Below are 72,089 nucleotides of genomic sequence, written 5' to 3' on the forward strand. Positions count from 1 at the left end.
CTGGAGCAGATGTGGAGGACACACACTCACTGTGCTCTGGCTCTTCTAGCCTGTTCAGATCCCTCTGTTCTGTGGGGAAAAAAAAACACAGAAGCGCAAATAAACTCACATGATCCTTAAGAAGAATAAAGATTGACAGAGTGGAATATGTACCAAAGGAAGTAACCAATTTCTTTCTTACGTACCATTTGTGCTCAGTTCTTCATCTGAACTGTTGAAGTGATCATCATCTGGTATACCTTCCAGAGGTTGATGGTTCTGTATTATTCCAGACAACAAGTCACCAACTTCATCAGTTTTGTCTTTGTTTGGTGCTCCACCACCAGTAATAAAATGCTGTCTTCTTATCTCTGCATTCTGTCTTTTTAAAGCCAGTTTTAGGTTCTTCCACAGAGTCTATACAGGCAAATATCATTCATTATAAATTCTGACAAAAATATAAATATGAGAAATGTGCAATGATAATAACAAAGAAATCTCACCTCAAGAAGGACATTGCTGCCTTAGAAAAGGTGCAACGAAGAGCTACGAGAATGATTCCTGGTCTTAGAGGAATGTCTTATGAGGAGAGGTTAGCGGAACTGAATCTGTTTAGCCTTGAGCAAAGGAGACTAAGGGGGGATATGATTCAGGTCTATAAGATTCTAACGGGTCTGGATGCTGTTCAGCCAAAGGACTATTTCAATATTAGTCTAAATACTAGAACTCGTGGCCATAATGTCATGATCCGCTCCGTCCGCTCCTGATGTGTGCCACGCCCACCTCGTTACCTCGTGTTCAGCCCTGATTGTGATCACCTGTGTCCTGTTATGTCTAGCCCGTCTTTTGTATTTAGTCCTCGTCTGAGTCAGTCTTCCCCAGACTTGTCATTGTATTGTCATGTCTGCTGTTCTGTCTTGCCCGTATCCAGCAATAAACCCCATTTTGTGCGTACTCCCGGCTCCAATCGCCTGTTTCCCGGATCGCCCGTTCCTGATCGTGACAGAATGACAAGTCTCCCGAAAGATGCACCGCAGCAGGGCGAGGATCTCTGGCTCGTCCTGCTGCAAGAGGTAGTGTATTGGTGAGAGCTGCCGGAGATCCAAGAGGATCCCGGCTGCTACACCCTCATCGAGCATAGCGAGGAGCTCCTCCAGGGTGTAAACCCTCGGACAGAGGGGCACTACATGGAGGAAGTGCGCTCCCTCCTGAAACAGCTCGTCCGACGGGTAAGGGAGAAGCGGCTCCAGCCGCTCGCTAGCACGGAGGTAACTCAGCCCCCACCTACCGGTCCCGGAAGGCGGAAAAAGAGGAGACGAAGGGGCAAAGGGGAAGAAGCCGCCCCGATGCTCTTCTTGGGGGCCTGCTCATTGCTCCCCGCCTGGGATGACCCCGTCGCTATCCACCTGACCAGCGCCCACCCGGAGAAGCCGCCTCCATTGGAGGCGTACAAGTACCGGCCGGCGCACCTGGGGCAAGATGGGATACGCGCAATTAGGGACGCTACTCCCCGGGTGCCGAGAGCCCTTAAAGGAGCAGCGCCTACTCGCTCGGCGCCTCTCCTGCCGCTGGTGCCGGACCTGCATGCTCCGGACCTGCCCGTGGCACCGTCTGCTGCTGCCGCCGATCTGCCCGCGGCACCGCCTGCTGCTGCTGCTGTTGCCGCTCTGCCCGCGGCACCGTCCGCGGCTGTCGCCGCCCTGCCCGCGGCACTGCTGGTCCTGCCTGACCCGCCTGTCCTGCCTGTGGTCCCTGCAGCTACCACCGCTCTGCCTGCTGGCCGCGTGATGGTGGCGCCCGCCGCGGCGCCCCCTACTGGCCGCGTGATGGCGGCAGCCGCCGGGGCGCCCCCTGCTGGCCAGGAACTGAGGGTGCCCGCCGAAGCCCACCCTGCTGGCCTCACGCCGGAGGTGCCCGCCGAGGCGCCCCCTGCTGGCCGCACGCCTGAGGTGCCCGCCGAGGCGCCCCCTGCTGGCCGCACGACGGAGGTGCCCGCCGAGGCGCCCCCTGCTGGCCGCACGACGGAGGTGCATGCCGAGGCACCCCCTGCTGGCCACGTGACTAAGGCGCCCGAGGTGCCTGCTGAGGCACCCCCTGCTGGCCAAGTGATGGCGGCGCATGCCAAGGCGCCCCCTGCTGACCACACGCCCGCGGCCCTGCCTGAGGCCGCCTCTCCAGTCCAGCCCGACTCTCCCGTCCAGCCGGCGGCCCTGCCTGAGGCCGCCTCTCCCGTCCAGCCGGCGGCCCTGCCTGAGGCCGGCTCTCCCGTCCTGCCCGCGGCTCTGGCTGCCCCGCCTGTGGCCACGCCCGAGGCTCTGGCTGCCCCGCCGGTTGCCTCTTTAGAGGCCCTGACAATCGTCCGCCCGGCTCTGTCCTCCCTCCTGACTCCCTCGCCCTTACCCCGGCAAGGCCGACGCCCCCCAGGACCCCGCCTTTCAGTGTCCCGTAAGGGACGGGGACATAGGCGTCGGGCCCGGGTCCCGCCCGCCCTGCCCCCTGGCTCGCCCGTTCGGCCCCTGGCTGTGGCTTGGTGGCTGCCTGCGGGTCCTCGGGGTCGGTGGTCCCCTCCGGGTCCCCCCCTGGTTCCTCGGTGCTGGTCCTCGGTCCCGCCTCCGGCTCCGTGTCGGCCGCCTCCGTGCCCCTCTGCTCCGGCTTGGCGTCGGACGGCGCCTTCCCCGGCTCCGGCTGCGCCTCCGCCTGCCGCGGCTTCCCCCTCCTGCCTGCCTGCACCGGTGTTCCCTCCTGCTCCCTCCGTGTCCCCTCTGTCACTCCCTTGTCCCGTTCCCTTGGCCCCTGGGTGGTCCCCTCCTGCTCCCTCCTCCCTCTCGCCTGGGCCCCTCCGGCCGCTGCCCGTCGCCCGGTGTGCGCGCCTTTGGGGGGGGGTTCTGTCATGGTCCGCTCCTGATGTGTGCCACGCCCACCTCGTTACCTCGTGTTCAGCCCTGATTGTGATCATCTGTGTCCTGTTATGTCTAGCCCGTCTTTTGTATTTAGTCCTCGTCTGAGTCAGTCTTCCCCAGACTTGTCATCGGAGTGTCTGTGGATGTTCGTGCCTGTTCACCCTCCGTCTCGAATAAAACCCTGTTTGCCCGACTTCACGGCTTCGCTCACCTGCTTTCCGGCTCACCCGCCCCGCACCCTGACACATAAGTGGAAATTAGCGGGAGAACATTTTAAAACAAATTTGAGGAAGCACTTCTTTACACAGCGTGTAGTTAGAGTATGGAATAGTCTTCCTGCTAGTGTAGTGGAAGCTAAAACCATGGGTTCCTTTAAATCAGAGCTAGATAAGATTTTAACAACTCTGAGCTATTAGTTAAGTTCTCCCCAAACGAGCTTGATGGGCCGAATGGCCTCCTCTCGTTTGTAAATTTCTTATGTTCTTATTGTTCTTGTGGTTGCATTTTCATTTGCATTGAATTCATTGCAAATTGCATTCTAAGCACTCCTTTTCTTTTGTTCACTAGCAGTAGTGTGGGTTTTACTTTCAATAACTGGATAGTTTGTCAAAATTTGTTTTAGTAGTGTTTTTCCATACTCACTAAAGTTTTTTTAACTAATTCTTTTTGCCTCTGCCATTGCTTTGTGTCAAGATCTAAACCAACAATAGTGTTTTGTAGTCCATTTCAGGTTTTACTCAACACCATCAGACCAACAGCATGTGCTTATACTCAACCTAATCAGGTCTATCTCAGGTGTTCTCATTTAAGCTTACTTGAATTACTCCAGGACTCTGTAGTCTCTGACTAACTAAGCCTATTTTAAGCTACGTTCATGAAAGATACTTAAATGCCCTAGATTAACTAGTACTGATTAAGGCCTACTCCTGGCTTATATTAAGCCCTGTCTGTGAAACCAGGCCATAATAGAGTCTTTGTGACTAATATCAGTTCTCAATGGCAAGTTGACTTGGTGGACATGTCGGCTAGCGTGGGGCCCAAAGTCGGGTTTAGCAGCACCAAGTTACGGGTAGGTGTCTTCGAACCCCACCGGCCACCCTTTGTTCAAATTTTTTTCTCAAATTTTATGCATTTTATACAGCTGTATAAATACATTCATTTATACAACCATTTTGCCACCCAGTTTGACACCGTCATGGTTAAGGGGTTTACAAAATGTGTACAAATTATTGTTTCTTGGCTACACATAAAAATGAATGAACCTAACTGGTCAACAGTAGCAGCCAGAAGTCACTGTCTTGCTCCAAAGACCTGACTTGATGGAGAAACTTTTGAATGAGCCATCGCAGGCTACACAGGTCAAGTAAGGTGTTCAATTCAATCACTCAATCCAGAGTTTTAAAATGGCAAAACCTGCAGCTAAACTCTCCTGAAACTTGTGGCGTGCATTTACACAGCAGCTGGCGAAGATTTTTAGGTGCCTGACTGGACAGTTATAGATGTTCTAAATGTCCCACAACAATCCAATAGTTATGACTGTGGTGTTTTTGCCATTTTGTATGCCTGTCCAGTCATAAGCAACACACCATTAGGGTCAGTTGACAGCCATAAGGCCAGGTTATGGATTCACTCCCTAGCTGAAGTGTGCAAGCTACTAAGAACCTGACAATCAGAAATCTCACAAAAAAAGCTGCTATGCCACATAAGATAAATAGAGTCATATGATGCAGAGATGAATTCAAGGCCATACCTGTGAGAGAAACAGTACAACTCGACATGGCAAAGGCTACGGCTGAATCACATGAACACTAAGAACTGGATCCTATTGTGAGGGCAGCTCCAATCACTGACTGCAGCTATGTCCCCTTGCCTGATCTCAATCACCAGAATACTTAAAACTGAGCTGTGGTATTGCTGAAGTTATTTAAGCAGTCAAACTGGTTTAAGATTTTGTAAGGAACTGTGATTATGTCAGATTACTGAGTATACTTTTGCCATGCTTTCTCCTGCCTGCTTGAGTTCCCTCTTGTGTGCCTTGGTGTGAGTGTCCTCCCAAACCAAATTCCCTGTGAGTCTGTGTGTCCTGATCCCTGTCTCAGTGTGTGTAGTGTTACATTCCAGAATGTAGAGAAGGGGGAAGCGTGTTTGGTATAGTGTTGGCAAGTTTCCCCTCTAGTTGTATGTACCAGGTTGCAGGGAGGAAACCAGAAGTTCGACCAATCAATGAGGTTATTATTATCGATGTGGGTGAGGCTTCATGTGTATATATATATATCGCTCACTTAGCCATACACTGGGTTAGAAGACAAGTGCCAATCCATATACACTACAGTATATTGCCAAAAGTATTGGGACACCTGCCTTTACACCCACATGAACTTTAATGACATCCCATTCTTAATACATAGGCTTTAATATGGAGTTGGCCCACCCTTTGCAGCAATAACAGCTTCAACTCTTCTGGGAATGCTGTCCACAAGGTTTAGGAGTCTCCGCTCTAATTCATCCCAAAGGTCTTTTGTTGAGTTGAGGTCAGGTCTCTGTGCAGGCCAATCAAGTTTCTCCACACCAGACTCACTCATCCATGTCCTTATGGACCTTGCTTTGTGCACTGGTGTGCAGTCATGTTCGAACAGGAAGGGGCCATCCTGAAACTGTTCCCACAAAGTTGGGAGCATGAAATTGTCCAAAATGGCTTTGAATGCTGCAGCATTAAGAGTTCCTTTCACTGGAACTAAGGGGCCAAACCCAACCCCTGACAAGCAACCCTACACCATAATCTCCCCTTTACAGTTGGCAAAATGCAGTCAAGCAAGTATCGTTCTCCTGGAAATTGCCAAATTCAAACTCATCCAAAGGTTTGCCAGACAGAGAAGTGTGATTTGTCATTCCAAAGAACATGTCTCCACTTCTTTAGAGTCCAGTGGCAACGTGCATTACACCACTGCATCTGACGCTTTGGATTGCACTTGGATGCAGCTGCTTGGCCATGGAAACCCATTCCGTACTATTCTTGAGCTAATCTGAAGGCCACATGAAGTTTGGAGGTATGTAGCTATTGACTCTCCAGACAGTTGTTGACTTCTGCACACTGTGCACCTCAGCATGCGTTGTCCCTGGTCTGTGATTTTATGTGGCCTACCACTTTGTGGCTGAGTTGCTGTTGTTCCCAGTTGCTTCCGCTTTGTTATAATACCACTAACAGTTGACCGTGGAATATTTAGTAGCAAGGATGTTTCACAAATGGATTTATTGCACAGGTGGCATCCTACCACAGTACCACGTTTGAATTCACTGAGCTCCTGAGAGCGACCCATTCTTTTGCAAATGTTTGTAGAAGCAGTCTGCATGCCTAGGGGCTTGATTGTATATACCTGTGGCTATGGAAGTGATTGAAACACCTGAATTCAATGATTTGGAGGGATGTCTCAATATTTTGGCAATATAGAGTATGTCTTGGTGGGTTAGCTTAGCCTAGGGCTGTGTGTATAGAGAATTGAATATAGTTTTATTTTCTTCTTTCCTTTGGCACCATCCAGCCTCCCTTCCTTAGGGAAGCGGTATTGGGATCCTCACTAGGAAAACTGGTCTGTCTGGTACATGCAAATAAACTCTCTGTACGTGATTAATTTGAGACTCTGTATGCGTCGTTGGACTTCATGGCACATCCAATAGCAGACTGAGGAAATGGTCTTGCTCGCCTCACTCATAAAACCTGTTCGATCCTGACCTCGACCAGAGGGTTGTAACAATCTCCCCGTGTTTGCACAAGTGGTTGCGTTTTCCTTCACTCCTCAGAATGGACCTCCCTGCTTACTGCAGTGAGCTGATCATTTAGTCATTGCTTGCACAGACTACCAGAAATGTTATATGTGTTCAAGCTGAATCAGTGAATGTGGCATTTAGACTTGGAATGAACACTTTGAAACACATACTATGTGGGTTGAAGAGTCTTCAGGTCATGGGCAGTACTCTTCTTTAAAGCAAGTCATCCTCACAAAAGCAGGATGTCAACAAACAATTTAACAGATGTACCTAATAAAGTGGCCTATGAGTGTATATAAAGCTTGCCTGTCATTTCTGATATACAAACAGTAAAAAAATGGCATAAAACAGGGTATAAGAAAAATTGAAACTGTTTATTTTACAGGTTTCAGGAATGTTCCCTGGCCTTGATATTTCTTTATATGTATTATCTTTCCTGCAAGGTTGAGTTCTGGTACCATGATTCTACTGAATTATATTGCATTAACACATCAAACTGAAAGTTGCACCAATGATGAAGTTCGTTTATTTATATCACTATATTTATATTTATATCACTAAAGAGTGTGTACATTAGTTGTCTTGTTTTTTTAATTCTAGGCAATTTCTATTTTATGTATAATTACTGTAAAATGTACATTTGACTATTATATAACTTGCGCCTATGTGAAACATTCACTGTCAACTAGTCAAAAATTTGTCCACTCACTGGATTTTCAAGTAAATGTAGTGAGTAATGATACAGAGGCTAGCCACTTAAATCCAAACATATTTTCCATATTACAATGTACAGTCAAACCTCAGATTGCGAGTAACTTGGTTTGTGAGTGTTTTGCAGGATGAGCAATTTTTTTTTTATAAATTTTAACTTGATAAATGAGCGAGGTCTTGCAATATGAGTATTATGTATACGCTTTGTCTGCCTAGTGTCACGTAATCACAGTTGAGCAGATGATTCTTCTCTCTCTCTCTGCGGGATCGTGGGTAATCGTTTCCCATGCTCGGTCTCAGTCGGCGTGCCTCACTCGAATAGTCAAAATTTAGTAGAATAGTACCACCCAAATGAGAGTGTAGCAGTGTGAGCAATGAATCTGTTTAACGACAATGCAATGACCACATTTCCTTGAAATCGAAAAGGAAGCAAAATCGGCTGTCATTGGATAATTTCCTTGTTAAAGTCACACTAAAAGAAAATATTCCAGTGAGCCAACAGATAGCAGTGATTCCGTTAGTTATAGTGAGTCGTCCTACAAAATAACCCTCCTCATCTCCTGTCTCTCGTCTCCCCCACACCATCCATGAAGGTAAAGTGCAGGTTAATTTGTTTTATGTATTTTTACTTTATATTTTGTATTAATCATTTTTTGTATGAATATTTTTGGGTTGTGGAATGAATCATCTGAGTTTACATTATTTTGAATGGGAAAATTCACTTTGATATTCAGGCACTTTGGATTACGAGCACGTTTCCGGAACAAATTATGCTTGCAGTCCGAGGTTTTACTGTATTATTATTTATCTATGATGCCAGTTTGGGCCAGAATCAGTCATCTAGCAGAATGTTCATATCCTTGCAAATTATTTTATTCAGATATGCGTTAGAGACGTTGTTCATAACTGTAGATGTTCTCTTCTGTCTATGCCTGTTCTTCTGAGTCAACCATGCTAAAATCTGCATGAAAACATGGATGGAAAAAATAAGACAAAAACCTCAGAAGCACAGTTCACAAGGAAATATTCTGATTGGATGACAAATACGATCCAGTTGTGTTCTTTGTTGAATCTGTAAAATTGTGATTACAGCGAGAGGGACACATTTCATATAATAATTATAGGATCTTCTTAATGTCATAAAAAATGTCAAGTAGATCAAACTTACCTCAAGATAATTCATCAATCTGAGAAATTCAGAAATTAAACATAGATATTCAGCACATGATCGAAAGTAAATAGTGAACTTCTTACCAGTTGTTTGAGGTTCTTTATGTTCCACTTGCATTTTATGCAGAATGGAGTTTAAAATATATAATTATATCATTGTTTTTAGGGATGCAACAATATTATTGTTTTCCGACAAGTACTAATGCTCAATTTTTGAGAGGCCTACTCAGTGATACTGATACCAATTAGGGCAGGGCGATGACTAAAAAATAACATGGCATATTTTAATTATAAAATATTGGGCAAAACGATGATATTGAAATTACCAACCAACCGCCTGCCCCCCCCCCAACACAAGGAACCAAGTGGGTCACTTAATTTTTTTAGCCAAATAAAAACGTGAAAGTATGAAAATACAACATACAGATAATCCACTAAATAGCTGCCATTAAAAGTTGCTGGCCAGATGAATGCTTATTAGCGGTGCTGATTCTCATTTTTCAGTCTCTGTGGGAAACGATTGATCAGAGGTCTGGATTTAATTATGATTTGAAACATGTCATTGACAGTTAAATGGTTTGCAAACTTATTAAACCGTGTGTGAAAGTGTTACGCTCTCCATATACCCAGTCTTATAAGACCTTCTGTTATTGTCACTGCACTAGGGTTATCGTATGACATTTTCTCTCTGTTTTTGCAGAGTACTGCTGGTGACATCATACTCGTTCTTATGCTTTTTATTTTAGATGTTTAAGTAGACTACAGTATTACCATTGTATGATCCTGTTTTTGTAGCTATTCTTGATAGTTTAGTAGAGAAAAGATTGCAGGTACTTCCAAAGTGCAGACATTTTGTCTGTATCTTTTTCACGAAAATGATATTGCTGATATTTTATTATATGGTATGTTAGGCATTGGCGCATTGTCACAAGGATGAGTATGAGTACACGACCACTAATACTAGTAGGGCCTACTGGTATCGGTGCATCCCTATTTGATTTCAGTTAGTGATGTACTTCCCAAGTACCCCATGACAACCATGGAAGAGATTTGTTCATTTCATTACATAAATAAAAACTGCATTTGTCATTTGAACCTTGTTGTTCGTCACCAGCAGTCACCAGCAACCTTGTCATTCTCCAAATGTAGTGGATTTACTATTGAAATCTGTATGTCACTATGATCCACATCTTAGTAAATCCAGTCCATTGTAATAGAGATGGGTCATTATTCTGTCATTAATTTCTCACATGTAGGATAAACCACTTAAAATAAAAGCTTTAAAAATTAAATCATAAGATAAATTATTTTATGACATTGATAATTTTCTCTGTATATTCCGCTAAATGGTGTAAAAATTATATAATAATCATTCTGTGTAGTCTGTGAGCATTTTGATATGGTCAGTCCATTTCACTCTTAATCCATTAATACATGCCCACCCTGCATATATGCAGTCCATTTACCAGCTCAAAACAAATACAAGTATGTAGTATCCCAACAAAACATGCCTCACTGTCTGAGGTCATAAAGAAACAGATACCAGCTCACTTTCTGGGTTCATAAAGAAAACTGAGGCTGAATGATGTTAATCTGCAGGAATCCTCTTCATGTCCAAAGAGGATAAAATGTTGAAGGTTGGAACATTTTTTATTTATTTTTGCCTCCTGAAAAATTGGGTGCAGAAGCCTTGGACTAGCATTTGTACAACTGTAAGGTGAATCTGGTGCCAGTTGGAGAAGAGGTGTTGGCAGTATAATCGTGCAGCTGCCACAGATTTTAGGCGATAAAAAAGTCACAGCTCACTCTGCTGGCAGTTCTGTAGAGGGTCACAAGAAATCCACACACACATAAATGGACTGTGGATATATACTAAAAAATGGTGGTCTCGTACTTAGTGCTGGCTCCCCTCTTGGCCTCATGCCCTGGCTCCACTATCCAAGCCACATTGGCTTGGCTCTTCTGGTTGATCACAGGTAGTTCTACCTGAGATAAACAAAAGAGAGTTGGGTAGAGGATTCACTAAGAGGATGTGAGCACAGAAACACAAAATGATTCAAACACTCATTGTTCAGAAACGGTTTATACTATCAAGGTTTTTGGTAATCAGTCAATTATATTGCCAGTAATTAACTGACAGCCAACTGTCAGTTAAGATTTAGATAGTTGAAAAGTTTTTGAAAGATTTAGGTAGTGGAAAATTTTGAGAAGAAAATACAAATGACATGCACATGCTGATTTAAGTCAATTTGACTTCAGTATAAATGCTTCTATACAGCAATACCAAATATTTGTTTTAGCCCATAGGCTAAAACTCATTATGTGGTGGAGGGATGTGAAAGACTTCTAAAGATGAAACCAGCAAAAAGCGTTTACATTTCATTCAAAGCTTTGTATTTTCACACAGAAATGTATTGCCTGGGAATAAAAATCTAAAATGCTGTTTGCTTGAATTAGAAGTTTATTATTAAACTTGAAGGATTATTCTCCATTCAAGGCATTTTGTAACTTTTTAGTAAAATAAGCATAATATGATTACACAGAGACACACTTGCAAGGTTTACAGGCCTGGCTGATTCCCTGTCCAACAGGAGAATGCTGTCTTAAATGGGAGCTACCTATACATTCAGATTTATTTCCTTAACATATATATTTCCATATCTATTTTCCACCGCTTATCCAGGTTGCGGGGGCAGCAGTCTGAGCAGAGATGCCCAGATCTCCCTCTTTCCAGCCACCTCCTCCAGCTCTGGGAATATCACATTTTGATCTCCATGAAAGGCACAGATACATATATACAGTTAAGGAAGCGCACAGGCTCAGCCAGCATCCAACACCCCTTTGAACATCTGAAGACCCAGTGGTGATCATTCTTCTAGCCATAGGATTTCAAACCAAGACCTTCTAAGAAGACAGGCACAGATTCATAACCCACTGAGCTACATAAAGTCCCAAAAAACAGATCTCAAATTTATCAATGTCACCATTATGATAACCAGCAGAAATTCTATATCTGTGGAAAAATATCATTGGCACCTTTACCATATAGACTAGAGAATTACCTTATATTCTGTGTGAAAGAATTAGTTACTGGAGAGTACTGTGCATCTATTATAATACTGAGGGAGGGGCACTTATAATCACAAAAAGTTACTCTGCATTTCAATATCCCAGGGAGTCTTTTGCTGTTAAAATGCACACATTTCTGTCATCTGTGAGGTATGGTCACAACACAGAAGAGAGGTGAATGTTACAGGTAAAGGTTAGGTTTGGCTTGAGCAGTGAAATCACTCACAGACTTAACACTGAAGCGGGGCTTGGGGATGGGTTGGCCAGCCTTGCTATCAAAATTTTCGGGCAGTGTGGCCGAGGCTTGCCCACTAACTCGTGCCTGGAGAGCCAGCTGGTACGCCACCTCGAATGCCTGGCCCAGTGTCAGGATGATCTCATAAGCTTGGTTCTGCATCACACAAACAAATATATGAAAATATATAAAAAACAAAAAAAGTTATATGACACAATACTAGTTTATCTGCCTCATTTTTCAGGGGAAGACAAGGGTGATATAGGACACTCACCACATCAAAAGCTGTAAAGACATGGCAATGATTCTGACTGGATTTCAGGTCCCTGGTGATGTAGGCAAATGTGGAGAGCTCCTCTGGGTCTTGGGCAGCACATGAGATGTTGCGGACCTCATGCTCAGCAATTAGATTCTGCCATTCAGAAAAAGATCTGTGAATCTCAGCACTCTAATTTGTTCTCAACTTTCAACACTGTTTTGGCAACTAGACAGGAACAGCTTTTTTCAGTAAAATGAATGTTAATGTAGATTGACAATACTGTACTTTAGCAAAGTAAAGTTTCACAAGTTTATTTTTTCAGTTGTATTGCTGACATTTCACCATTCTTTGCCCTTTTTCAGATATTTCCCTTGAATGACTCAGGGTAAATAACTTTTAGCAGGATTCTACAGCATGCCTTCACTGGGACTTATCCCTACAACCTTCAAAACAAATGACTATGTCTTTAACCAGCACACTGTTCAAATGTTAATCAAAATATGTACTAAATTAGGAGAATAGAGAAAATTACCTTGTTTATGGCATCAATAAACTTAACTCCCTTGTAGGAAACTGAGAGTACAATGGTGGGGATTTTCTTCATTGGATCTGAACACTGATGAATGAAGGCATAAAAAAACAATTCAGATCAAAGAGCCTATTCAGATTCTGTTAAACATAATGATAATTTGAACATCTCTTCATTGTGTTCATCAGCATCTGATTTTGTTGATGAAGTATTATGTATGTACCTTTAAACATAAATATGTATGCTTGCACATGTCTAAATGTGAATATATTCTTCATTTTGTTTACATACATACTTGTGTACTATTTAGAGATTGTGCGTGTGTTTCTGAGTGTGTGATGGTCCCCAGGGCTATTACCCTCATTTTTGCACAGGCTTCTTGCGTAGATTCAGTTCCCCTCAGTTCCTTGATTTGTATTGACCCCAAGTACTAAAGGTGAATAGAGAGATCTTCTGAATAGGACATCAATTATAGCCAAACAAAAAACATAAATGCAGCTACTACAAGACAGCACCAAAATGAATATAATTTACCATTTCCAGATGGCAACTGGTTGGTTAGTACTGGTTTTTACTGCAACAAAGAAATCTTTTTAAATCTATCAAACCATCACAAGACAGCAATTTAATCTATTCTAATTCTATGTCTGGTTTTGAATAGAATGAATAGAAAATGCTGTCCCCTTTAGGCAGAGGATGGTAAATGTGGTCCAGTATATAGTGCAGGATTTGGACAAGCTTAACGAGATAAAAGTTCAGCTTAAAAAGTGATGAGAGGACATGAAATCTTATGAGTTTAGCCTTCTCCTCTCCAACCTAATACTATAGTTATTTGTTAACTCCTTCATGAAGAGTCTGCCTTGTCTCCCTCCAAACAGCTGGCCAGGATATGGAACTCACATAAGCTTCATAGTCACATGACTGGAAGATGAGCTTCTCTGGGTGGTGCTGCCAGTACTGTACTGGTGTGGAAGGCGTTGCTTCATTGGGTGGTCGCAACATTATAGGCTCAGGCCATTCACCATGCTGAAACCACATGTTAAGATGGAAACTGAGACTATCTATTTGCTTACTATCTTTAAAAAGTCCAAACATTATAGAATACTAATTTTATTATTTTACCCCTCATATGGATTTCCACTACAACACAAGAAGCTAATTCTGTTTAGTTATTTTTTGTAGGTAGAGAAGGCAAATATCGATGCTAAAAAGGGTTGTCACAGCAGATGCAACAGACAAACAAGCAAATAAAAAACAAATACAAGATGTGGACAAGGTGAAACAAGAAGTGTTCTCGCAAAACAGTACATCAAATGCTTATGGCCACTGACATTAGTAAGGAGGCTAGCAGAGGGCTGAAAAACAAAATTGGAAACTACTGTGCGGCCTTTCTCCCTCTGCAACTTAGGGTCACCCTCAAGTGTTGCCCACACATGACAACAGAGTGGAGAAAGAAATTTTTAGAAGAAACTTACAATCTGATAGCAGCCCTTGGTAATATTCAGTGTCAAATAGAATCATGCTGTATTAATGCTATCCAGTAAAATCATTAGTGTAGATCTAGGGATTTTCTTCAAAGTTTGACACCTTGTTAACCTTTTGTCAATCTACACTAATACAGTCTGTCCAACTACACAATGAGGCTATTGCAGTCACAACGAGATGCCACAATAATCCACCATCTAAAATTATAGCTAGTTCCTACACTGTAAAAAATGGCTGTAAAAAATACAGTAAAAATACCTTAAATGGCGACGGAAAAATACCGTAAATAACAATCAGGTAAAATACCGTGTCAAATATAGAAAAAGAACTGTAAATGTAAATACAAAAAAAATCTATTTTTAATACATTGTTTGACTGTACAATTTTTAAAAATGCAGTAAAAAAATACTGTAAAACACCTTAAATGATAATAGGAATGTACTGTAAATATCAATCAGGTAAAATACTTTTTAAAATATATAAACTATTTGTAAGTATAAAATTTATCTTTATTTAATACGATTTTTAGTTTTTTTTTTTTTTGCTTCAGTTACTGGTGTAATCTGTACCATGATAATGACATGAGAATACGTGTTAAAATACAGTTTTGAATATGTAGTTCTACAGTTTATGGACACAAGGTATACTGTTGTACATTAAACAGTGCTTTACAGTAGAATTTATACTGTGCCGTCAGTGAGCCAAGCGCCGTCTGGCTATTTGCATGTGTCCCAGCATGCCGCACTGTCGTGCTGACAACGGCCGCTGTCTGTGTCATGCATGTAGTTAATGTTCCAGGTTCCATGCATTGTGTGTTCTGTACTGGTGCCCTGCTTAAGTTCAGACTTTATCCCTGTGTGTTTGACTGTGTATACGTTACCCACCATGTGTAGTTCCCATTGTTCATACAGTGACCCTCCCCCTGTTACACCAGTTAGAAGACATTTAACTTAAACTAGACTGTTTTGAACAGCCAATAGTTTGTTATTCCTTATATAAACTGAATCATTAAAGCTTTTTAAATTGTTTACTTTGATGGTGAAGACAGCTGTAACAGTGTAAATGGTAGAACCTAAATATATACTGTGGAACACTGGAGGACAAACACAAGAGACTCCAAATCTAGACAATATACTCTCTCATACTGTACAAATATAAAATATGTTACCACACATTGTAATATTTGGGTGTCCCAAAATTCTTAGTGAGATTTTAAGCTTTCATAACTTTCATAAACTTTTTAAAATTTATTTTAGGGTAACTGATCGAAGATGGCAAATGTTGAAAAAAAAAAAGTGAAGTGCGTACTGCAGATAGCTGCATAGCCACTTCGGTCACCTGATCTCTGTCCTATTTAATTTTTTTCATGTCGGGTCACATCAAAACTGTTGTGTATGCATCAAGCCTTCATTCTTTGGGTGATCTTAAGGCTAGAATCACAAATATATTAGTCTCTAAGCAGCAGCTGATAAAAATCCACTAGAGCAGGGTATAGTACAAGATAGTGGTTTTGCTGAAATTTAATAACAAAAATAATAGCAGGAACCAAAAATGTGGACTGACTGGGTTGAGCAACACTGGGCTGGCACATACAGCTAAATTTCAACTGGAACACAATATCATAGATAACTCAAGAGGTCTGCATCACTAATTTGCTTAACTCATTAAGTATTTTAAGGTATGTTTGACTGTTCCAAAGCATTGGTCTCTCTCTAACCATCAGATGTGCATTAAATACAGTGATACATTGACCACTGTTGTCTGTTCCACATTGCTCCGCCTCTTTGTACTGAGAACACAGACCTTGGAGACAGAGGTTTTTACACATTATCGGCACTTATTTTGGGGTACCTACAATACCTCTACATCTAATTGAAATTAAATAATTTAAATAATAGGTGTGCCAAGAGGTCTACATTAATTACACTTTCAAATGTGTTTTTGTGAGTTTATAGAATTTATCCATGGGAAGTTATTAAAGCTTAATATTGCACTTTTGGGACTTTTTACTTTGATATCCTTGAATAACCATTGAGTAGTAATCGTGCAGCTACAAGTAGGTGGGTGCGTAATACTTGGAATCCTCCTCTCACTCCTTATTGTGTTTCTCCAGCCTATTTCCTGTTGCCTTATGCATGGAAAGTGGAGTTGAGGAAGTTATGTGGCATCGAGTTAATATTTAGATTTTTTTACAGGAAGGACAGAATGGTTTGCTCCAACAATCCATTAGGTCTCATCATTATTTACATTGCCTACAACAATTCACAAAGCAGAGACAAAAATCCCTCTGGTTACGTAGTCTCATACAACCTCTTTCTTCATTCTTTCATTCCTGTAGAATTTCAGTCGCTATTCTCTCCTCTCCATGTAGTAATCCCTAATTGTCTCAGCCCATTCCTCTGACATTTTTTGGAATAAGCACTTTAATGGCATCCAGCATTACCTGGTATGTTTAAAAGGTGGAAGCACCCCCTAGCATATGGGAAAGCACATTACTCCTCTGTATTCACACAACATCTTCCTTTTGTTTCCCTACATGTTTTGGGCTTAACATGCAAACCACCACAATCTTGTTTACTGATTGATACTGACCATACTAACTTGAGCCATCTGTCTCTCTAATTTCGTCCGTGGCATGTCGTCAAAGTAACTGTCGTTTGGGTGCCGCTGGGTGTCTCCTTGCATGATGAGCTTCTGAAAATCCAGCGAGCCAACAGGAAGGGATGTGTGGTTCACACTGGGATCCTGTTGGGCAGTGTGTCACATTTAATAGCTTCCATTCAGACTTGCTGTTTCTCACTTTAGTCCTCATGGAAATTTTTGTACCCTCCCAGCTCCCAGCACACCTGAACCAAACAATCAAGAACACCAAATACCTGGGACAGGAGTGTTGGGAGCTGGGAGGAAGCAAAAATGTGGACTAACTGACTAGGTTGAGAAATGCTAAGCTGGCACATACAGCTAAATTTCAACTGGAATACAATACTACAGGTGATTCAAGAAGTCTACATCACTAATTTGCTTAACTCATTAAGTATTTCAAGGTATGTTTGACTGTTCCCGAACATTGTTCTCTCTCTAACCATCAGGTGTGCATTGAATACAGTGATACATTGACTACTGTTGTCTGTTCCACATTGCTCTGCCTCTTTATACTGAGAATACAGACCTTGGAGACAAAGAGGATTTTACATATTATAGGCACTTACTTTGGGATATCCTCAATATCTCCACATCTAATAGAAGTTAAAGACATTGATTTTTCTCACCCTGAGGGAGGTGATTCGAAGGGGCTTTTGAAGTAGGTTGTCTTGAAGTGATGCCTGAATCCTCTTCCTGTGTCCTAATGCAGTTATCTTCAACACCTTTGAGACACAGAAAGAACAGTTCAATAATATTAGAAATAAACTATATAAATACTAAAAGTGAGAACATTGAATCATGCCTCTGGTCTGTGTGTTCTCCTGTAAGTAATCAAATTGAAGAGTCTAATTTCAGCCTAATGATGGTTTATTGAACAACAAAAATAATATAAATTAAAAGTGTAGAAATGGGATAGGCAACTGGAAGATGGGTGGACATCAACACTTCACTATTAAGTTCCAGATGTGCCATTTTCATCTAAAATATATAGGTACTATTTTTATGCTTTTTTCATGCTATAATATATATAGCTCTGGAAAAAATTAAGAGACCACTCCATATATATATTTTTTCAAATCTGCACATTTAAATCCTGGTTTAATCCTGGTTCTGCTGGTAGAAGGCTACACAGCAAGTTGCTTTCAGGCTAAAAATTTCTAAAACAGCAGTATACAAGAACAAGATGAAACAGGAGACACTGGGAATGAAAAAAAAACAGCCAGGTAGAGGGCGGAAGCAACTTTCAAATGGCAGAGATGTCCATAAACTTATCCAACAGTTTCTCATGAAATATGGAAGATACTTCAAAAATGACCTAAAATGAAGTGACTTTCCAAAGCAATGGGAATCATTAAGTGCAGGTGTGAAGTGTATTGCTAGGACAGTTTTTATCTGGCTCGTAGAAGCAGGACTGAAGCCCCATAAAGCAAGAAGAAGGCGTCTATCCCATTAATGAGAAACAGAGAAGAACCAGGCTGCAGTTATTATTCAGACACACACCGATAAATTGAGAAATGAGTGAAACAAGAAATTGTGCCGTGGTCTCTTATTTTTTTCCAGAGTTGTATGTATAGGTATTAGGGATGTATAGATACACTCAACTCACAATTCGATACGATTCACAATTCTGAGTTCATGATACGATTTTCTCACAATTTTTTAACAGAATGAGCTCCAGACAAATTTATTAAAAAATATTCCTTTATTTATCTTTCTAAACTGTGCAAAACGAGTCCTCTTCTTAACAGTGCAACTGAAATTGAATAAAATACTGTTTTAAAAAATCCCAAATAAAAAAAAAATCTTCAAATAAACGGTAACACTTTACATTAACTGCACCTTCATTCATCGTTACATGCCTAATAGGTATTAACACTCTATACACCAACAATCATAATTTTTATACTTTATTCAATTCAATTCAATTTTATTTATATAGAGCATTATCACAACATTACATTGTCTCAATGCGCTTTACATTTCTGCCTCGTAAGGACCCCCCACTGAGTAAGCCAAAGGCAACGGTGGCAAGGAAAAACTCCCTAAGAGGAAGAAACCTTGGGAGGAACCAGACCCAAAGGGGGAGCCCATCCTCCAGGGGCCGGCAGATGAGTCAAACAAAGAAGATGATATAACTAAGCTAATACAGGGTTTGAAATATATGTCTCAATGCAGCGGCCGACCGGTGCAGTAAATTATATTATCACAATGTCTCTCCAATCATCATAATGATAATACTCCAGTCATTCCATCTGATTACGGTGTTATGACAATGCCCCAATTAGTATTCAATCAGCCACAGAGGATGAACAAAATAATGGAAACACCAGTACATGAAAAAGGACTTTCACTTTTAAGTAATTAAATCACAAACTATGTACCATTGCAGCTACAAATGTGATTCATATTAGGTTGATTAATGTTAACTGTGTGTCTCAACAGCTATTTTCATCCACTAGAAACAACTTTTCATTCAGTCACTACAGACCCAATAAAAAAGTAGGCAAAGTGTGGCTCAGCGGGCAAAGCCTCTGTGCTTGTGATTGGAAGGTTTTCGGTTTGAGCCTCAATATGCTAGTTACATGTCCAAGAACCCTCGAGCAAGGCCCTTAACCCACAGCTCCAGAGGTGCTGACCCTATGCTGTGACCCCCAAACTTACTCTCACCTGTTTGTGTGTCTCATGGAAAGCAGAACTGGGAAAGGAAAATAAATGAATAAAGTACCTTTAATAAAAAAAAAAATCAACAATACCAATAGAGAAATGTTAAAATTGAAAGCTATGTTTAATACCCATTTATACTCTTAAACAAAAATTCTAATTATTTGTGAGGAAAAAGTTACTACACCCCTACACTTATCACTGTGTTAATACTAAAAATGACAATATTAACCAAATCAGGCACAAATGAATAGATCATTATTAGACAGTATCTTTTAGAGTCAAACCTTACATAAACAACTGGTCTAATTTGGTGACATACTTTTTCCCACAGAGAAAAGTTATATTCTGTTGAATTTTGTTGGATAAATGATTTTGAAGTCAAAATTTCATTGTTTTTGTTATACTACATCACCTTTATTTATCAAAACTGTTCAAACGAACAGTACATTTTTAGTTTGTTCAAGTATGTAAAAGACAAATATTTTCAAGAAATTTACAGTAAAGTCAAAGTCAAACTTTATTGTCATCTTTCCATATACATGTATACGGAAAAACGAGATGGCAAACTGAATTTTACACATAGTGTAAGTAGACACAGTAGTCAAGAGATATTGATAACAGTGCCAATGAGCTGAGAAGCATTTTAAGTAAAGTGCAGTAAACGCTAACAGCTTTCTGGTGCAGAAGCAAAGTAAGATTGTTTTATGCAATATGATTTTTTGTGCAAATACTGATATGGTCCAAGTAGCCGAGGTGGGGGCGGGGGAAGGCCTTGTAGGTCTCACGAACGTTAATATAAACAATGTCCAAACCATTCTAACACGATATTTATACCTAAGTCCAATTAAATGCAGAATTACATTTGTTTTGTTTGCACGATTTCCAGTCCTAGTTAAAAGCACCACTCTAACTACAGCGCAACATGGTCTTAGCAAGAAACACTTCTTGCATGCAAAAACAGCTATCCAAGAGAACAATAGTAATGTCCAATTCATGACTTGTTCTTTTGAACTGGTTATTTTCATTGAATTTGTGGAATCGGTTTTAAAATCTAAAAGAATCAAACTTTTTGTATAAATATTTGACAAATTATCATATAACAACACAGCAACTTTTTTTAAAATTTCACTTACATTTGTAGTTGTCACACCCGGCTCCGTCCGACCCTCATGTGTGCCACGCCCCCCTCATTACCTCGTGTTTTTCCCTGATGGATCTCACCTGTTGCTCGTTTTCCTTAGCTTGTGTAGCGTATTTAGTCCTTGTCAGTGTCAGTTTCCGAGGTTGGTCATTGAGTGTGGTTACGTGTCGTCCCTTCTCTTCTACCCTGCTCGTCATTAAAGTCTCGTTTACCCGAACCCCCGACTCCGTGAGCCTGTTTATCCGCCTGCTCACCCACGAGCGTGACAGTAGTCATGTTACCTTCAGTGCCCCTCCGCATACTGTAATCCATAGTATTTCTGGTGTGCGTCTGCCTGCTGCAGGGTAGCTAGGCTCATTGATCTCGACTAATGACTCCCAAATATGCTTCATCAACCATTTGCTGTATTTCCTGACTCCACTAGATGGTGGTCTCTGTTCAAAAAAGGGCTCAAAACATGCCCCAGTAAATCAAGAGCACAATTGTGGGCAGAAATACAACAAATGGTTCATGAAGCATCGTTTTGGCTATCACTACTTTCAACTCTCGACAATAAACAAATATTTCGAATTCAGCACATTCGGAGCGGCTACTAGGCAATTCTCGTGAGACTCATAAGACCCACAGGAGATGTTTGTAATTCAATTTATTAATGTATTAATTTTAATATTAAGATATTATAATGGATTTCTTATTTAAAGTTCATAAAACTACATTATTAGCCACTGGTATCCCTGTTTTTTTATTATATAATTTATTTCATTTTGCAAAAGTTAGAAAGTTTTGAAGTCGCATTCCCATAACCCTATTTTTTCCATTGGATATGTATATTTTAGTATGCCATTTTAACTGAACAGGAGGTTTTTCAGGAACACATTAATCATGTTGTAGTAAGATTTACTTTTTCACAGCACCATATTTATCATTATTATGTCAACACTCTAGCTACAGTCAGTCTATCAAGCCAGCACACCACTATTCATCTCCATCTGTTTACCATCACTACTGAATGTTTTTCTGGTTCATATCCATATCCATCCTTATATGTAAATCGGTATAAGTGTGTTCCAAAATTAACATATTACATTTATGAATGTAAAGTACTCCAACAAAAACACTAATTATACACACTTAGCTAAAGAAAATGAATGAATGGGTGGTTTACGTGTAATTACAGAATAAAAATAGGTTTGAAATGTTTGTTGATGGTAAGCCAACAGTCTGAAATAAAAAATAGGTTCAAATATATAAATGAATGATGCTAACATCAAACATGCAAACATGGCGGTGCGCTCAGACGCTGCGGCTCAGTGCTCTTATTCACGATGCACTGCAAATTTCGTTGTACATTGTGCAATGACAATAAAGCTATTACTATTACTATTAAATATTTATTTGATGAGTAGTCATTACAGTATATGACTCGAGGTATGATAACGCGTACTTCCTTAAGGTTTTACAGATTCATTCTTCTTTATGGCACTCATATGATTCCATATGAATCATAACACAAACACAAGCAGCTGGCTTTAATGTGAAAAAGTGATCCAATCCGAAAAATATCAAAAGTGATCCCAAACATGACTGCAAGAGACATGCTACCCATAAGCTGTGTTGAAGGGAAGAGCTTTAGGGAGCTAGTTAATTATGTTGAACCGGAATATAATGTACCCTTCCGAAGAGCTATCACTAAGGGGATAGAAAGGCTGAAAGCAGTTTGAAGAACTGCCAAAAGCCACAAAAATGCTCTCAACAACAAGGTATGTGGCAATTTCAACAGATATTTGGACCTCTGGTGTAATTGTTAACAAGATCACAAACAAAATTTCCCCTGAACCCGCTAATTTTATTAAATAAAAATATATTGTAATATCTGGTAGACCCAGACATCACAGCAGTAGGAACTACAAAAGCACTCCAACACACATAACAATGTTAAACAGGGAGGTCTGTTGCCAGACGGTAACATACACTTATGGTGGCTAGTTTGCACACTGTGTAAAGACGAGAGGATCAGACAGGATTCACATATGACACAGGCAAGGGCACAAGCAATAACCCAGAACACAAGTATTTACAATAACACATACACAAACAATGGACTATTTACACATGTCCTGCATGGTCCATGCTGTTAATAGGCTCCACAATGTGCACCCATCTCATCATCGCTATAGCATGATCTGATGTGTTATTGCCGGGCTAACAATGCAACCATGTAGGCTACCAAGACTGCAAGTTGCTTTTTGTGAAGTAGAATGTTGTTTTTTTCTCTATCTGTACAACCAGTAGTAAATAAAATGTTCATATTTTGTTCATGATAATATGAGTGTTGTCATAGCCCATGGTGACATTAAGAATTTTTTTTTAAATTTAGGCCTACTTTTGTTAAGTACATGTTTAAGCTTGGATGTACATTTGTTTAAATTCTCAAATAAACCCATTTCATTAACATCATGTTAAATATACATTCATACATCTCAGATAACATGTGCACCAACTAGTGGTGAAACATTTTATTTACATTTTCCTGGTTAACCGAACATCAGCACGTTTAAATTTAAACATGCAAGTCAAGTAAAGTTAACATTTGATACTGCATCATAACCATTATTAATTTGAAATCCAGCCCATTGGGGTGTAAGTATTTACAATGTAAAAGTTTTAGGAAAGCCCTTTTGTAGATTTTTTTTTTCTTCTTGGTCTTTTACTGTTGCACATAAGCCCACACTTGGCCCATTTTATGAAATTCTGCCTTACAATAAATCTTATTTTTAAACTAGACATAGACTTATATTTATCAAATATGTTATTTTGTGTATACACACACAAATACACACACACACACACACACACACACACACAAACACACACACATATATATTGAGCTTTGGGATTAAGCTGTTTTTATACATGTAGTGTACCTTTTTGTCCAAAGTACACACTGGGTCTGTGTAGGCTAGAATTTAGAATTTATTTAGCATGTTATCATCATACGTAACCTAACATGACTTGTCCTTCTATACATCTTGTACTCAATAACCCCACATAGTGAAATTACAACCCCTGGTGAATTTTTTCATTGCTGATAAGACACTCTCAGACAGTCCCCCCACCCCATTTAGTAAAATGAATCAAAGGGGGACCTAAGTTAAAGCACCCGCTATAAATAATCCAGCTCCCCCATAGCACCTGCAACATTAAATCACTGGCGCTGCCACTGTTCGAATATCAAAATACTTCACAATGCACATCCCTAGTACTGATGCAAAGTTGCAGGTTGTTGGACTTCTTGGTCTGTTTATTGAAATGTTTGCCTGATATAAACACGGAGATTGGAAGTGAAATGTTAGTTTCTGTAATTATAGCAGAACCAAAGTGTTTTGGAAACGACCTGGCTTAAGTACTGTTTGATGGCCGAGGGTCAAAAGAAAGTCAAAGTTACAGCAATTTTATATATTGACTACGTACAGAACTTGTCAAGTAAGTGATCACAATCCCATAAACTAAAATCAGCTAATACAATGTACATTCACATACACTAGGGATCTTTCCTGCCCACTGCCATCAGACACCACAACACCTCCACCCGACATGCCACTCCCCATCCACAGGCGAAACACATCAGGAAGCATCCTGTCTTATATTACCTGATGTTGTATAGAAACACACCTGTGTCCCACATTTTTTTGAGACTCTCATAAATACCCCTCCCCACCCCCAGCCATAACACATTAGGAAGCATCCTGCCCCTGACACAGTAATAGTCTCTTGCTGTTTCGTAATTTTACAATGTTTTCAGTATATGCTATCTGTGTGCTGTGTACTTTAAATTTGTTTGCACTGCATTTACTTTTTTCACTGTCTTTGCACTTTGTCTTATACTGTTTGAATTTACTTCACGTATCTTGTTGCTGTATCAATAGTTTCTTATCTTATCCTAATTATCTTAAATGATTTTATAACATTGTATAAGAAAGAAAAAACAGAATACACTCATGTCCCATGTCTCTCTGCCTCCTTGCTAATTACCAGTGAGCTCTACAGGAGTGATCAGATGGAAGCGCTCTGTAGCTGGTTCAGCTAACCACTCACCCCATAAACAGGAACTGCAGGGTTTCCCAGGCAGTCTCTCTTGGTCTTCAATTAGAGCTATTGGTATTTGTTTCCCCCCCCAGTGATGCAAGCAGCTAGGATGACCCTAAGCACATTCACTCTACTAATCACTTTGGCAAAGCCAACTTAATATGACAGCCAAGGACCCTGCTGTTAGGCCTATTCATATCCTCACTTATTTCCTACTGAGTAACCATATTAATTTGTTGCCTTTTTTATTAAATAAACATGGTTTTGAGTGGGGGGACGATGGAGCGGGAGGTCGACAGGCGGATCGGTGCGGCGTCCGCAGTGATGCGGGCGCTGCATCGGTCTGTCATGGTGAAGAAGGAGCTGAGCCAAAAGGCGAAGCTCTCGATTTACCAGTCGATCTACGTTCCTACCCTCACCTATGGTCACGAGCTGTGGGTAGTGACCGAAAGAACGAGATCGCGAGTGCAAGCGGCCGAAATGAGTTTCCTCCGCAGGGTGACTGGGCTCTCCCTTAGAGATAGGGTGAGGAGCTTGGTCATTCGGGAGGGACTCAGAGTAGAGCCGCTGCTCCTCCGCATTGAGAGGAGTCAGATGAGGTGGCTCGGGCATCTGATTAGGATGCCTCCTGGGCGCCTCCCTGGTGAGGTGTTCCGGGCATGTCCCACTGGGAGGAGGCCCCGGGGAAGACCCAGGACACGCTGGAGGGACTATGTCTCTCGGCTGGCCTGGGAACGCCTCGGGATACCCCAGAGGAGCTGGAGGAAGTGGCCGGGGAGAGGGAAGTCTGGGTTTCCCTGCTGAGACTGCTGCCCCCGCGACCCGACCTCGGATAAGCGGGAGAAAATGGATGGATGGATGGATGGTTTTGATTTTCAGTTGGTGATGTGTATGTGTGTTTAGTACACCGGACCTAATGTGTATGGAGGGCTCATTCTTCTTGATCAGCCATGCCAGCTGTGTTAATGACACGTTGAATGCTAGATGACAGTACTGTAGTTTGACATGGATACTATAATGTTACAACAAATGATTGGCTAAACTTACTGCAGGTATTTAAATAATAAAATCGTACTGAGGTTAACGAGAAAAAGCTCATTACAACAGTGGCATCTGTGGCAACAGTGGCAGAAAAGGTCCACTAGCCAAAAATATTTGGATAAGTATTCCTGCCCTTTCTTCCAGTTTTGGTCATATGATCATATGGAACCCTTTAGAATTTTCCATATTCCTGCATAAATATGACTTAAAACATCACATCAGATCTTCAAACAAGTCCTAAAAGTAGATGAAGAGAACACAATTACACAAATGAGACAAATATCATACTTGGTCATTTATTTATTGAGAGAAATATTCCAATGTCACAAATCTGAGTGGACAAAGCAAGTAATTTGAAGGTGACATTAGAGACACGTGTTGTCAATCAGTATGATGGTTGTCAATCAATGTGATGACAATCAGGTGTGAATGGGCACCCTGTTTATATTAAAAGAACAGGGTTCTATTAAGTACTTCATCTTCAAACACATTTGTGCAGTATCAGTGTATCATGTCATTGACAAAGGGCAGTTCAGAGGACCTTAGAAAAAAAGGATGCTCATCATGCTGGGAAAGGCTACAAAACCATCTCTAAAGCATTTTCATTGCACCAATCCTCAGTCAGATACTGTAGATTGTATGCAAATCAAGGAAGTTTAAGACTATTGTTACTCTCCCCAGGAGTGGTCAACCAACAAAGATCATGCCAAGGGCAAGGCACCTGATTGTCTGTGAGGTCACAAAAGAACCATGGGTAACTTCTAAGCAACTAAAAGCCTCTGTCACATTGGTTAATGTGAATGTGTGTAGGTCCACCATCAGGAGAACACTCAGCAACAGTGGTTGATGAAGATCTACTAGAAACATTTATTTGCAGATATTGTTGCAAAAGGGGGTCACACCAAATACTAAAAGCAAAGGTTCACATACTTTTTCCACTCATGGATTTGTGACAGTGGATCATTTTCCTCAAATGAATGACCAATTATGATATTTTTGTCAAATTTTTTCTATTATGTTCCCTTCACCTACTTTTAGGACTTCTGTGGAAATCTGATGTTTTAAGTCATATTTATACAGGAATACAGAAAATTCTGAAGGGTTCACTAAAACTTTCAAGTAGCACTGTCAGCATTATAGAAAATTGAAGGTTGGAAATATTTTGGAAACATTTGAAAACATTTCAGGTTTTTACCTGAGCATTGTTTTTTGCCATTTGGTTTCATTGAATTTCCAATAACATTTATTGGTCTTTACCATACAAGCATTTAGCATTAGTGACATCTAGAAATTAGAGAAGTGCAGTTGGCAGATAACAACCGGGAACAGATTTGATGGGTGTTACTTAGTTTAAAATAGTGTTTCATTATTTTATATTATCTTACTTTCCAAAGATATTTGTAGGATCAAGATCTGTATGTGTGTGATTACTTTTGTATAGGTTGGATTTGTGGTTACCAATTTGTGGATGGAATAACAATTCTATGGTACACAGAAAATTTAAATATCTGTCGTCATCATTTTGTTTGCAGTGAGAATTGTCGGCCTATATCTGTATGCATACACAAGTATACATTTGTATATGAACAAATGAATGTGTGTGTTGTATCTGTCAGCTGTCTTGGCGAATACATACATGTACATGTCATGTGTTCAGCACTTCAGTCAGGACAATGAAGATGCTCCATAAAAGTCTTCTACAAAGGGCCTTCATATGAATAAGCTAATTATAGAATAGAGGGTAGACCGATAAAATGAGCTTTCCATGTTTCCTACCTGCAGTTAGTAATACTAAAATCAGCCTAATTTATGCATTTGTATGTCATTCTCTGTGGAGAGAATAGCATTTTTTGCTATTACAATCCTCACAAAAAGGCTAGCTAACATAACACATTAAAACACAGAAATAAATAATAATCCATAAACCTTATCCCAGGAAAAATGCCAAAAAAATATCTAAATGCTCAACTGGACCCATTGGAAAAAAAGAGGTAATGAATCCAATCAGGGTCAGGTAAGTTTCATTAACTGAAATGTTTTGGGAGGGATTATTGACATAAAAAGTGTTCAGCCTAACTCCTTGTTGATATTGTGGCTCCTGCTAGGTCAAAACACTTAAATACTACTATAAAAATGCTTTAGCCTGTCACATTCTGAAGGATGCTAAATTGGTGAAACTCCAGTGCATATAACCCATTCATGCTATTTAATTTTTATTTCTTTTCTAACTTTGTTCTCAGTTTATTTCAAAGCCATAATATTTGATTACATTTTGCTGTGACTAATAAAATAAGCACTTATTGAATTTTAGGAATAGACAATTAACCCAGATATTCTGTCTTTAAATGTTTTTCCATGTGAACTTGAGACACTCCAAAAACTATATCACAAGCATCTCAAAAGGCACATTTAAACATGTGTATGTATACCAACAAATTCACAGAACCACAGCCTTATCCTCATGTAATATTAGTTTCTGAGCTGTATCCCAACAAAACATGCAAAAGTTGATCCATCAGATCCATCTGAAAATAATGTACACTCTGCACACATCCAGTTCTGCTACTGTGAAATATTCATCAGAATACATCTATATAGTGACTGAAAAATAAATAACCTGTCTAATCCCTCATCAATTCAAAAAATGCAAACCCTATCCATTTATAAACAGCATCTAGTAAATAGAGGGATAGTACATAGTTACCTAGCAACTGAGTACACAACTGTTGGCAAGTGCTTTAAGGTGGAATCAGTTTTATTATAATACACAATAGTACATTTTGTCCTGATGTATTGCTACTACTATTTATGAACACCACTTCTGATTTTAATAAAAGTCAAGAGAGTTGTTTATAAGTATTAAACTACATGTAAAACTATTATGCATTTCACCTGTGTCATAATTCAAGTGGTATTCAGATGGGTTATTATTTTTTTAATTAGTGGTCACAGTTAAGGATATCTAGTGCCACATTTTCCATTTAATGAAATACATAGTGACAATTTTGCCATATTCCACAACTTCCTTAATCCAACATTCTTCTAGGTTTCCACACCTGTCTCTACCCTTCACTCTACTAGCGTTCATATGAATATCTGCCAGTCTGCTAGGTTCCACACCTGTCTCTACCCTATACTCTACTAGCTTCCATAAGAATATCTGATCCCCTGGAATATCTGCTGGATTCCGTAACTTTATCCACCTATCACCCACATCTCTTATCCCTTCATTAGTGCGTCTTCCAGACTTCTGTTCAAAGTACACCATACTGCTGTCTTTTTATGACTTCCTTTCATGTTATAGAAAAGCTCTGGTAAGCTGACAGGCCCTGGAATGCAAAGCTAGGAGCTCAGTTTAAATGTATTAATTTACCTTTATTTAAAATTTAAAACAAGCATCAGTTGTATAGCACTGAAATCAAAAGATGAATTTGGTTCACATAACAAAGCTAGCTGTTGGTGTTTTTGACGAATGGCATGCAAGTGACACTTCCATGTGCAACTTTCATGCACAGTCATCGTGCTTGAGAGTCCAGTGAACATCAGTCACATTTAAGATTGATACATGATGTTCTTCTCTCACCAGACAAAAAAGTACTGATTCCTGATAGCTTAAGCTCAGACAAATCAGTACTGACTTCTGAAAGATCAAGTCATCAACTAGGGTGCAGTGGTATTCAGTTAGCACTTTAAACAGCACAAGCCGTAACCATTGCAGGTGCAGGCAGAAAAACATTGTTGTAATGTGATGTAATTTTTCCAGTGCCTCTTACCTCTTCTTCCTGCTCTATCCTTTTTCTGTTCTCTGCCTGAGGGCAGGGTTCCACTTCATACTCACCGCATTCCCATATAAGAGCAGCAGGGCTAAGCCACAGACCTGAGTGTTTCTGCAATATCCTTCTCTCCCTTGATCTTCTTCACGGATCTCTGGTCCCTCTCTCCCTCTTGCTCTCTGTCTCACTATCTTTGCTCCTCTCCTATTCTCTCCCTCTGCGCTCCGTGATAAGAGGCGTTCGTACTCTCTCCTCTTGCTTTGTCTGTTCACTCCACTCTCTGCCTCTCTCATGTTCATTGCCTTGTTGCTATGGCAATGGCAGTCCCATCCCAAGCGTTGGCATGCTCCCAGGAAACGCAGGTGACTGAAGCTGCAGCAGTGCAGCATCCCTGTGTACTTAACCCCTTTTTCACCAAGACACTCATCTATTCTATGATGTTGCTTCCAGCTCTCATTTGTCTCCTCAGCAACTAGACTACAGCTGATGTGTTCTCTGTCACACATGCTCACAAACAAGAACAAATACAGACAAAGGGATGCATACACGCACAGAGGAACACAGCCATATGGTGACAAAAAGAGACACCCATACACCCTATCTGCATTCACACTCCCACCCATAGGCAGATGGGCACATAGACATGGGCTCCATGCACAGATCCACATACGTGATATAAGTGAAAGCAAACTCATAAAGACACATACAAGCCAACACATAGAACCACATGCTAACTGATCCACAAACCTTTCTCAGAGAAAAAATACATATTTCCACACACAAATGCATGCAATATCACACTGTATTTAAATAGCTCTGATGTAATATCACTCACATAGGTTGGATTCATTTAGTTTGTGTGAACAAGAAAAGTCATGGAAACTGTTTGTTGGCAATCAAACCCTTAATCTGAGCATTTGAATGGCAAGGTGTTGTGGGGAGAATGTATTTTAGTACATCTGACCAGATCATTGCCACACACCTGGTCACTGTTTCTGGCTAACAGAAAATAATGATCTTTTTAAATAAACCCACTATTGGCTGTTTGGGGATTATTTAAAAAATAACTACACTTTATAATTAAGCAGAGTGTAATATCCATTACAGATAATGTGTTCATTCAGCCTTTTGTACTCATCTTGAACATTCGCTCACCATGCTGATGTGAATGAATGGCGCATAAAAGTCTTTTTCAGGTAGTATTACATTTTTAAGCTAGTGGTTATATTAAATCTAGGTATCCTATTTAACAGGTTTAGTTTAAGAAACCCAGGCCAAGCAATCTCTGCTACTATCTAGAGGTGACCACCTTCACAGCACCAGGAACTTTGAACTGTGAACAGCATATTGTTTTACTTTTAAATAGATCTGTTAAAGAAATGTAAATGGGACAGTTTATTCAAGCATATAGCAGAACAGCAACAGAGAATAGACTGTGCATACCCTAATAATGGATATAGCCGCTTTGTTTCTTTTTAATATTTTTCCATGTCTATTGCTCTTATTTTAAGAACAATAAAGCAAACATCCTTCAAGTTCTAATGCACTAAAACAGGCATTATGCTAGCTTTGCACAGCATCATACCATTTACATACAAAGATATTTCTGCAGTACTATTTCAACTGAGATGAACTGAATTAATGCTTGAGGATGTTCACTCCATATCACAATCAGAATACAAGAAGTGAGATTACTCACACTGATGAGCTCAGCCTCCCAGATCTTCTTGACCAGTTCCATAGAGGTGTAACCATTGATGAGAAAGGACTGTGTGTAGTTCCCAAGTTCCAAAGATTCTAACCACTCTGCCACTGAAGTGGGGATGTTTCCAGGATGACCAATGGGCTGCACCTGCATTCAGACCATTGAGGGAGATATATATGCAGAGGGATCTGATTTTTCAGACAATGATGAGTGTGACAATGCTGAACAAACCAGGGAATTAATACATCATTTTGTTGTTCCTCACTGTTGCTGTAGATCAGGTTTTTTGCCATCCTGTGTAACTGTATCTTTGCTTAATTGTTTGATTATATTTTTTTAAATTATATCCAGGAAGACTCAATAGATTAAACAGAGAGAAAAAAAAACATTGCAGCACAACGAAGTAAAATAATTCAGATCTGCTGTCTCTCTGCAGTTCAAGACACAGCTTGAGGAATAAAGGGGGAGTCATCCATGTTGTATCGTAACCAGTGTGCAAAATACCCGTCAATATTCGGGGGGGTTCCCATCTCCCTATTGTTGCGCAATACCCATCTTGAGACCCCCTTAAAATTTTGCTTTTGAGGCTTTCAGGGGGTCTCATGGGTTAATTGGGGGTGTCAGACCCCCCCCTGTATTTCACACGCTGGTCGTAACCTCATCTAACCTAGCAGAAGCGTGGGGTGGGTTGTTCAGGAATCTTTCAAAGCTTTCCAGGATCTCAGATTTTACCCCCACACTCACGTTAGGCAGGAGGCGGGTGGCCTGAAGTAAACGCTGCCTGTGAGCTGAGTTAAGGATACCAATCTCCAGCAGGTCTTGGTCTTCCACCACATTACCGCCCTGGAGAAGAAACAACATTACAGCACTATACACCTTGCGTGTTAATGACACAATGAATCAATTTTAAATAATTCAAATTCATCCTAGCTGCCTGCCATCTGCTATCCCCTTGACTGGTAAAGCTAATACCAGAAAACCAGTGAACTGGGAATTATGTTCCGTAAATTATGAATGTTTTGTGAATAATCAGTTTTTATTTGTGTGATGAAAATGGTGTTTTGTGTCCTTGTCACTCATCTGTACAATTGTGTGTGTCTGAGAGGGAGTGAGAGAAGGAAAGCTGCAGGAATTTTATGTTACTAAGGAAACCTGGCACAACCACAAACATTTAGTTGGATAACAACGTTAGAAGCAACGTCTAGCTTCTAATATCAGGAATTATATTTAGACAGAAGAGCAGTTGAGACGTAGTTCATTTATGTAGATGCTGAAGAAAGGAAGTAAGCCTTAGAATCAAAGGCTTCTGAGATGGACATTGTTTCTACTCCCTGGCAAGGCTCAAGATGAGCACATTACCATTTTTACATAAGCGCTTATACCTGCTGCCACTCATGTCTCATTGGCTAAATACATCTCTGCTCAGTGATTAACAAATTCTGTCAATTGCATTGTTGCTTCCACTTAAGAGATTTTATTCATCTTGTAGATTTTAAATGTGCAGATGTGATTTTTTTCTTACATAATTATTTTTTACTCCGGAATTTAAATTCAGTTGTCTTCATGCTTTCTGCGTCTTGTATTCAGCTATTTGCTCATGTTCATTTCAGTTTGTTCTGATGTAATTTTTTTCAGGTATCATTACTACTTCCTATTAGAGTTTATTTATTTGAATTAAAATTTAAGTGTTTTTCTGTCTCAGTAGGTGAGAATTTCTGTGTGAGAATTCAAATAATAGGAATTTGGATAAAGGTAACTGGTGGGTAATACTCCTGTATCTTGCTTTAGTTCTATGTCATTATTCAAATGTTTTTCCATCTATTAACTGGAACATTGATCAATGTATTGCTCACATTTTTGAAATTCAAATAAAATGAATAAACACTGCTTATTTTTCCCATTAGTCAATATTATATAGGCATGTGTTGCGGATTGACTGGAGTTGAGTGTCAGGTTTGACCTAGTCAAAGGACTTGTTGGACTTTTATCCTTAACCTGTCACTGACTGTACTGTACTTCTTCATTATGATTGTAGGAGGGCTGTAGAAGTATAGTAGTGTGACGATGTTTTATAAAAGGGAAAGAAAGTGAGTGAATGTTGTATGTTCTGTTAGGTGCAGGCTGGAGCCTGTGTGTGTGTGTGTGCATGTGTGTGTGTGTGTGTGCGTGTGTGTGTGTGTGTGTGGTCTAGGTATACCTTACCTTGTGGGGACCAAAGGTAAAGTAGTCATAGTTAGCATTAGAATTTTTCCCATAGAAATGAATGAGCGATGCCCAAATAGATATGATTAAACGACTGTGTGTGTGTGTGTGTGTGTGTGAACATGTATGCATATTATTGACCTCATTAATTTCATGACAGACAGTTTCTGGATGGAGAAATCGTATTTGGCCTGTAGGTTTTATCAGTCTTACAAAATGCACAAAGATAAACACATGTATCAGTACACACACTAGAAAAATGTTTATATGTTTACACACACTAGAAAAATGTTTTTTATTACAAACAGTAATTCACAAGAACTTTTAAAAATTCTGGTACAAGATACATTGTGTACTACAAACATTTTAACAAAAAACATGCTTTATTATTGACTGTTGAACAAACACTGCATGATGTAGATCAAAGCTAATGAACATGGAAGTTTCATTAGCAAAAGCATTAAAATGATAGAAAACTGAAAAAAAAACAGAATGGGATACGGTTACTGCTATTGAGGTTGCATAGTGAAGTGTGCATGCTGTCCCTGATTATTATAGCGAGAAGAGTCTGAAAGTAATGTTACACAAAGTATAAATTAAGTTGCAGACAGAAGTCTATGTAATGATACAACACATCCAAACAAAATGCTACTGGTCAAAATCTGAATGCAGTGCTAGATTATGCAATCTAAAGACAATGTTATATATTAGAATCCAGAAAGAATGCTACAAACTAGAGTAAACAGTAGACTGCATTGCAATGCCGAATCTGAATGAGGTTTTACACACAAGAGTCTGAACGCAGTGTTACTTGGTTGGGGTGAATGAGGTACTGTACATTAGAGCGCAGAGTAGAATGAATTACACAGTTGAGTCTGAATGAGGTGAGGTATGTTACATAATATAGTCTGAATGCAATATTACACAAAGAATGGAACATCACATAGTACACTGAAGAGTTGCAATGGATGTACTCACCATGAATTGGACATTGTCAAAGCCGTTGGCCACCAGGTGATTCTCGTATTGAACGAGCCCAATGTTCTCCAGCCACTGGCCCACAGACTGGACTGGGCACCGTGGGCCTGCAAGGGGGTTTAGAGGCAGTCGTTTCAGCAGGGAAGATTCGTCCACGCAGTAGTCGCGGCAACCAGCCTCATCAAGCTGTGACTGCATGGCGCTCAACGCTCAGCAGCAGAAAGAAAAGTAGAATGAATAGGTAGTGAGATGGCAGCACTAGGAGGACAGCGGTGGTGTGAGCATGCCATGGAAGCCAAATGCCATTTCCCCTGGTGCATCAGCTTCTGCTCCAGCTCCCGGCGTTATGTGTGCATGTGAGTGAGTGAGTGAGTGGACGCTCTTTGTCAGCCTCTGAGAGTCGTACAGCCATTACTCCCACTCATTTCCAATAGCTGCAGATCTGCTCCTCTGCACCGCCCACCCCCCACTCTCCCTGTCTACTGGCAGCAAAATTTCTACAGTACCAGGCTCTGTAGAAACAGAAAAGCACTCTGAGCTGCTTCCTCCCACACACATGCATGGGTCTCATCTACATACCGTGCACACACACAAACCTCACACGTAAAAATTCCTACACACACACCATAAATTGAATCCTCATATACATACACAAAGACATTATATACAAGTCCCCAGATATTAGTTCATTCATTTGTTCATTCATTCATTCAACTTCTATACCACTTTTCCTATACATGATCACCGGGGTCTGGGTCTCAGAAACAAAAGATGTAAGGCAGAGAATAACCCAGGATGGGGCTCCAACACATCACAGGGCTAACACACATTAACAGTGAATTTGGTAATTCCAATTCACCTTAACATGTTTTAGGACTGTGGAGCGAACATGGACAACCCATATGTGAGTTTAACATATCCTGGCCTAACAAAGTAGTACTCTTTCTCTGTTTCAAAACTGCACTTCCCAAACATTTTCTGTCTGGGTCAGCGCCCATCTGCCCCTGCCCTCCATGCAACTACCCCAGTTGGCCAGCAAGTGGTGCTGGCCATCCCACGTTTTCACTTCCTGTCTAATCCTTGTGTGTTCCCATGTTCCATGGCTCAGGGGGTTGAATGTGTGGCGCAAAGGCTGCAACCCTATGGTTATGGGTTCAAGGCTAGCCTTATCTGTTGATATTTGTTTTATCCTTATCCTTCATTTGATATTGTTTACGCTTGTGTTTAATTTTTCTTATTTATGGTTGTCTGCCCCTGCCGTGGTTATTTTCTGTTTTACTTGTTTCTTGATTTTCTCCTAGTGTAGTATTTCCCTGTGTTACCTTAGTTCTGTGTTCATTAGTGTTAGTCACTTCACCTGTGTCTTGTTGCGCTCTGCCCTACTTGATTGGTTGTTTTTGATGATTCACACCTGCCTTTTGTTAGTCCTTGTTGTCAGTGTATTGAAGTTCCTGCCTTTGTTCATTTCTCCAGTTCGTCATTGTTTGAATTACTGTGTGTATTCTGCCCGTTTGTGTAGTCCTGTTCCTGTGGTTGCCTGGTTCCTTTAGCTCAGGGGTGTCAAACTCCACTGTGTTTTTGGTTTACCTTCATTTAACACACCTGATTCAACTCCTTGTGCTAATTACCACAGAGCTCGTAAGCTAAATCATTTGTGGTGGAACAGGGAATGAGCTAAGCTACACAGGGCTCCGGCCCCCCAGGAATGGAGTTTGATACCCCTGCTTAAGCTGGTGTATGTACAGTATGGGCAATTCCATGAAAAGAGGGACATAATAAGCAAAAAATAAAACTTTGTTTTGTATCCAGAAAAGGCACTAATTTTATCCACTATATCCCTAATTTCAAGAAACAATTTGAGTTCAGGATAGAAACACTGTGAATTTTCAATCCCAAAAGCACCAAAACAGGTGAGTTGAACCCCTGAAATAAGCAGTAATTAATTAGCTAACACAAGTCATTTAAGTCGATTTGTTATGTTTAGAGCATCAATTTGTGGCAGAAAGGAGCTTCAGTCCTAATGTTGAAGCTGGTAACTGGCAGGCTGGGCTGATTTTTACTTCTCTGTCAATGTAACGTCTGTCACAGAAATTGTGAATTGATTTCATTGAAGGAAAATTGGAAGGAATAGGGACATAAGCTTTTCAATTCTCTAAGTTCTAGACAAGGCAAAATCAATGATGTGCCAAGTTTGTCCCCATGTCTGGCAAGTAGCATGGGCAAGGGGATGAAAAACTGTAACGTCCGTCACATGTAACGTCCGTCACGTCCCAAGAAAGTGGTAGGAATGTTGTCTTTTTTTTATCTTATTTGTGTATTCTTTCATCTTTCTTAAGACAATAAGTAGTTCCACTAATTCCCCAAAGGTGGCAGCTGCAGCAAGGCAAATAAACTCCCACAATGCACCTGGCAATTTAGGACATGAAAAGAAGCTGCCATTTTCAATTTTGTTTTCATTTGGATGAAAATTCAAGAGTAAAAACAAATTAAGTATAAATTCTTCCCTGGGGAGGTTCACAGATCAGAGATGGGAACTTTGAAGTGACAGTCATGTATAAAAAAGGCAATGACACCTGGAACTGGCCAGATGGAACACATGAAGACAAAATCTTCTATGTGAGAGAAAAGATGATAAAGAGACTCCAGCAACCAACCATGGTAAATAAAAGAGATTACTGGGGTGCTCAGTTCCTCGACTTTGATTGATTGACCCACATGAACTGAACTGAACTCACCAAGTGGATGTCTCAACACTGTTTCACTAATTTTATGGTTTGAGTAGTTGCCCAAGTTTTGGCATATTTCATTATTTGCAGATTTAAAGTGTTCAAAGACAGAATCTGATGTGTTTGTAAAAATGGTAATTTGAGTTTAAAATGTTTTAAAGGTTAAGAAGCATTTGCAGTTTGAATTTGAACAACTTGAAGGTTTTCAGAACATTTTCAAAATTATTTCTTTGTACCGGTCAATTTTAAGATAAAATTAAGGGCAAATTTTGATTTCCCAGTTTAAAACACAAAAAAACTAACCATTTCTCACATCACAGGACACAGTGGACAGAGGTAACATCCGTCACGTAACGTCTGTCACACACAATTTGGAACAAATTTGGTAGTGCCTCCTAAGGGACTCTGATTAGAAACAATATCATTGCTTGTATATAAGAAGGATGAGTCACTCTATAATCCTAGGGTAAACATCAATTTGTACCTGTACTGAATTCAGAGAATTCTGATAATAAATATTATTTGATTTTTTCCATGTCTTTTTTGCGTAACGTCCATCACGCCTGTAATTTTGGTTCTTTTGAAAATCACAGAAGTCACAAGATGACTTTTGGTCCCCCACCAAACAGGTTCAGGCCTCAACTATAACCACACATAGGGTTAGGTTCCTTGGGGTACAACTTTAGCTGGGAGAGTGGTTAGTAGGCCTCAATGTCCGTCTAAATGTAACGTCTGTCACGATGGAATTGCCCGTATGGTTCTGTTAGTTATTTTCCCCTGTTTATTCCTGACCCCTCACGGTCCTTTTATATTTTACCCCAGTATGTTCAGTGTTCTTTGGTAAATGGCCCTTTTATCTTCCAGCCACTAGTGGATCGTCACCTTTTTTTCCCGCCTGTACCATAACAATTTTCATCTTAATATGGGAAAAATCTCAAAAGAAATGTTGACTCTCACCCATCAAATGCCTTTTCATCATCTTGTAACAGCAACTGAATTGTTTGCTTAAATTTCACCACCAGCTCAATTAATTAACTTAATTAGACAAATGACTCAATGAAATACTGATTAGTCAAAGAAGGTGGGGTACTACTCCACTAAAAAAATACACTGCTGTAATGGACTGTTGCCGCAAATACTGGGGTTATTTTAGGAGAGGGTTTGAAATGGCTAAGTTGACTCACTTTGACAGACATAAAATCATAGTTTTACACCAACGTGAAGATCATTTAAACATTACTTTCTTTGACTGTCTGAAACTTATGCACAGTACTGTATACACAATCACACACAGACAAATACACAGACACACCAAGCTGCTTGCTGCAGTCACATACCCACACAGTTCTGAAACATGGACAAAACCTATTACATACACTACTGTAGAAGGTTTCTAGTAGACGATTAAGACTGGATGGAACAGAGAAAGGAAACATCCACAACATATGTTTTTAACATTACCAAAAATGGTTATAGAAACAGACCTGCAGTCAAAAGAGAAGTACTGTCATCATATCCTGTAGTAGACATGGACTATTTAATGAAAATATACTTGCAGTGGTCAGTTTATTAGGTGCTAATGCAAACAGCTGCAATGAAAACATAGAGCATGGAGACAGCGTCAAGAGTTTAATTTACTATTTGACTAAGCATTAGAATGGCTGAGATTTTTACATATTACAGTGTTTAGAGTTTATTAAGAAAGGTGTAATCAGCCAAAACATTCAGTATTTTTGTAGTTGAAAATATCTTGTTAATGAGAGAGATCTGTATTACAATTATCAGAAAGGCCACAAGTACTGTACAAATACAATACTTTTGTGCAGAATAGCTCCTCAGAATGCTCAACACACCTATGTTGAAGTGATTCTAGAGGCAAAACTAGATCCTACCCACTACTATCTAACTGTATCCAATAAATAGTTACATGGGCTTTTAAAAAAAACATTGCTCTGTAAACATAATCCCCTAAGTATCCACAGTAAAACAATAATATCCAACATGTCATTAGCGAAGAGGCAAGGAATGGGAAGGAATTTTGATCTGTCAGACGGCACATGCATTCTTCTTGGCCTTACAAAACAATAGTTATTGGTCATCTTCCATTACACTTAATTCTCAAAGAGCTCCGCTGGAAATCAGAACATCAGGTTGGAAGATAAAAACAGAATTCATAATTATTTTGAATTTTAATGACACACACAGCTATCACCAAGGCAACCACCCTGTATTCTGTTAACAACCAAGAAAAAAGCATGGTTTGTTTTTCACAAAAAAAGTTGTATACGAATTTAGCCAGGCTAATAACTAAATATCCATTCTGACCCTTGGCATATATTGGCCTTTACTGAACTACTGTACCAGGTCCAATATCCAATATCTGGCCAATATCTGAGTTAACATTTTGGTATCAGCTGATATTCACTAAAAATCAAGATGTTGGAATCTCTCAATATTCGAAGTTAGCAGCAACAGAGTTATAGACACAACTACTTAAACATTGAAGATAATTATTTTGGACGATCAGCTATTTTCCATAGTGGAGGGCAAGGGATTTCATTGGCTCATTCCAATAATCTGCGCAAGCAAGCTCTGCAAGTTTCATCATGTGCCCACTCCCTCCACTAAATCAACAAGTGGCTCAGACGGTAGCTGGTTGTTAGATATTGGCAATATTAGACAAAAATATATTTGTCATCAGTTAAAAATTTCACATTGCTGTACCAGGTAAACTACATGGACCTGTACTGGATAAGCAGTGATAATATGGATGGAAAAATGTATTAACATTATGGTGTAGCACTCAAATACAAATCAAAACACCAATTTTATTAAATGAAATGTTAATTTTAAAAAATGCATGAACATCAGCTATATTTTAAAAACTGCCCAAGTCAGGCCAGAAATTTGCATGTGCTTTGTATAGTGCTATCTTCTTTCACACTGTGTCTCAATCAATCAATCAGACTTTATTTATATATCACTTTTCTTACAAAACAAGATCAACCGATGAGACGCCCGAGGTGCCCGCTGAGGCGCCCCCTGCTGGCCACGTGTCGGCGGTGCCCGCTGAGGCGCCCCCTGCTGCCCGCACGCCCGAGGTGCCCGTTGAGGCACCCCCTGCTGGCCGCACGCCCGAGGTGCCCGCGGCCCTGCCTAACGCAGCCGCTCTGCCCGCGGCCCTGCCTGTCCAGCCCGGCTCGCCTGTCCAGCCCGGCTCGCCCGTCCCGCCTGTCCAGCCCGTCCTGCTTGTCTCTCCGGCTGCACTGCCTGCCGCCACGCCTGAGGCTCCGGCTGCACCGCCTGCCGGCTTGTCCGTCCTGCCTGTCTCTCCGGCTGCACCGCCTGCCGGCTCGCCCGTCCTGCCTGTCTCTCCAGCTGCACCGCCTGCCACCACGCCCGCGGCTCTGGCTGCACCGCCTGCCGCCACACCTGCGACTCCGGCTGCACCGCCTGCCGCTACGCCCCCTGCTCTGCCCGAGCCTCCACCCGCTGTGGCTCCAGTGACTCCATCGCCCTTGCCCCAGCGAGGCCGACACCCCCTAGGACCCCGCCTTTCCGTGTCCCGTAAGGGGAGGGGACACAAATGTCGGGCCCGGGTCCCACCCACCCTGCCCTGTCCCCTGGCTCGCCTGTGCGTCCCCTGGCTGTGGCTCGGTGGCTGCCTGCGGGTCCCCCCCCGGTGCCTCGGTGCCGGTCCTCGGTCCCGCCTCCGTGTCGGCCGCCTCTGGGCCCCCCTGCTTCAGCGGGGCGTCGGACGGCGCCTTTTCCGGCTCCGGCTTCCCCTTCACCTGCCACGGCTTCCCCATTCTGCCTGCCTGCGCCAGTGGTCCCTCCTGCTCCCTCCATGTCCCCTCCGTCACTCCCTTGGCCCCTGTGTGGTCCCCTGCGGCTCCTGCCTCTCTCTTGCCTGCAGCCCCTCTGGCCGCCGCCCGTCTGGGCTCCATCAGGCTCCCCTTTGTCCTCCGTCCCTTCCTGTCTGGTCTCCCTGGTCTGCTCCTCGTCCCTTTGTCCCTCCTGTTCCTGCTCCTTCTCCTCCTGTTGTGCCTCCGTTCACTCCTGGCCCTTTTGTTCCGCTTGTGGGTGTTTCCCCTGTGTCTCCTTTCCTGGTCTGTCTGTCCGCGTTCCCCGTCCTTTGTCAGGTTTTGTCTTGGTTTCTGCCCCTCTGCTTGTTTTGTGTTTCCGTTCTGTTTCCTGTGCCCCGGTGATGTCTTGTTTTTTGTCTTTCAGGTCCTGTTCCCTTGTCTCGTCTGTCACCTCCCCTTGGGCGTGCCCGGTGTGCATGCCTTTGGGGGGGGGGTTCTGTCACGCCCAGCTCCGTCCGATCCTCGTGTGTGCCACGCCCACCTCGTTACCTCGTGTTAATCCCTGACTGTCATCACCTGTTTCCTGTTCCTTTTTACTTGTCTGGTGTATATTAGTCCGCGTCTCCCACTGTCTCGCAGATCTGTCATTGTATTGTCCGGATGTTCATGCCTGTCTGCCCTCCGTTGCCAATAAACCCTGTTTGTCCGTCTTCACGGCTCCACTTGCCTACTTCTCTGCTCGCCAGCTTGCGAGTGTGATACAACCCACCCCTACTTCCACTCTCACCCAAACTATGTAAAATAAAAACACAAAAGACATGAAAGACAATCATAAATAAGTAAATAAACAAATAAATAGATAACTGTCACGCCCGGCTCGTACGATCCTCATGTGTGCCACGCCCACTCATTACCTACGTGTGTTACCCCAATTGTGATCACCTGTTACCTGTTATTTTCTGCTTGTCTTTTGTATTTAGTCTGCATTCAAGTCTGTTTCCCTAGGTCTGTCATTGACGTTGTTTGCTGTGAGCTTCCCTGTCTGCCTTGTTACCCAGAATAAATCCTGTTCACTCGTATGCACGGCTCTATCGCCTGCTTGACCGCCCGCAGTCATAACACTAAGTAAATAATGAAAGAACAGAAATGACAATAAAAACAGAATTTGAGGAAATGTTATCATTGATCTCAGAAATTTGCATGAGGACATGCCGGCCGTGCGCCTTTAAGAATATGCAGAAAAAGTATCAGATATAGCGGACTCGCATTCAACAGAATTTCGCTTATAACAAACAATTTAGTCCCCAGCGCCACTTTTAGCTGTAGTTTTGTTCAGCTATAACGGATGTAGGAATTATTAGCTCAGGTAATTTTTAATATCTCCACCAATATGTTTGAAATTAATTAAAGTTTAATTAATTATTATTTAATGCTGATTATTAACCAATCTTTATGCCGAATGGTCGGCTCCTCCAAACTCAATTGCGGTATCCCTGTGAGTCTGTTAATGTGAGACTTAAATGGGATTCACTAATTACCAGTATCGCTTAGTAACCTGGGTTAGAAGGCTCGTCCAGCGAGCTGCATCACCAGGTAATGTAAACGATTGGTAGCGAAGCTCCCCTCACGGCCGATGAGAGAGAGTCTCGCGATGTTTCAGGCGAGTTTGAGGTTCAGAGCGTGTAGCAAGATCGCACAGAGGCAGGGACTTTATTGTGAGACACTCAATGACAGAGGCTAAAGTTGTGTAAAAGACATGCATTTATTCCTAGCTAACACTACAACTAACATAAGACAGACATTACACCTAACACAAACAACAAACACGAAATAACGGAAAAAAACAAACAATGTAATTATGAAAATGCAATGACCGGATTTAAATGAGTAACCTGAAATGGGAAATACTGTTCTGCAAAGCAAGCACAGTTTGTGGAAACACGACCCTAAAGTCTTATAGCAGGTTAACAGAACAGCTTAAGTTGTTAGAATGAAAGGAAGTTGGTTTACTTGGTTGAAGAGTGGGGGGGGGGGGGGGGGTCTTGGCAGTTGATGGCAGAGCTGCTGAGCTGATGGCACTCAGGAAGGCGCGGCGTTTGGATCAGTGGAGTGGAGCCCCTTTGGATTCTCTCTCCTGGTGAAGCTTTGTCTTGGGTGCTGTTCTCTGTTCAGCTGGGCCTTCACCGGAGGGCTTCTTGTGGGCTTCTCTTCTCCCGGGCTGATGGTCTTTTCTGCGCTGCTGATGGTCGTTCTGCGCTTGATGATCTGTTTGCCCCGGCTTATGTTCTCCTTCGGGGTGATGGTTGTTTTCTGTGCACCTTTGTTCTCTGCGCCAGGTTTTTATGGTCTAAAGTTCATGAATAGGGATGACCAGGAATTCGACTCCTGGCCCAATGGCTGGCCATCCATTTGGCGGGCTTTCGGAAGGGGGTCCGTATCAGTCCTTTTGGGATTTATGGCCCGACTGATTCTCCCTTTACTGATGATTTTCATTAAGCTGTTATAACTTTTGATACATCCACTTTTATGGTAATGACTGACCAGATTTGGAATCAGGGGTGATTAACAATCAGTTTGACACCAAACATGCCATACCAGCTTCACAGGTACATACCTCATACCATCTGTATTAATTGATTAAACAATTAATTATTTTATCTATGTGACTGATTCACATCAGTATAGGATACAGGTGTTTTGGGTTGCACCTCAACAGATGTTACACTTTGTGCAGATATTACATCAAATATTCATATTACAAACAGCACATCTTATCCATAGATAGGCGTGGCCGTTAGTTTGTGGTAATATCAATATAAGTTGCACATCTGGACACAACATATCTTGGTTGGTGTGGCTTATGCCAATTCATCTTCTCCAGAATGGATAAGATACACCTTAATTCAGTTCATTTAACATAGCATGTTAGAACAAAGAAACTTGGTGACGGTCCACCAAGATCAGATAAGGACCACAAAGGAATGTTGGAAGAGAAGGGGGGGTTTTAACAAAGAAGACTCTAAAAGTTAGGACACATTGGTTACACTAATTTTCCAGATTCTTCTGGTATACCATGAGAACATATATACAATGGTTGCTATACCTATCTATTTATTTAAATTTATATGTGTTCAAGTGCAAAGGGGTAAAATAGGTGATACTCCGTGAACATGGTTATAAGGGTGGCACACAAAACACTAAGATTGTCTAAGGACACATACAAACATAACCTATCTGTATATTGAGACTAGTAGTCATGAGTAAATCAATATACAGCGTATACAAAAGCCAAACTTAAAAGAAACTTCCTTTAGGGCGTTCGTCTGTTGGGTGAGTGGTATGCAAGACTGAATGTATGGGGAGGGGGTTGTGTGCCAAGTCGAGGGACCCCTGTCCATTAGGTCCACTCTGCTTGTCTGTAGGTCCCTAAATCTTTGGACAATAAAAGTTGGAGTGCTGGCCTCCCTTGTTATCTGTGTGTGTGTGTTTATGTGTGTAACCCCCCTTTGGTGCCTCTCGTACCAGGCTCGGCCTTGTCTCAGGCCAGCTGGTATTTAGGCCCTGTGATATGTGCATGTGTGATCCTACTGGAGTTTTCTGCTGAGTTCATATCTGTCCCGAGTTAATAGCTACCTATCAGCCAATCAGAAAATAGCATTTGTTTTTTTGGGGTAAATTCTGAAATAAGTCACATGCAATCCTACTGCCAGCATGTTATTAGCTACCTACCAGCCAATCAGAAAATAGAATTTGTTTTTTTCCAGATAAATTCCAAAATAAGTTACATGTGATCTCACTGCAAGCACATTATTACATGGATGCACACGCACACAGAGTGCGGACAAGGTGGAAGAGCAAGATCCAATAAGTCTCATGCATTGACCGTGAGACACATGCTGTGCCCTTAACAGATTTTACTCCAAACTTTTGATGAAACTTGAGAGCCCTATATCTCATAGGGAGATTATTGTGATATGATCCATCTATCTGTTTTCTGAACCTGACTATCCTACACTGTGTTGTAGGGGTCCAGAGCCTACAGGGCTACAGGGACAAGGCAGGGAAATATGTGGGGTTTCCCTCTGCAATCCAAAAATATACTGAGGTTAGCCCTAATCTATCTAAATGAATAAGCTACTAGAAGTTCAGTATTGATTACAATATGGTTTAATTTGATTAGATCGTCTAAGTTTGCAAAACGACTATTGAGCAGAGAGAGCAATTTCATCTCAAAAAAATGGTACCCGAATACTGCATTTACGGTTACCGATCCTCCTTCTGCGTTTAAATGGTGGAGCTACAAATACAGTAGTGAGTGGGACAACCTTAAGCCCCAAGCCCTCAAAAACTCTATACACAGACAAATCTCCACACACATTTGCAGATCTGCCGCGGCAGAAGTATATGGGCTGATATTTGTGCCACTAGAAACTGAATATGAATAGTGTATATTTGAATCTGCAGTTATTGCACTAAAAAACTGAATCTGAATGTATTAGTTTGAATCTGAATTCCAATTAACTTGAAACTGCATTTATGCTACCTGGAAAATGTGACGCTTTATACTTACAAACTCACTTCTCCAAATTCAATTTAAGTTCTCACAATTCAATTTCAATTCATTGAGACGCACAATCTGGGTCCTTTAGGAAAAGTAATCGACCGCACGTTCACAACGCAACTCATTTCCACATTTACTACAGTTCTGCAGGTCGTGGTAAAGTCGAAGCGTGTGCCGGGGTGTCGCAAGAGCAAATGCGGGATTCGGAGGTTTGTCATTACCCTATGACACATATGACAATAAGCTTTATGTACACAAGTGATAGCATAAACATTAATCTTAGTATGGTAGTCTATGTGGCTAAATGAACTATTTCTGGCACTGCTAGTTTATGTTAATATGATAGACTAACAAGCCGCTGCTCCTCCGCATCGAGAGGAGCCAGATGAGGTGGCTCGGGCATCTGGTCAGAATGCCTCCTGTTCCGGGCATGTCCCACTGAGGCATGTCCCACTGAGAGGAGGCCCCCGGAAAGACCCAGGACACGCTGGAGATCAAGACTATGTGTAACCATGTGTAAAAAGACAATTGAGAGGTCCGCCTGAGTTGTAACTATAATGACTTATCGGTATATACATTCCTTGGAGCAAAATGCTTTTACCATGATTAATACCTATATACGCATTTACAGATTTTTCCACACACGTACAAATCTCAGTACACTTGCAAATCTCACTACGCATACGAATCAGATTACGCATTTACAGATTCCTGTACACATTTGCAAATCTGATTACCCACACACGGATTGAGATGCAGTCACACAACTCTCCACACACATTTGCACATAATTTGCTACAATAACAGCCCTATATCCGAAGCCTATCCCGGAGGTTACGGACCGCGGTGAAGTTGGTTTTATGTTCGATATTCGCTACATTTACTGACATCTAAACTGACATCTAAACTGCAATATCTTCGGGATCATGACAGCAATTCTTTTCAGATGAGGCTAGGAAAATATTTCACACTTTAAGTTAGCTCCACATTCTCCAGCAATATGAATTAAAAATATAAAGCAAGATGGGAATATCCTTCTACTCACACAGAACTGCTGGAAAATTTAGGGACCGTCTTCAAAGTGCAATGCCAATCAGCATAACACCACGTACAGTATGTATCCTATAATCATCTATCAATAATGCTGTTGGATAAATTGTAATACCTCCTTCATTTTTAAGCCACTCAACATCAAACCAAATTCAGTGTGTTCCTCTAGCCCTCTCTCATCTTTCACACCCTATGAGAAATTTTCACACCCATCTATCTTCCAGAACACCAGCTCTATGTGACCTATAACCATCTATCAATATTGCAGTTGGATAAATTGTAATAACTCTTTCATTTTTAAAACAAATCAACATCAAACCAAGTTCAATGAGTTCCTCTGGCCCTCTCTCATCTTTCACACCATTTCAGAAAAATTTCACACTGAACTATTTTGCTGAACAACATTTGTATGTGTCCATATAACTGTTTATGACATTATGAAATATGGGTGTTGTTTTGTATTAAATAACTACAGAAAATATTGCTTATTTCTTTATTTCCAAGGAAAGTAAAACTGAATGAGTAGATGAATATTCATATACACTGTATAAGTGGTGTTATGCTGATTGGGCATTGCACTTTCAAGACGGTCCCTACATTTTCCGTCAGTTTTGTGTGAGCAGAAGGATATTCCCATCTTGCTTTGTATTTTTAATTCATATTGCTGGAAAATGTGGAGCTAACTTAAAGTGTGAAATATTTTCCTCGTTTAAATTCACATGTAGAGCCTAATCTGAAAAGAATTGCAGTCATGATCCCGAAGATATTGCAGTTTAGATGTCAGTAAATGTAGCGAATATCGAACATAAAACCAACTTCACCGCGCAATACAACCACTACCAATAATTAATACATAATTAAAAAAAGTTTATACGCGCAAATAGAATTTTAAATAAACACCTAAAGCATAACATAAACGTCTTCTATATACAAAAACATTTCATCTTGATATTACAGATTACGAAACTGTCTGGCAATAAACGAAAAAATCCTCCCAAAAATGTATGCAAAAATAGAAGCGGGCATGTACTTGCATACGCCCTGATCCTCACGCGTGTACTCCGTCTCACAAACTCCAAAGACGAATGGCCGCTGTACATCAGCAGGCAGAGTAGAACTAGAGCGGTTCCGTGAGTAACGCCCCTTCGGCGAATATCTCATCACCAGCGATCTGTACACTTTCCAGTTCGTCCGATGTATAGTTAGTTCAACAAGGAAAACTGAAAGAAATAAAAGACCAGTTTGTCTTTTTCATTATTTTAGAGTCATGACAGCGAAACAACGGAATAAGAACACTGCGGTTGTAAAGAACTCAAATCCAGATGACGTGGCAAAGCGGAGTCCGAAAGCCAGCGAGCCGGCTGGCCCTGTCGCTGCGAGCTCTGCCTCGGGAAGTTGCTGGAGTTTCTTGGCATCCTTGTGTTACCTAGCCCTTGCAGTAGCGGCGGGTTTCACCGCGTTTTATGTGCAAGCGGTACGGGAGGATGTTCGTCAGATCACCGGCAGGAACGAAGAACTGACAAACCGGAATGCCGAGGTGGCCAGTAAAATAGAAGTGGTTCGTCAAGAGGTAAACAAACAATCGTGTTAACCGTTACAAACGGTGGTAAATAGTTTTTAATTGCCGAATCCATATAACGCAACAATATATCCCACGACCCTTCAGAAATCGGGTATATGTGCATAACATATTTAACTGGGAATGTCTATGCGTACATCCCACTTAGAATTACTGATTATTACTGTCACGGTGAGCCTATACGAGGGTGGGGGACACCGACAGGATGGCAAACAAGCAACGTAGCCACGCAGTCAGGTTAGTAGTGATTATCTAGGCCTCAGTGACCCCATTCAGAAAAAGTGGTTGGGAGCTGGATGGAATTGTTGCCTTAAATTAATTTTACAAAAAATAACAGCATAATATGGAATTGTATCACTATCAGCTCAAAAGCATACATGAATGAGAAACCCGAGGTTTGTATTTTTTACACTACTCTCATATCAGTTAAAAAAGTAAGTGCTATTATGTCATCTTGAGTTTAAAAAGTATATATTGACAAATAAAAAAACTTGTCATAATGTTTTTACAAGTTTTTACAGCTTTCACAGTATAAAATGCTTTATTTTAGTATTATGCAAAATAAAGCATTAAAAATGTATTGTTCATTTTAGTGTGTAACAACACATTGCTGGGTTACCGTGAAAGATTTTACAACGTTGTATTTTTTTCCTGTGGATGTGATAGCAGAGTCTTTTCCCATCTCTTAATGGTTGAAGGTGGATTCTGTGAAGGAAACAGTGGCCAAGTTTGACTCTGCTCTCAGTGGGGTGAGGGCAGAGCTTGACACTATGGGACGGGCCCAACAGAGAGTGGAGTCAGAGACACAGCGGATGGAAGAAGCACTGCAAAGACTTCAGAAGGAGATCTTGAAAGATCTGTCAGATGGAATCCAGGAAGTGAAGCAGACACGACAGCGGGACTTCTCCTCACTGGAGCAGGCCGTGGAGGAGCGCCTGGCAGAGCTGAGTACCTCCATCGGTGACAGTGTGGCAGGAGTGGCTGAAGTGCAGGGTGAAACACAGAGTCAGCTGCAGGACCTACGTGTGCGGCTGGAGGGCCTTGCTAACCCAGAGAAATTTAGGCAGGAGCTGCAGAGTCTGGCTGATTCCATGATCAAGCTTCAGGCTGACAGCATGGTGGTGGAGAAGACCACAAACTCACTGGCTGAACAGATAGGTGCTGTCGGAGCAGAACTCCAAACCAGGAACCAGGAGGTGGCATCCCAATCCCAGGAGATTGTATCTGTGAGGGAGCTAGTGCAGAGCACAATTGGGACACTAAGGCAGTCTATGTCGGCTGTTGAGGTCAGTTTCCAAACCTTGTCAGACCAGGCTCAGAGCATGCAGACTGGGCTTCTTCAGGCAGAGGGCAGTCTCCAGAGCCTGGAGAAGGAATTGCGTGGATCATTGGACCGGGCTGAGCGGAACAGCGAAGAGTTAGAGGCCAGGGTGAAGGTCTTGGAGGAAAGCATAGATTCTGTCCAGGTGCCTGTGAAAGAGCAGGTGGCCAAGCTGGAGTCCAGCCTGGCCATGATTGACTTTCATGACAGCACACTTGCTACTCTGACCAAGGATTTTGAGGATGGAAAGGAAAATGCTGAGCAGAGAGCCCAACAATTACAGGTTATTTTGGAAGAAATGACCCATTGCCTAGCCCTAGGCAATCAAGCAGAAGCACTGAAGAATGATATGGATGAGCTTAAGAGTACAGTGCCTGGTTTAGACAATGCACAGGCTGAACTGGCCTCAGCCCACTCTAGTCTGTCTCAGCGACTAGATGCCCTAGAGCAGACATTAAACACCCTCAGAGAGACCATTACAGAATCCCAAGTTACAAATGAACTGAGGGCCTCTCTTAGCCAGGTCCCAAATGACCTGCAGCAGCTTAGGATCGCAGTAGACAACCTGGTAGCTTACTCTGTGAAAGTGGAGAGACATGAGGAAGCCATTTATTCAATGCAGAAAGACTTGGAGAAGACTCAGACCACTGTGGATGTACTATTCAAAGCACCGATGTCGCCTGAATGGAAAGAATAAGCTATGTGGAGACATGGAGAAGGACAGTTGCCTCTTAGATGCCTGACAAATCATTCATTCCTTCATACTGCAGTTTTTACATTGAAGACTTATCTACTTGATTTGTAATACAAATCATTTCACAGTTTAACTATTTGGGTTTCATGAGAAAAAAATTGTACCAAAAAATGTTGTCATACATTTTATATTAAGCCTTAAAACTCTCTTGGGGAATACCCTATTCCTAAATGTGGAATTCATCCTTAGAGACCAAAAAACTCTAGATGGATGCCCAAGAGAACCCAAGAAGGAATCCCAGCTATGCAAAATAATATTGACAGCTAGGGCTGCACGATTTATCGATTTCAAATCGAAATTGCGATTTGAAACAACGCGATTAGCAAGTCGCAAAAATCACGATTTAGGATATACATTATACGTCGGACCCAGTGTTTAAAACTGCTGTGAGAATAGTTTTACAAATTCATGCCATGCTCCCTGTGTGACAGTCATTCTCACCAATCACAAGCGCCATGCTTCTCGCGTGCCAGTCATGCTCACCAATCAGAAGTGGCCCAAGAAGGCGTATAGGCCCACAAACAACAAACACGTGAAACCCAAGGAAAATGTTACATTTGCGGTGTGGAAAAATACTGATTCCGCTACTGAGCAATAAGTGAATTGCCTTCCTATTTCATGGTCCGAGATTGTTTCAGAAAGGTCCTATCATCAATAGAACCGGCGAGCTCCTTTTAAACACCAGCTGCAATATACTTCAGCGTATCACACCTTTGGTTTTCGTTAATAGGCAATAGCATTAGTATACCGCTAACCCATCAAAACAACGAGACAGTAAGTAATTCTCACAGCAGCAGAGTCAGTGACCTCCAAAAAAGCCGTAAAACTCACAATGCAGTCGTGTTTATGTCATATGTTTTTATGCTTATTAAATTTAAGTGTTTCCAAAGATTAATCCCACAACAGTAATAAAATAAAAGTCTTGCTTTAACATAAATACTAAAAGAATAGATCGCTTTAATCGCTATTACAGTTGGGTATGGGCACGCGGTCTTATTTAGAAAACATACAAAAAGAGACGCATATAATGTTTAATCATTCGTTTTGTATTTGCCCGAGTAACAAAGCAAAGTAATGATAAGCTGCTTCATTCAAAAACTGCATTTTACTTCTCATTTAAAATAAAATGCAGGGTTGGCAACTTTGGTCAGCTTCATGGAGTGAGATTTTCTGTTCTCTGTTCTGCACACATTTACATGTATGTAAGTTTTATTACCTTGTAAATAGTCTGTAGGGTTTGCAAACTGCCGTAACGTTTTTGATGCAGCTAACTTTAAGTTCACAATGGAATATAAATTTGCCGTAAGTTTTCTTGCATGAGAGTCTGAAAGAGTTTGCAACCATGAACACGTACATTTTTTGTTTCACGTGAATTGATTTGTATAGAAAATAACCGTATAGGCCTACAGTTGTTAAAAAGCGGAAACTTCGACCAACATGAAATCACCAATAAACGACTTCTATTTATTCAACATTTTATAAAATGCATACTACATTTAACAATTTCCAGCTTTACGGTTTCAGGACAGAACAGCCACTCTGTTATGAACATTACGGTTTTTTGAGTGTTATTAGTGTTAATAACAGCAGCTAACAAAACAATAGCGCAAACAAAAGGGCTGCATACACTGAAGTAGTTCTTGCTTGTTCATTGGCGTGGGAAAAGGTGGTTCTAGTGTTATTAGGAGGGTAATAAGCGAGATCGCTATTTTTCTTTTTGCTGCAATAGTTTTCATTATTACTTTATTTAACTTGACACATCACATCTTTAAATTCTCATCCTTGCATTAGAACAGGGGTGTCAAACATACGGCCCGCGGGCCAAATACGGCCCACTATGGTGTCCAATACGGCCCGCGGGATGATTTGAACAATAGTATTAAATATCAAATATTTTTTATTATCATTATTATTAGTAGTAGTAGTATTAAAAAGGAATAAGAGTGTTAATGAACAGTTTCTGAGGACTTGTTAAATGCAGTTTTACAGAATATAGTGTATTTGTTGTAATTTGATGCACTATGATTAAAAAAAATAAATAATAAATTCGGCCCGCACATGGTCACATTTTCTTCTCATCCGGCCCTCACCCTAAAATGAGTTTGACACCCCTGCATTAGAATATAAACCAGTTAATACTGATGGTATCATGCTGCGTCATATGTTTTAAAATTACTACACACTGAATATTGAACTGAAGCTTGACAAAAAAAAATTAAATTGCAAATCAAATCGTAATCGCAATTTCTGTCAGAAAAATCGCAATTCGATATTTTCCCCAAATCGTGCAGCCCTACTGACAGCTGATCATAAAGTTTAGATAATTATATGACAGTTAGGTGCAGAGTTTCTACAATGACAGTGCAGCTCAGGTGTGTGTTGTCCAGAATGCTGAGATCTGTTAGGACAGGTGTGTGTTTATGTATTTGTAAGTATATTTAGCATTTGATAAAGCATGTGGCCTTTCAACTCTACAAAATATTTCTACAGTGTCTTTTAGAAGCAGAAAGCTACATGAACCATACAATGCTGTGTTTCATAAATTCAAATATAATGCACAAAATGTTCCCATGCACAGTCTGCACATAAAGTTAATGACTTTGGTTGTTACTCCATTGACTGATGTCAAATGGCAGCTTTGAATCACTGCACAGTACATGGCTAATGATGATATTAGGGGAAAACCTGTAGAGAAATAAACTGAATTCATATTAGAAGATAAGATTCTATTGCATTTGTGTTGTATAATAAAATAATTGCTATATATAATAATAGCATAATAAAATATTGTCTTTTTGACTGTGGAAGTTTTTTTTTGTATTGTTTTTTTGTTGAAACCTGACTGCTCCTTAAAGGTGACATTTTAATATCAATATTTAATATGCCTTCATTAAGCACAATCCATTTAAACGTTACATGTTTTTTTTTATTGGTAAAGAGCATCAAATGTGGTTTTGGCTTCAGGTGTATGACTGGCTCTCAAGGTTGGATTAGGACAGATTTATTGAATATAATAGTTACTAGAGGTTACAATGCTTTTTGAAAGCCAACACAGATATCCAATACCAGTGTCTGATATTATTGGATGTAAGTAATGCAAGTCTGACTTGATAATGATGCACTTAGTCTTAAGACAGATTTTATAGTTATTTTTTAATAGTTAAATTAAAGATAAATTCTAGTAAAAAGTGCAATATTTTCATTTGAACTTTTCCAGTTACCACATTCAGATTTAATGCAATTATTGTAACAAATAATATAGATAATGTCCCCCCTTAATCTCCTTTGCTCTAGGCTAAACAGATTCAGCTCAGCTTTACTTAGATTTCCAGAAAGCCTTTGATGTTGTCCCCCACAAACGGCTCTTGTTAAAGCTTAAAGCTGCAGGAATTTTAGGAACTGTGGCAGCTTGGATCAAAAACTGGCTAACTGATAGGAAGCAGCGAGTAGTTATTAGAGGCACTATGTCACAGTGGGCCTCCGTTTATAGTGGGGTACTGCAGGGTTCAATTTTAGGACCACTATTGTTCCTAATTTACATTAATGATATTGACACGAATACATACAGTAAACTGGTTAAATTTGCAGATGACACTAAGGTGGGCGGGGTAGCAGATACTAATCTAGCAGCAGAGAGGCTTCAACGGGATCTGGATTTAATTAGCGAATGGGCTGATACTTGGCAGATGAAATTTAACACAGATAAATGTAAGGTAATCCATGCAGGGAGCAGAAATATACAGTACAGATATTTTATGGGTTCCACTGAAATAAAGGTAGCTGATTACGAGAAAGATCTCGGTATGTATGTTGATGCTTCCATGTCCCACTCTCGCCAATGTGGGGAAACAATAAAAAAGGCGAACAGAATGTTGGGTTATATCTCTAGATGTGTGGAGTTTAAGTCAAGGGAGGTGATGTTACACTTATATAATTCCTTGGTAAGACCCCACCTAGAATACTGTGTGCAGGTTTGGTCACCATACCTCAAGAAGGACATTGCTGCCTTAGAAAAGGTGCAACGAAGAGCTACGAGAATGATTCCTGGGGCCTCATGTATAACGACGAGCGTAGAATTCACACTAAAACAAGGCGTACGGACAAAACTAGGAATGTGTGTAAGCAAGAAAAAATCCAGATGCATAAAACTGTGCGTAAGCACAGATCTACGCACATTCCTTTTATAAATCCCAATGAGCGTGAAATTTAACGTACGTGAACGAGCCCACAGCCACCCCCCCGACCCGCCCATAATTATGAATATTTGCATATGTAAATCTGTATAAATGCCCGCTTTGTTCTATGTTTTTCTTAAACAACAATGAATAAACCACGTGGGAAAAAGAAGTATTTCAGTGAGTGCAAAGTGGAGGTCATGTTAACAGAAATCGAGAAAAGAAAAGTGATATTATTTGGTGGTATAAGTGGCATCAGCAATAAACGAAAGTTGACGGAGTGGCACAGCGTGGCAGAGTCAGTTAAAAGTGTTGGTTCTGAAAATGGCACGGTGGCCAAAATTAAAAAGAAGTGGTCGGACATTAAATTCGACGTGAAAAAACGAGCGGCCGCTCACCGTAAGAGTCTTAAAAGCACAGGCGGAGGTTGCGGAATTCCCGGTATCACACCCTTTGAGCAACTAGTTGCTGCGATGATTGGGGACACACTTTTATCGGGTGAGGGGGACGCCGATGTCAGCGCGGGTTTTTCTCGTACCATACTTGTTTGAATTACTTGCATGTTTATGAATAACACGTAGGGCGCAGATGCGGTGTTACTTTAGTTTATTCTCTTTGTTTATTCTTACAGACAATAGTACAAGAGGTGCCCCCAGTGCATTAATAGAGTACATTAATAAAGTGAAAGTGCTTTCTATTTACATAAGCATAAGCAAATTCGTTCTCTGAAGGTGACTTTATAGCAGTGTGCGCGCAGTCGATAATTCGACTACATTTGGAAAACCGGACATCGCTGCGAATTGCGGTTTAATGTTTGCCTGTTCACCCAGTGTAGGGAAAATTTATATATCTCGATGACAAGCGGATTATGCCATCCCATACAGCTGGCATGGCACGACTCAGTGATGACTGAGAAATGCCTGATCGGTCCGCAAGTTCACGCTGAAAAGCACCTGTGGCTAAAAATCCGAGGCTGGAGAGAACTTGTACAGGTACCGGTAAGGCGCAATTTCTTGCAGTCTTCCTCCGTAAAGCTGGCTCCAGTTCAGCACACAGCTCCAAGAGGATAGCTCTTGGAAATCTGAATCGACTTAGTAACCAGTCATCATCATGAGCCAAGAAATCACTGTGATCCCTGAATACGCGCTCTCTTCTGACTCTTCCATTTGCTATGTCCTCTAACAATGCAAGAGCAGCCATGGTTGGAATATTTTTTGTATTTCCCTGCACCGTTTTATTGTCACAGATTGATTACGATCAGGTGACCGATGGCCAATTAATTTCGGTGTATTTCATGCAGACCGCGTCATGAATGCGAGTGTGACACAGTGAAACTGCAGTAGCACTCTTTTGCCAGTAGGTGCCTCCATTTTGCCAAATCGAGCAGAAACTTGCGTACGCCTTGTCTAGGGTTGCCGTGAGAATGTGCGTGGCGGTACGCCAAGTTTAGTTTTTATACATCTAACCTGTCCTCATAAGATATTCCTCTAAGACCAGGAATCATTCTCGTAGCCCTCTGTTGCACCTTTTCTAAGGCAGCAATGTCCTTCTTAAGGTATGGTGACCAAACCTGCACACAATATTCTAGGTGGGGTCTTACCAAGGAATTATATAATTGTAGCATTACCTCCCTTGACTTAAACTCCACACACCTAGAGATATAACCCAACATTCTATTGGCTTTTTTTATTGCTTCCCCACACTGGTGAGAGTGGAACATGGAAGCATCAACATACACACTGAGACCTTTCTCGTATTCAGCTACCTTTAATTCAGTTGAACCCATAAAATATTTGTGCTTTATATTTCTGCTCCCTGCATGGATTACCTTACACTTATCTATGTTAAATTTCATCTGCCAGGTATCAGCCCAGTTGCTAATTTAACCCAGATCCCATTGTAGCCTCTCCGCTGCTAGATCAGTATCTGCCACACCACCCACCTTGGTGTGGTCTGCAAATTTAACCAGTTTACTGTATGTATTGGTGTCAATATCATTAATGTAAATTAGGAACAACAGTGGTCCTAAAATTGAACCCTGCGGTACCCCACTATGAACGCAGGCCCACTGTGACATTGTGCCTCTAATAACTACTCGCTGCTTCCTGTCAGTTAAACAGTTTTCGATCCAAGCTGCTACAGTTTCTAAAATCCCTGCAGCTTTGAGCTTAAGCAAGAGCCGTTTGTGGGGGACAACATCAAAGGCCTTCTGGAAACCTAAGTAGATCACATCGTAGGCCTTTTTTTGTGATCAATTTCACTTGTAGCTTCCTCAAAGAACTCAAGTACATTCGTTAAACAGGATCTACCTCTCCTAAATCCACGTTGGCCATCCCTCAGAATGTTATTTGCAACCAGGTAGCTTCCATAATTTTTCCAGTAATGCTAGTTAAACTGATTGGCCTATAGTTTGCTGGATTACTTATATCCCCTTTTTTGAATATGGGTGTTATATTAGTATGCTTCCAATCAGAAAGTACCAAACCCGCAGATAACGATTTCAGGAATATTAAAGTTAAAGGTTGGCTAATAATATCCCTCATCTCTTTTAAAACTATAGGTAAGATGCCATCAGGGCCCTGCAATTTATTTATTTTGAGCTTAGCTAGGTTTGGAACAACACCTCAGCCTCAGTTATACATATATTGGTCAAAGACGATGCTGTATTCATACTAAATGGTGGTAAGTTACTCATGTTCTCTACTGTGAACACCCGTGTAAAATAATCATTTAACTCATTTACTATATCATTTTCAATAATCACACACACACACATATGAAATATATGAAAAACAGCAATTGCGCCAAAATAATGCAACGCTTCTTGGAGTGGTAAACAGAAGAACTTCTAGCTATGACACTTCATTTTGTGAAAGACGCTCCATCTGTAATTATGTTATTGCAGTTCATTGTGTTTCAGTCACACTACAACCACTTACAAATTCCTGGTCTGACGTTGTCGCTTACAGAATGTTAGTGGCTGACTGGAATAGACAGGTGCGTGTAATATCCAAACATCACAGATGTCATTTTCAGAGTACAAAGGCATGGATTCGTATCTGACCGCTGTAGTGTCATTCTACTCTTCCATTATGGCAATGACAGGTGTCAAAGGATAAGGAGAACTTCATCAAAATGCTGTACTCTTTTCTAAGGCGACTGCTGTCCCTTGATTTTAAGTTATGTGTGTAATGAAGAAACTGCACAACACCCAATGGTCTGCATAGGGCTACAAATACATACATATACACATACAAGGTGTCACGATCCTCATGTGTGCCACGCCCCCTCATTACCTCATGTTACTTCCTGATTGTTCCCACCTATGTCTAGTTAATTCCAACCTGTCCTGTGTATTTAGTCTGAGTCTCAGTCAGTCTTCCCCAGATTAGTCATTGTGGTGTCATGTTCGATGTTTGTTGCCAGTCTGCCCCGGAATAAACTCCCTTTGTCCGTATCCCCGGCTCCACTCGACTTCCTGCTCGTCCGCCTACTGCGCAACGTGACAGAATGACTGATCTCCCGAGCGCACCTCCGCAGCTTGAGGACAGCCACCTCAAGCTGCTGGACGAGGTGCTTTACTGGCTGTCTCAGCCCGAGGTCCGTGATGACCCTGGGCTGTGGCAGCTAGCCTGCAAGAGCGGCCGCCTACTTCAGGAGATGACTCCGATCACGGGCGCGCACGTAATCGCTGACATGCGCGAAAACCTCCGGCAGCTGGTCGAGGGATTCACGGAGAGGCAAATACAACCACTCACCTTCGCGGAGGTAACCCCGATCAGCCCTAGTAGCAGGAGGAAGAAGAGGCGAAGGGGAAAAGGGGAGGAAGCCACCCCGACGCTCTTCCTGGGAGCGTGCTCCCTAATGCCCGCCTGGGACGACACCGCAGCTGCCCACCTGGCCAGTTTCCACCCGGAAAAGCCGCCACTGTTGGAGGCTTACTTCTATCGGCCGGAGCGTCTGAGCCTCGGAGGAATACGTGCCGTAAGAGACGGTATTCCCCGGGTCCCGAGAGCCCTTAAAGGGGCAGCGCCTAGTCGCTCGGCGCCCCTCCTGACGCCCGTGCCGGACCTGCCTGCTCCGGACCTGCCGGCCACGCCGCCTGCTGCTGCCGCCGTTCTGCCCGTGGCACCGTCTGCTGCTGCTGCCGCCGTTCGGCCCGCGGCACCATCTGCTGCTGCTGCTGCCGCGCTGCCAGCGGCACCGCCTGACCTGCCTGTCCTGCCTGACCCGCCTGTCCTGCCTGACCCGCCTGTCCTGCCTGACTCGCCTGTTCTGCCTGCAGTCCCTGCAGCTGCCACCGCTCTGCCTGCGGCACTGCCCAAGGTGGCCGCGGATGCGCCCCCTGCTGGCCACGTGTCGGCGGCGCCTGCCGAGGTGCTCCCTGCTGGCCACGTGATGGCGGCGCCCCCTGCTGGCCACGTGACTGAGGTGCCCGCCGAGGCGCCCCCTGCTGGCCAAGTGATGGCGGCGCCCCCTGCTGGCCACACGCCCACGGCCCTGCCTGAGGCCGCCACTCTGCCCGCGGCCCTGCCTGAAGCCGTCGCTCTGCCCGCAGCCCTGCCTGAGGCCGCATCTCCTGTCCTGCCCAGCTCGCCCGGCCCTGCCTCTTGTTCCCCCAGCCCTAGTCACTGTCCTCGAGGAGGTCCCGAACTGTTTGACTGCCGCTCCTTCCTCCGGGGAGGAGGGACTTGAGTGGGATCCCTCAGGGACCGCCCTAATGACTCCCTCGCCCTTGCCCCGACAAGGCCGACACCCCCCGGGACCCCGCCTTTCAGTGTCCCGCAAGGGACGGGGACACAGGCGTTGGGCCCGCCCTGCCCCCTGGCTGTCGCTCGGTGGATGTCTGCGGGTCCTCCGGGCTCTGGGTCGGCGGTCCCCTCCGGGTCCCCCCCCGGTGCCTCGGTGCCGGTCCTTGGTCCCGCCTCAGGCGCCATGTCGGTCGCCTCCGGGCCCCCCTGCTTCGGCGGGGCGTCGGACGGCGCCTTCGCCGGCTCTGGCTGCGCCATCGCCTCCCCCTCCTGCCTGCCTTCGTCGGTGTTCTCCCTCGTCCCGTTCCCTCGGTCCCTGTGTGGTCCCCTCCTGCTCCCTCCTCCCTCTTGCCTGTGGCCCCTCCGGCCGCAGCCCGTCGCCCGCCTGGGCTCCCTCGGTCTCCCCTTTGTCCCCCTTCCGTTCCTGTCTGGTCTCCCCTGTCTGCTCCTCCTCCTTTCGTCCCGCCTGTCTCTGCTCCTTGTCCTTCTTTTCCTCCTCTGTTCACTCCTGGCCCCTTCGTGTCGCCTGTGGGTCTTCCTGTTGTGTCTCCCTTCTCTGTTTGCCTGTCTGCCTTTCCTGTCCTTTGTCGGGTTTTGTCTTTCTTTTCGTCCTTGTTCCTGTTCTGTGTCTCTGTCCTGTTTCTGGTGTCTCTTTGATGTTTTGCTTTTGTTTTCCAGGTTTTGGGCCCCTCGTCTCGTCCGTCGCCTCCCCTCGGGCGCGCCCGGTGTGCGCGCCTTTGGGGGGGGGTTATGTCACGATCCGCATCCGTACGATCCTCGTGTGTGCCACACCCCCTTCTTACCTCATGTTAATACCTGATTGTTCTCACCTGTTTCTTGTTAATGCCAGCTTGTCATGTGTATTTAGTCCGCGTCTAAGTTTCGTCTCGTCAGATCTGTCATCGTCAACACTGCGTGTGAGTACCTGTCTTGTTGGTTCGTCCATAATAAAACCCTGTTCTTCCGCTCAACCTGGCTGCTCTCGCCTCTCTCACCTGCTCGCCACTCGCTAAACGTGACACAAGGGATAATGATTTATTATTATTATGTTTCGGTTTTATTATTTTCTTTTTATTTTATTAATGTTTTTTAATTATTATTTCTCTTTTTTCCCTATATATGGCGAAGTCTACCATATGGCACAATGACCGCAGGGTACACAACATCCTTTACCAAGCAATACACACTAACTGCATATGCAGCTACAGGGGTTAACATAAGAACATAAGAACATAAGAAATTTACAAACGAGAGGAGGCCATTCAGCCCATCAAGCTCGTTTGGGGAGAACTTAGCTAATAGCTCAGAGTTGTTAAAATCTTATCTAGCTCTGATTTAAAGGAACCCATGGTTTTAGCTTCCACTACAATAGCAGGAAGACTATTCCATACTCTGACTACACGCTGTGTAAAGAAGTGCTTCCTCAAATTTGTTTTAAAATGTTCTCCCGCTAATTTCCACTTATGGCCACGAGTTCTAGTATTTAGACTAATATTGAAATAGTCATTTGGCTGAACGGCATCCAGACCCGTTAGAATCTTATAGACCTGAATCATATCCCCCCTTAGTCTCCTTTGCTCAAGGCTGAACAGATTCAGTTCCGCTAACCTCTCCTCGTAAGACATTCCTCTAAGACCAGGAATCATTCTCGTAGCTCTTCGTTGCACCTTTTCTAAGGCAGCAATGTCCTTCTTGAGGTATGGTGACCAAACCTGCACACAGTATTCTAGGTGGGGTCTTACCAAGGAATTATATAAGTGTAACATCACCTCCCTTGACTTAAACTCCACACACCTAGAGATATAACCCAACATTCTGTTTGCCTTTTTTATTGCTTCCCCACATTGGCGAGAGTGGGACATGGAAGCATCAACATACATACCGAGATCTTTCTCGTAATCAGCTACCTTTATTTCAGTGGAACCCATAAAATATCTGTACTGTATATTTCTGCTCCCTGCATGGATTACCTTACATTTATCTGTGTTAAATTTCATCTGCCAAGTATCAGCCCATTCGCTAATTAAATCCAGATCCCGTTGGAGCCTCTCTGCTGCTAGATTAGTATCTGCTACCCCGCCCACCTTAGTGTCGTCTGCAAATTTAACCAGTTTACTGTATGTATTCGTGTCAATATCATTAATGTAAATTAGGAACAATAGTGGTCCTAAAATTGAACCCTGCGGTACCCCACTATAAACGGAGGCCCACTGTGACATAGTGCCTCTAATAACTACTCGCTGCTTCCTATCAGTTAGCCAGTTTTTGATCCAAGCTGCCACAGTTCCTAAAATTCCTGCAGCTTTAAGCTTTAACAAGAGCCGTTTGTGGGGGACAACATCAAAGGCTTTCTGGAAATCTAAGTAAATCACATCATAGGCCTTTTTGTGATCAATTTCACTTGTAGCTTCCTCAAAGAACTCAAGCAGATTCGTTAAGCAGGATCTACCTCTCCTAAATCCATGTTGGCTATCCTTTATAATGTTATTTGCATTGGGTTGGCAATCTTATCAAGAAAGGGCCGGTGTGTTTGCAGGTTTTTTTTTGGGATAACCGTTCGATCAGTTACTCAAACCCAGTTGTGCGAACTCTTCAATCGATTGGTCCTCTACGTTCTACTCTAAGTACGGAGTTGCAGCGAAAAGCTGCATGCCTAACAGCCCTTTCTGAATAAAATTAGTCACCCCTGTGCTAATCAATACTTTGCAGTCTGAGATTTGTCCCCATCGCTCACTACAGACAGTTACCGTACTTATGACCAGAGACCCACACAACAATTACGTTTCAGACAACTTCACATTATATGTGATCGTAGAGCTAAATTATTCCTTATTACGTATTAAAGATTATTACATTTCTTACTTACACAGTGACTATACCCTTATTAGACTGCATTTTCCACCATTGCTGATGTATTTACTCGGAACTACGCTTCTAACTACAGCTCGCAAGCTGTAGTTTGAACTACACAACTGAACGTGTTTGCTATGGCAATTAGTGCCAAAACTCGCATGCATAAAAACCATGTGCGCGTATGCGCTCGTGAGTGGAAAACCCATGCTTTCTACTAGGGGTGGGCGATATATCGAATATACTCAATGTATCTTGGCTTGTTCCCCGTGCGATGTAGTAAATTACTATATCGTGAACATCGAGTATAAATCCTAATGTTATTGGTAAACAGACAGCATGTACTTCGCTTTCCAGTTTTGCTTTTCTGCCACGTCAAAGCAGACAGCTCACTCCCCCGCCCATCCAGAAAATTCTCCTAGCGCATGCGCGTTTTTTTACTGCTTTCGTGTTGCGCTTCTCTGCTCGCACCCCGCCCATCCAGAAAACTGTCCGCATGCGCGTTTTGTGCTTCACTAAGCGGAGAGAAGCGAATCCGCGGACATAAGTGAAAGCCCGCAGAGACATTAATTGGAGATGGAGGCGGACAACTTCGTGCCGAAGAAAAACAGCACTCGGTCTGTTATTTGGCAGTGCTTTGGATATCGTTGAGCAAAACACAGTTATCTGCAAAGTATGCCACAAGTCCATTGCCACAAAAGGTAGCAGTACCACAAACTTGTTTCATCACCTGAAAACCCATCCACTGCAAAACGAAGAATGCCTCAAACTTCGTATGTCCACATCTCCACCTATACCAAAGAAAATGGAGCCAGCCCAGAAGCAAATAACTGGCTGCTTCGTTTGCTAAATCAATGGAAAGAGATCATGACCGCATTAACAAAACATATCGCCAAAGATATGGTCCAAATTAGCATAGTGGAAAAGCCCGGCTTCAAAAATCTCATGACACTTGACCCAAAGTATCAACTACCTGGTTGCAATTTTTTTTGCTGAGAACGCGCTACCGGAGTTGTACATTTCAGTGAGAAAAAAGGTGGCCGACCAGCTAACAAACGTGAGCCACTTCTCCACAACTGCAGACCTGTGGTCCAGCCGAACCTGTGAACCTTATCTCAGTTTAACAGTACATTACATCCACGAGTGGGAGTTGAAAAGTTCGTGCCTCCAAAAGAGCTTTTTCCCGGATGATCATACAGGAGAGATAATTGCACAGTGGCTGAAATATGCTGTCATGTCATGGAACTTGTCAGAAACCCGTCAAGTGTGCATCACGACGGATAATGGGCCTAATATAGTCAAAGCCATGAGCCTGAATGAGTGGACTAGACTACAGTGTTTTGGCCACAGGCTGCACCTTGCCGTTGGTGAGTATTTGTTTAGATTGTTTATTATTAACAGTAAACTGATTACTAATAGACATCAAATAAGAACTGTATTTAATTATTTTGTCATTAAATTAAAAATTAGGTGTGAGCATTAAATTTTTTTTCATCCAAATGTATTTTAAGTACTATAAAATATGTAAAGCATATATTGCCTGAAATATTTGGTCAAAGTTTCAAATCTGTAAGATTTGTTGATAATAATAGAAAATAAATAATAATAATAATAATAAAATAATAATAATAATCATTAGGCATGTTGCTGTGACTGTCTAAGGGAGAAGTAAGGTGTGAGGCAGATGTGACCACAAGTGGTACTAATGGTTTGAGCTTTGTTGAATTTGTCATACAAGATATTTGTCAAATAAGTTAAAGTGAAGTAAGTGAGACTATTATTGATTTAATTAGGCAGTGTAAGTCGCTCTGGATAAGAGCATCTGCTAAATGTGCGAGGGCTTGTATTTAATTAGATACATTTTGTCAACTGCTTGACACCACTAATAATACAGTTCCAGATATAGGCTAGGGCATTAGGCTAAGTGACTGTATTGTTGGATTTCACAACAATTATAATATCTTTTTACTTTCTTTTTATTCTCAAGAGAGAAGCATGCAAGACCCCCGTATCAAGTGTGCAGCTGTTGTTTGCAAGAAGATTGTGAGCAGCTTCTCATTCAGTTGGAAGAGGAAGAGAGACCTGGCTTAGCACAGAAAGAGCTAAATATTCCTGAACACCAGCCGATCAGTGAGTCTCCTACCAGGTGGGGATCAGATGATTGAGCAGGTGCTTGAGCAGGTGCTTGAGCAGGAGCGAGCAATTTCTCAGGTCTTGAGACAAAAAAAACAAGTCATCTTGTTCTGACCTGACAAGACCTCAAAGTCCTTGAGTCAGTGAACAAGTGAGGTGAGGACTATGTCACAGTGTCCTACGTGAAGCCTGTGCTTAATCTCTTCCACTCTACCATCTTAGCAGTTCAAGATGATGACACTCCATTGACCCAGTCCATTAAAACCTCCATCCTGGATTACTTGAGGAAGAAATTTGCTGAGCCTGCCACAAACACTCTGCTGGACATGGCATCACTAGTGGATCCCAGATTCAAAATGGCATATGTTTCTGCAGAAAAGATGGATGAAATCACGTTCAGAGCTATACTGGAGATGGAGGCAGAGAGATCTGACCAGGGCACAGTGGGGTCAGCTGCTCCACAGCCTCATAAAGCATCAACAGTATCAGAGCTAGAGCCACCAAAAAAGAAAACCCTTGGAAGTTTCTTTAAAATGCCAACAGCATCCCCTGCCATTGCCACAGCACCACTCAGAGAGCAAATTGAAACAGAGTTGTCTGTCTACTTGCAATCTGTTGGTGCTGACAGTGAATCAAAACCCCTGCAGTGGTGGAAGAACCATGAGGAACTGTAAAAATTGGCAAAAAAGTATCTGTGTGTGCCCGCAACCAGTTCCCCATCGGAAAGGGTGTTTAGTACCAGTGGCAATGTAGTTACATGCCACCGGGCATCACTCAAGCCAGAAGCTGTTGACAGGCTTGTGTTTTTGGCACAAAACCTATAGAGAACTTGTTACTGATTGCTTGTCACAACTGTACACAACTTTGGTTTAAAATATAGACTTTATGTTAAACGTTGGTTTAAAATAAAGAGTTCTATGTTAAACTTTAGTTTAAAATAAAAGTTTGCTATACTATCCTTTAATTTAAAATAAAAACATTTATATTATATAAGCATTATATTGGTGTCATTTTATGCAATATAGGGCCGAATTTATCATTTATATAGTGATTTTGAGGAAATTGCAAGATATCGAGATATATGGCGTGTATCGTGATATAGCTTAAAAATATTGCGATATTATTTTTTTTGCCATATCGCCCAGCCCTACTCTCTACGCGCTCGCATTTGCACAGCACTTGCTAGCTGGACAGGATGAATTTTGACACTTTGGAGGCGAGAACAGTGGCTAATATCGCCGCTCGTTTGATTGATTATGTGTTTCGTCACATTTAAAGTGATCTTGAAAATCCAAGGGGTGTGCATTATTCCCCAGAGTCCACTGATGAAAGCACACTCCGTAGGACATGGCTGTCCCATTTTGTTTTAGAGCTATTAACCCCTTAGTTGTTGCTCCATTGCACTTTAAGTGGATGCAATGTAATAATTAATAACTATTACAGACAAAAATAATCTGAAAATCCATACTTAACCGCGGTCAGTGACAAATTATCTTCATCTTCTACCAAAGCAAATAGCCAATCGTAGTCAATATTTTAAAAAACCAATCAAAGGAGCAGAGATATTTGCCACTGTTCCCGCCTCCGAAGTGTCAAAATTCATCCTGTGGAGCGAGCAAGTGCTGTGCAGACGCGAGCGCGTAGATAGGGTCCAGAGAGGATAGGTTTTCAGCTCGCGAGCGCACATGCGCACGTGGTTCGACTTTTGGCACTAATTTAACGCTGAGCGAGTGCTGTGCAAACGCGAGCGCGTAGAGAGCATGGATTTTCTGCTCGCGAGCGCATGTGCATGTGGTTTTTATGCGCGCGAGTTTTGGCACTAATTTAACGCTATAGTTTTCGAACTATGGTTTTGGGAAACACGTGCGTCGTTTAACGATTAACGATGCATCGTACTACGTAAGTCTGCAGTATCGTTACTTCTGTAGTTCGAACTATGGTTTTGGGAAACACCTGCGTCGTACTTACATGGTTCGAACAACGCAAGTTGCTAACGTACCTAGCAACTATGGTTTTGGGAAACGCACCCCTGGTTATTAGAGAAAACATAAAGCTTATGATAAACGAGCCAACGAGATGCAGCAGCAAAACTGTAAGAAGCTATATTTTATGTATACTATTGTACTGTTTTACAGCGTGATGCAGTGCAGTACTGTAAACGTGAGCATTGGAGACAGTTGTACTGTACTATATTTTGAAAGAGTTCATAAAATTCAGTAGAAAGCGACGCTGTCTGTTTATTACCTTATATTTATGTAATAAACTGTTACGCGCCGCTGTTTATCCAGCTCCACCCACGGCCAGGTCCACTCAGCTCGGCCTTTGCTCCACCTCCCCGTCCAGACCCCGCCTACAACTCCCCGCAAGACCGGTGTTCTGAAATTCTTTCCTACCCATGAAAATGTCCTACCCGAGTTAACTGCGCATGCTCATTCGCTACTTAACACACGCCCATAAATATCTGCTGCTTTCGAGTCTGCTTTTCGAAGAAGAAACAACGTTAGTTTTATCGCATTTTTAGTTATATATATATATGTGTGTGTGTGTGCGTGTTTTAGTGTCATACATTTTCGACTTACCATGTGCATGTGCAGTTTGAATACACTCTTGCCTGGAAAGCATCCGCGTGATTTTCACGCTGCTTTAAAACTTGGCTGTGTGCGAAATTAACTCAGGGTTTGCAGTATCCATAGTTTGCATAACAATTTACGTCTCTATGATAACTGTTCATCTTTCATTCTGAAACATGGTAAAATCGGTTAATAAAAATAAATAAATAAGATTTCTCTTTCATGTACACGTTTTTACTCACGAAAAAGTGAACAGTATTTCTACTGATCCGAGCATAATGTTTGCATTAACAATCTAATACTGCACTTGGACCCTGGCTATAGATACATTATATGTGAAACGTAATGAAAACAAAATGTATGAATCAATAAAAACGGAATTACTTAACACTAGAACTACCAAGAATTAAAATGCAATTACTTTTATATAATAAAACCCACATAAATTACTTTAAATTCACTTTGTATTCAATATTTTTGACATGTTTTAAAGCAGATCCATGTTTGGACAATAAATGCATTTTTAAAAAATCCTGTGTGACATCAAAAAACAGAACTTTCAATATGAATAAAAAACTACTTAAATATTATTGTATAATTGTAGATTTACACAGTACTATGCAAGTTCAGAGAAAAAGCAAAGGTTAATTATTGAAATTTAATATATGTTTAACATGTTGCAACCATCCCTTATATATGTTGCAACCCTCCCCAATGTTGGGGAGGGTTGCAACATCTGACTTCTTCAGTTCAAATCAATATTGTGCAGGATATGTAAAATATAATTAACTACAAGTACTATGGGTAATTAGCAGACAGATGTAAGTTTATAGTATAAAAATTTGGCTGGTGTAGTCCAAACAGTCTCTGAGTAAATGAGAGGAATGCAAAAAGTGTTGCAACCGTCCCCAGTCTCCCCTACTAATACGGGAAGACGGTGGGAATGAGGGGTAACATACAGGAGTGTCACGTCGCGTGCGGGTGAGCAGGGAAACAGGCAAGAGAGCCAAAAATGCGGGTAAACGGGGTTTATTTAGGACTAACAGGATGACTGGGGAGCACACGGCAAACCACGTCAATGACAGACCTGGGGAAACAGACTTGAACGCGGACTAAATACACAAGACAAGCAGAAAATAACAGGCAACAGGTGATCACAATTGGGGTAGCACGCGTAGGTAATGAGGGGGCGTGACACACACGAGGATCGTACGAGCAGGTCATGACAGGGAGTTTCCCGGGCAAAACGGGATACTTGACAGCTATGCATATACTGTACGTAAACTAGTCCTGATGACTTTTATATTTCACGAAATAAAACTAATCAGGCTATATTTTTGACAACAGTCCTGAGTCCTGAATCACCTGCTCCAGCCACAAGAGAGCGCTCAGTGCGCCACTAAATTCACCTTCAGCAGAGCAACATGAAACAGCTAAATGAATAAAGCTAAATGAATGAATAAATGAATAAAGCTAGATGAGTTAAAAGCCTTCATTGCGCTAGTGTACGTTTGTGGAGCGCAAGGTGGAAAAGGGATGGACTTGGCAAGCTTTTGGTTGGATGACTGGGGCTGCATTTTTCAAGGAGACTATGTCCCGAAATAGGTTCCAGGAAATCATGCGCTTACTGCGCTTTGACAAAAAGGCGAACAGGCGCACACACATACAGGACAAGTTTGCCCTAGTGTCTGAAATTTGGGAGCGCTTTATCCAAAACAGCATTACTTGCTACAAGCCCGGTGTTGACATTACTGTTGATGAGCAGCTTTTCCCGACAAAAGCAAGGTGCAGGTTAGGATACTCAGAGATCCATTCACTAAAGGGAAGAACGTGGACATTTAAAGATTAACTATGACAATATGAAAGATAACTATATATTTCTGTATCTTTAATAATGTCCTACCACCCTTACCATAGAGGGGAGCAGATATTTATGAAGGGTTTACATCTATAATAATGTCCTACCACCCTTAACAGAGAGGGGAGCAGATATTTATGGAGTGTTTACATCTATAATAATGTCCTACCACCCTTAACAGACAGGGGAGCAGATATTTATGGAGTGTTTACGTCTATAATAATGTCCTACCACCAGGGGCGGACTGGCAATCTGTGCGTTCTGGAAAAGTCCAGAACGGCCGTCTGATCCACGGCCGTCGGCCTGCCTTTCCTCTTAAATGGGAAATCAGCTAACAGCAGATGGCGCTAATACGATCATTTGTCCGGTGAAATCCATCAGTAAAAGCCAACAAAAAAGAGCGAATCATAAGTTGCAGCTGCGGGAATGATGGCAAGCCAAAAACGTAAGGAGAAAGGAGGATGGGAAAAGTTAAAAGAAAAGAAAGCAAAGTCTCTCAAAAATGATGCGTCAAAATTGGCTGCAGTTTAACTGCCAGCAGCAGCAGTAATGTAGATCAAAAACGCTAAATCACCCAGCAAGAGTGTTGAAAACCTGTTGAGCATCCACAGACTGGTCACAAGGGACAGACAGCAGAGGAAATTTCATGGGAGGAAGAGGTACTGGTAAGTGGCCTCAACATAAAACAACAGGCCTATTCTACATTTATTCTTATAGTCATCCAGTCAGCATCTATTAACTGGACTTGCATGATGATGAAAAATATGTTTTATATAAAAAATATAGACACTCTAAAAATTAATTGCGAGATGGCTGTGATTTTCTCTTGTCAGTAGTAAGGTCATCTCTGCAGCTAGACAGAAGACCATGGTATTGAAAGAAACTGGAAAACAAACCATCCACTCCTAACACTCGTGACATGCTAGCAAGTGGGAAAGAGGGCTAAATAAAGCTCTATGTTAAACCAAAAATTTGGGGAGGGGAAATCTCATTGTTTTCCATTTAAGTGCAATTTGTTTCTGTCTTTCTGTGGTTGGCTATTGTGGAACTGACACTTAACATACAAATCTGGGGTTTGTCTAAAGCTTGATTAGTATTAGCTGGTGGGCCTATTTGGGAGAAAGTCCAGGGCTGTTTTTTAGTCCCAGTCCGCCCCTGCCTACCACCCTTAACAGAGAGGGGAGCAGATATTTATGAAGTGTTTGCATCTATAATAATGTTCTACTGTACCACCCTTAGACAGGGGAGCAGATATTTATGCTGGTAGGATATTTTCACAAGGTAGGAAAAAATAACAGATATGTTTATAAATTTCCGTTACGGGTAGGAAAATATTTTAGGTAGGAAAAAATTTCAGAACACCTGCCGTCACTTCCGTACAGCGAAGGTGAAAAGCCAGACAGCAAGGACCTTCAGGAGCTCTGCTTGATTTTTGGATTATTGTTGGTTTGCTTTCTTTGATTGGATTATTGTGTATGACTGTTTCGGTTTATTGGTTTACGATTATTCGCTTTCTGTACTTCTGCCTTGGTTTGTTTGCTTTTTGGTTTCGATCTCTTGCCCGGTTTTTGGTTTACGTCTTTGCGCGCCCCTCGGATTCTGACACTTTGCCTGTATATGTTCTGTGTGTTTGTTAGGTGCGTAGGGAGTGGTTGCCATATTTATTTTGGGGGTTTTTGTGTATGCTGTTGTTTGGGTAGGGAGTGAGGTGTAGTACTTGTTGTTTTTGTTTTGATTTCTCTAGCACGTAGTTAAGTTAGATTTGGGTTGCGTTAGGTAGTTGGGCTTTCTGTTTATTTTGGCTATTATCACTCCTGAGTCCTTTTGCACCGGGTTTATTTGTTCTGTGTCTGTCACGTGTAAATAAAATAAGAAAAATACAAAAAAAAAAAAAAAACATTGTCCACGTGTGTTCCCTTCTGCACCACACTTCTGTGTTTCCCTTATTCCCCTTCCCCTTTCCCTTCCATTATGTTACACCCAAACCCTAGACTGGGGCTCGTAACAAAACATACAAATGTCAATTGGATGGTAATCTGCCTGAAACATAAAGACGAAGAAAAAAATCTGTTATAATGATCATCTGCATATAGTGATCAATTTCACCCAGACAGATGTGATCACTGTAATCGGTTTCCACTGTCAGTCATTTTGTTAGCTAGTCATTTGTTAGTTATTGGGGCATTGATAGCGATCAAAACGGGACACAGGATTTTATTTATACTTTATGGTACATATAGGACCCTTCACATTTGTTTATGATTCTTATTAGTTCTGGCTAGCAAATGGATCTTTCGTTTTCCACAGAATAAAAAACAATGTAATGTGATCCCACATATAAGTGGTGGCAAGTGTCATATTAGACTAAATATATTAGTTATATAGTTAGAATTTTCTGATGCAGAAATGTAGAAACACAAGCAAAAAATTAATTGATGCATTGAAAATATAATTGGGGTACAAAAATAATTGCATCTCCTGAAATTTTGCTCCGATACTTCTATCTCTTTTTCTGTACTTCTGTGTAACTTCCAAGTTAACACCGATGCTTGTTGTCAATCACTCAGCACATTTTTCCTTGCACTGCCCCAGTAGTTTGTTTTAGAAAGAAAAATACCTAGTCTGGCTGCCTCCAAGAAACTACAATCCAGTCGAGTTCCTGTGGTGTGAACATGACAAAAGTCCCTTGTTCCAGAAAAAGATTCTGGTTCCAAAAATGTTTCTGCAGTATGAAAGCGCCTTTAGTAAAATGTGCCTACATTTCACCATATTGTGGGATGGAATTAATCAAACATGACCACGATTTATGTAACGTGTCTCATAAGAGGGTAATACCTCTTGTGTCAGATGAAAAAAAACAAAATAGAATGTGAGCAACCTTTTTTTTCACTTTTAATTTGAGCACAAAATTCGAAATCGGACAAGTCCAGGATTCGAGTGCGCTGGAACTGACTACTCAGCCTGGGCAGGAAAGCGTGCCCAAAGCCAGTTGATTGACAGCTTGTCCCTTTATTAAAAGCAATGCCGCAAAATTAAAAGCAATATGGTAAAAGCAATCTTGTAAAATGAAAATCAATATGGCAAACGCAATACAGTAAAATTAAAAGCAAAACGGTAAAAGTAAAAGCAAAAACAATAAAGCATTATTTTTATTCTTATTATTTTATTTGATTTTATTTCACTTTCTTATTCAACATTTCCTTATACTTTTACAGATTTATTCGTTTTTATGGCACTCCAGTGACTCTATACCGGTCAAACACGCCATTGTAATAGCAATCCCCAGTAGAGCATGCGTCACTCCCTTTTAAAGGTGAGGTGACTATCCCGATTGGTTTATTGCATTTTCACCCAAAACAAGCCTCTGAATAATTAAGAGAGTTAGGACAACCTTTTTCTGCCTTGCACCAGCACAAAGTCTGTTTTTTCCACCGTTTAAATAGCAAAGTGGATTTGGACTTGCCAAGAACTGTTAGTTCCGCTTTGCGTTAGATCAGGGGTGTCAAACTCATTTTAGGGTGAGGGCCGGATGAGAAGAAAATGTGACCATGTGCGGGCCGAATTTATTATTATTTTTTTTTAATCATAGTGCATCAAATTACAACAAATACACTATATTC

At 41.6% G+C, this 72,089-nt stretch overlaps 2 protein-coding genes across 8 annotated transcripts; one reads left to right on the top strand and one right to left on the bottom strand.

Moving 5' to 3' along the window:
* Positions 1-6,721: 6,721 nt before the first annotated feature.
* On the bottom strand, positions 6,722-47,643 carry LOC111838518 (ankyrin repeat and sterile alpha motif domain-containing protein 1B-like). 7 transcript variants are annotated; one of them, XM_023801575.2, is made up of 12 exons: positions 34,336-38,512; positions 31,900-31,998; positions 31,150-31,302; positions 17,372-17,467; positions 16,695-16,847; positions 13,518-13,643; positions 12,976-13,047; positions 12,621-12,704; positions 12,104-12,241; positions 11,821-11,985; positions 10,420-10,511; positions 6,722-8,316 (listed from the first exon to the last, which is right to left on the bottom strand). In XM_023801575.2, exons 1-12 carry the CDS (start codon positions 34,531-34,533, stop codon positions 8,310-8,312), a joined length of 1,383 nt encoding a protein of 460 aa, XP_023657343.1. In that variant the 5' UTR covers positions 34,534-38,512; the 3' UTR covers positions 6,722-8,309. The 7 variants fall into 7 exon arrangements, with proteins under 7 accessions (XP_023657343.1, XP_023657344.1, XP_023657345.1 ...); XM_023801576.2 differs by lacking the exon at positions 6,722-8,316 and adding an exon at positions 47,509-47,643 and having other exon boundaries at positions 10,157-10,511; positions 34,336-34,442; XM_023801577.2 differs by lacking the exon at positions 6,722-8,316 and adding an exon at positions 46,474-47,085 and having other exon boundaries at positions 10,157-10,511; positions 34,336-34,442.
* A 102-nt stretch (positions 47,644-47,745) lies between these two features.
* On the top strand, positions 47,746-52,939 carry ckap4 (cytoskeleton associated protein 4). Its single transcript, XM_023801573.2, has 2 exons — positions 47,746-48,048; positions 48,756-52,939. Exons 1-2 carry the CDS (start codon positions 47,746-47,748, stop codon positions 50,073-50,075), a joined length of 1,623 nt encoding a protein of 540 aa, XP_023657341.1. The 3' UTR covers positions 50,076-52,939.
* The last annotated feature ends 19,150 nt before the right edge of the window (positions 52,940-72,089 follow it).

This window comes from Paramormyrops kingsleyae, chromosome 3, assembly GCF_048594095.1.
Source record: "Paramormyrops kingsleyae isolate MSU_618 chromosome 3, PKINGS_0.4, whole genome shotgun sequence".
Classification (NCBI taxonomy): domain Eukaryota; kingdom Metazoa; phylum Chordata; class Actinopteri; order Osteoglossiformes; family Mormyridae; genus Paramormyrops; species Paramormyrops kingsleyae.

Bases quoted from the DNA above. Each gene is read 5' to 3' on its own strand.
- ckap4 (XM_023801573.2), top strand. From the start codon at position 47,746: ATGACAGCGAAACAACGGAATAAGAACACTGCGGTTGTAAAGAACTCA. The intron at 48,049-48,755 runs GTAAACAAACAA...TAATGGTTGAAG, and splicing joins TAGAAGTGGTTCGTCAAGAG to GTGGATTCTGTGAAGGAAAC.
- LOC111838518 (XM_023801574.2), bottom strand. From the start codon at position 34,533: ATGCAGTCACAGCTTGATGAGGCTGGTTGCCGCGACTACTGCGTGGAC. The intron at 31,999-34,335 runs GTGAGTACATCC...TTTCTTCTCCAG, and splicing joins TTGACAATGTCCAATTCATG to GGCGGTAATGTGGTGGAAGA. The intron at 13,644-16,694 runs GTCAGTATCAAT...ATGTGGTTTCAG, and splicing joins AGATGGCTCAAGTTAGTATG to CATGGTGAATGGCCTGAGCC.